Source organism: Opisthorchis viverrini, assembly GCF_000715545.1.
Source record: "Opisthorchis viverrini unplaced genomic scaffold opera_v5_353, whole genome shotgun sequence".
Taxonomy (NCBI): Eukaryota; Metazoa; Platyhelminthes; class Trematoda; order Opisthorchiida; family Opisthorchiidae; genus Opisthorchis; species Opisthorchis viverrini.
The window spans coordinates 328,288-400,376 of NW_008752011.1; the positions used below are offsets into that span (position 1 = coordinate 328,288).

The 72,089-nt window shown below is 42.5% G+C and overlaps 4 protein-coding genes across 4 annotated transcripts; 1 reads left to right on the forward strand and 3 right to left on the reverse strand.

Moving 5' to 3' along the window:
• Positions 1–11,524: 11,524 nt before the first annotated feature.
• Positions 11,525–22,951, forward strand: T265_15111 (hypothetical protein; the record flags this gene model as incomplete). The annotated part of the gene is given in 8 exon segments (XM_009176637.1): positions 11,525–11,642; positions 12,855–12,974; positions 15,483–15,600; positions 15,614–15,890; positions 19,718–19,838; positions 20,136–20,299; positions 20,840–20,940; positions 22,771–22,951. Coding segments are annotated over 8 exon segments (1,197 nt in total), but the record flags the coding sequence as incomplete, so codon positions are not given.
• Positions 14,800–32,007, reverse strand: T265_15110 (hypothetical protein; the record flags this gene model as incomplete). Its single annotated transcript, XM_009176638.1, has 3 exons — positions 14,800–15,334; positions 21,031–21,324; positions 31,753–32,007. Coding segments are annotated over 3 exons (1,083 nt in total), but the record flags the coding sequence as incomplete, so codon positions are not given.
• Positions 32,008–42,213: 10,206 nt separating this feature from the next.
• Positions 42,214–42,669, reverse strand: T265_10307 (hypothetical protein; the record flags this gene model as incomplete). Its single annotated transcript, XM_009176639.1, has 1 exon — positions 42,214–42,669. One exon carries the CDS (start codon positions 42,667–42,669, stop codon positions 42,214–42,216), a length of 456 nt encoding a protein of 151 aa, XP_009174903.1.
• A 12,713-nt stretch (positions 42,670–55,382) lies between these two features.
• On the reverse strand, positions 55,383–65,912 carry T265_15112 (hypothetical protein; the record flags this gene model as incomplete). The annotated part of the gene is made up of 5 exons (XM_009176640.1): positions 55,383–55,912; positions 56,882–57,073; positions 61,748–62,314; positions 63,427–64,645; positions 65,670–65,912. Coding segments are annotated over 5 exons (2,667 nt in total), but the record flags the coding sequence as incomplete, so codon positions are not given.
• Positions 65,913–72,089: the final 6,177 nt, after the last annotated feature.

Genomic DNA, 72,089 nt, shown 5'->3' on the forward strand with positions numbered 1-72,089 from the left:
ACCTAATCACCAAGTTTGCTGACATCTCAGAAGGCCAGGCTCACTTACCTCTTGCCAAACTTATAAATGGCAACGGATTTCACGAAAATTTTATTATGAAACCCATGGATTGGAAAGAATCCAATGTTGTTGCGACCGCAGTCGAACAAAATCTCCCTCATTCCAATTCTTTGCTTAAAGGTGATGTTCTGGCCGGTGTACTAAACAGATCACGTCACACTAATCTGAGTGAAATTTTTCAGACCGAATCCCTGTAAATCTGGTCATCCAGGGAATGTGTGTACCCTTTTGCCTTCAAAGGTAGTACATTTGTCCATGCTCAAAATATGTTAGTCTACTTTGCTTCATACTGATGTGTCGTGAAACAAGTTGGACTTACGATAACGCAAATTTGTAAAAAAAAGGGAAATGAATAATTTTTGGAATAATTTTTGGAACAATAACCATCAAATTTTGCAGCATCTAACATAGAAGGCCAACAAAATAGTGCCCAAGAATTTTTCAGTCTTGAATAAGTGGTTACTAACAACTCAGTTTGATGAATCAACGCGCAACTGCGGTTATGAGGCTGTCTGCATTAAAAATGTCAACCCAGTTCTTTCTCAAAAGCACTTTCCCGCATGCTCATCCAGCTCATTTCTTTCTACATACGTTTGGTGTTAACCATGGAAGTACAACAATTCTTACACTGAGCGCATCAGGTCGTTCTATCGTTATTGTAGTCGTTTTTTTACGAATGCCACCTATTATCTCCTTCTATATTTTTGGTGCTTAGTATGATAACCAAACTGCATTTAGACTGTCGTTTTGCAACTTGTAGCTGCTTTATATACGACCATACTAAAACCATGTTTGATAACCCATTTTTGTTTGTATTTTGTGCGATAAATTTCGGCTTATTAATAATTGCTAAATTAATTCTCAAAGTCCAACTGTTAGTGATCATGTAAGCCTATAGAAGATCTTTCAGCTTATATGGTATTGAATTTGATCTTTAGCAAGTAACACGTATGAACTAATTTTCACTCATCTTCTATATCTGTTAACTTTTCTATAGCCTGGAAAGTATCGTCGTGCACAATTCATAATTTATGGGATAACGCCAACAAAACTCATCCAAACACCGTCGCATTAATTCTTGAATTCATTCTTGCACTCTGACAATGACAATAAAAGGTGATACCACCGTGACGTTTCGCTTCTCCAGCCACCTTGTGCTAGCGGCTTGGCCTGCCTTTATTCCATCTACTCCATTTATTCTGTTCAAACAAATAAATATTATTTTAAAAACGTGTTTGGATCAAAAGTAGTTTTTGTGTCTATCTCATGAGTACATTGACGCCCTTGATAGGGTTATCAAAACTTATTTTGAGCAGAAAAATGTCACAACAACAATCTTCTTTCTAACTTTTTAAGTGATCCTTGCAATAACGAAGCATCTCATGTTCGTATTTGTGACTTCCTAGCTGATACTTTTAAAATATTCAACGGAGTCCCTCAAGGATCTATTTTTGGCCCTCTTCTGCTACGGTTTCAATACTTAGCAAGCAGGTCGTATCAAAACCTAATGTGCTCACCTAATAATCTCACCAAGATCCATTGATATCTGTATATGTCATCAGAGTTACTTTCCAATTAGCACTGATAAAATCATAAAAATTAATTTTCGCAGCTTTTTACTTTACCACTTTTCGCTTTACGCAAAAATGGACATTATACTGATTTTTCTTTAAAAACTCACAGAGGTATGCACGTCTGGGTATCCAAAGAGTCCTCTCTATCATATATATCCTCAAGGTTTTGCAGTGTCCGAGACATCCGTTGCTTCTCCCTAATCGATGACCTTAACAGCTTTTTGACGCTTAACTCCACTCATGTCTTACTGCTTTTGTAGCTCTGTACTAAATGAGGGAGCGCGGGATTTTGCGCTTTGGAGCCATTTTAGAAAACGTTTAGTGTAGAGCAACTGAAAATGTCCCACACCCTTGCTTATTCTAACAAAATAGTAAATCCAGCTCAACTTTTCCACTCTGTGGATGCCTTTTTCTCAACAATTCGTTGTTGTTACGGTTCTCCAGCATTTGTGACCACAAATTAAAAGTCTTTCAGATCTTTTTTGTATTGCAAAACCTATTTAGATTGTTTATTGCCGCCAATACCCGATGAATAAGCATAGTTTAACCAAGAATATGGTGCTACTTAGTCACTTAATTTGAATTTCCCTACTGAGTTAATCGTACTCATGCCCGGCACTCCTTTGTCAAGTTCTTCCGGGGCTTAACGTACCGTACTCCAACTTACTAATGCTTGCTTAATGTTGTCTGCAGCTTACCGCTTCTGTATTACACTTATTTAGATGCTAAAATCGCCCTTTGTTAGTTGTCTCAAGTATTAAAACAGAAATTTCTATAGATTTGAGACGCCCGGTTTGAACTGTGGTTTGCATCAAACAATTTTCGATCTGGTTTTGCAGGTCCCTGGTTTATTGTTGCTGTATACATTGCCTGAACACACAACCCTTACTAAATGAGACAAACTAAACTTTTTCAAATATAATACGCATGCCAAAATACCTTGGCGGCGCTAAAGCAAAGAATGTTATTAGGCTAGTCATCGTCTACTTAGCGGACTCTACAAAAGTCAAGTTTCAACTAAAGAGCGATATTATGATGCTGGCCGACTGGTACAAGGATCCTAAAACACCCAAGAACACACAAAATTGGGGTTCATGGTAGCAACAACGATGATATATCCTAAAAGATTCAACTACATTATAGTGGTGCGGACAACACAAGGCCTGTGAAGGCAGGATAGGATGAAAGTGCATCCACTCACTCCAATAGTGGACACAAAAAGCTTGGGGCTTGGTAGAAGTTTAGAATAGGACTCCACACATGGACTTTGTTGCTGTTATTTTTTTCGATGCAAAGTTTATTTTGCTTTCAATGGAGTGCGGCCATTTCATATGTTTCTCAGGCATTAAAGGTGGGAGCAGCAATCGAAAAATGCACCGGGGCTTAAAACTCCATCGGCAATGAGAATGTATTGACCGTGACCTGAGAAAACACTTTTACTGGACGCTTGAAAAGAGACATCTCGGTCCCAATGTGATGTTGGTGATGAAGGTCGCTAACCCGTGCAAGTGCTTTCTCTTTTTACTGGCCATGCCACATACAGGAGGATAGAGTCACACAGTGATAGTTCAACGGACAGACGAATGACTCATAGATCTTGAAGCTCTAGAGAAGTGGTTAGAGCTCAGAAAAAACACTTCTGGAACCACCGCGATAGTGATCACAGGAAATCGTCGGCATTTGTAACTTTTTGAAAGCTGAGGAGAGTAAAAGGGACCAGTCCACTGTCTTCTAGTAATCAGAATAAGAATAAGAAAGAAACCTTCCGAAGTAACCAAAGATGCATTCTGGATGTACCGCCGCCTCTAGCTAGAACTGTGAGCACGAACTAACTATGCTTTGAAAGCCTTACAAGCTGTATAACTTTTGAACATCTAGGACTTCAACAAAACCTGATTTTGTAAGAAAGCTGCCTGATTGACGAAGTGCAGTCTAAAACTAAGGAAATATAATCTTATGTGAATAAGAGGCTTCGATTTTTCGGCGCACTTCCCGAACGTGTGCAAGGCCGAGGAGAAATGGTGAACTCCCGTTCACGGCGGACACTCTTGCTAGAATGTTTGCCGAGGCCATTGTGATTACCGATCCCATACAGAGGGTTTTATTTGATGCTTGTTCCCCCATACGGTTGACTCAGTTGTCCTTGACAAATTACCGGTATAAGCTGCTAAAAAATATTGATCGAGAAGGTACTTGAATTTTTTCCTAGTGCTGGCCTTGACTGTCTGCACTGGGATTCTGCCCTAGCTCCTTGTTTTACATCTAAAAGGTCAACAAATGTGGGTTGCTTCCTCCCTCCCTCTTAGTACGAGCTTGCACGTATGACCGTTTGTGTGTGGCATGCACTGCTCGCAACGCCGTTTATTATTGCTGCTGTGAACGGTGCAATTTCTTGTAAGCCGCCAAGACAAAACGTGATTAAGGAGTCCCACTGACTAGTCAGCATTAGTTTACCCTTGTTAACCATAAATGCGTGAAATTTTAGGTTTGCTGTTATACTGAAAATATCGCACTGCAAGTTGGCCTTTAGGAAGGCGATGTTTAATTTTTACAGTGGTCATCTCGCACAAGTGAAGCTGACTACGATTTGCTATCGATTCCAGTTTTTAGCTTGATTAAATCAAAATATTGTGCTAATTTTTATCATTCTTCACTGATCTTAACCTCTTCTTTTATTGGATTGAGAGTAACTCTGCATTTTTTTGAGACATTTTGCTTAAATCTTACAGTTTTACTTTCATTAAACGAAAGGACATCATTTTTACCGATTTTCATCTCTATAGCTGAGGAACATTCAAATCGTACTTTACAAGTGTGTCTTCTATACCGACTGTAATGAACTTTTGTCAGTGTGTATATTTCCTACTAATTGAATGCTGCTCTAAAAACATTAATTGAAAGTAACTACTTTTCTTTAGGTCCTACGGTGCCTTTTCTACAGTAGCAAACTTTTTACTGCCATTTAACCTGGAAATGGTAATTGTATCGGAGCCCGCATTATAGTTACGAAAAGACCGATTTAGCGGACAATGAGGTGGAGAGCAGGACTTTTCTCAGCCGGGTAAAAATTCTAGTCGTGGGAGATAAAGGAGTGGGAAAGGTTAGTGAATTATACGGAACATACTATGATTCAGACTTCATTGGTGAAGATGTTCACAGAAGGGTCATTTTTGAGGACGTATTCGCCAACAAAAGGAGTTGACTTTTTCCACAAACGGGTGATTTTGCGAGGTCAGTGTGCCAGTTTAACAACGTGTCTTCTCCTACAGAAGTCTATGAAGTATCTATTCAGCTATGGGATTTGTCCGGTGATGTGCTGAGAAATAAAAGTTGCTTGAAAAGTTATTCACACGGATCACAGGTATGTGGAAAATTAATGAAGATAGTCTCACAGGCTGTGATGATTGTCTACGACTCGACTCAATGCAGCAGCCTTGAAAACGTCACGCAGTGGGTTACTGAGCTCAAAAGCGTATCCGCCCTTCAAGGTGATGAGATTTTATGGGCTCTGGCTGCTAACAAAAGTAAGTTGATGATTGAGAATCGCACAAAAACACTTGCAGGTGATCTACAAAATGTCAAGGAATGTTCTAGTCAGATGCATAAGGATACTGTTGTAACCCACCAACTGTCGGGGTATGTGGTTTCGGCGAGGACTGGAGAAGGAGTAAGTTCCTGTTCAGAAGGTAACAAAAACTTGCGGTTCCAATCAACTGGTTTATAGTCAGATTCTTCAATGAGATAGACCAAAAAACGAAACGGCATCAAGTGAGAGGCGTTTGCTAGGCTCCTGCTCAAAGCCTCAGCAAAACGTTTATTCTGATCAGAATTGAGGCGGATAATAAATTTCTGTTGCAATTGATATGACATACGTTTCGTTCCTAGTGATATTTGAATGGTCATCGTCCACCTTGTGTCACTTGACAGGTTCAAGTCACGTGACCGCAGTCCTTCCAAGCATTAAATGGCCCAAAGAGGTTTCGGGCATGCTCGTCGAGGAACCCCCCGGTTTTGCAACACTAGAATAACGTCCAGTTAATTGGAAAATATAAGATCGGTTTTTCCGTATCGTACACACTATCGGGTGGTATTTTCAGCTCAGCTAGTTACAGAATTACATTTCGGTTTTTCATTTGATCGACAGGTATTTTACTTGATTCGGTAGCTAGATTTGATTGACTGTGATACAGACAACCAAGCAGTGACTTTCGAAATGATTTACCAAATTTCACCTCGTAATCGAGCAAGCCACTTGTTGCGGACAACTTCCAGATCAAGAAGGGGTACTTACACCTCAATAGATGAACCCTCAACATACCAAAATAGTGTCAATAGTGCATTGGACGACATACGGGAGCACAAAATTACGCAAGGTTTTATTGTCAACAAATAAGATGTGTCTATTTCATGCAGTGAGGGAAAATGCCGCTGACTGGACAGAGGATCAGGTTACAAGGTTCTCATTGTATTCCCTGATCAGAAACTATACAAAAATGGCGTGTGAGGTCAAATAACCTCAGTAAACTTGTTTCAATAAAGTTGGTTTGTGGCAGCAGGTCACCTTAAAGAGTTCTAGAGGGTTTGCACTTTGTTAAGAATCTCATAATAATAACACGTCAGCATATATCTTTTTTTGGCTATAACGAAACGGACGGAACGGATACAGTGTTTCGACCGTATACTAATGGTTTATGTTGCTTATAACGGCCCCATATTTTCCCGTTACTCTTTCGCATTCATCGCTAGCATTCACTTTTTATGTTTGTGACCATGCTCTTCAAAAATAAATTTTAATAATATTAGTTGAGGACTTTGGCTTGGTGCGATTAAGAGCGAGGGAACCAACAGTGGTTTTTCAAAAGGATACTGCTACGCTCTTTACGGTGCTGACTTTTGAAAAGAAAACGTCCGTAGGCCGCCGTACATGATTTTTATTCTATGTGTGGAATCACTGGAGATTATTTGTCATTAGGCTTGAAAAAACTGGGGAGCATACAACACTCCTGAGGACAATGTTGTCCAATTGCGTTTGTGAAATTAAAAATGCTTAAGTACCGCACTTAGCAAACAGATCACAGCATCGTTGACATAATCGCATCGGACTCAAATCGGACACAAAAACGGGCAAATAAAAAGAAAAGATATAACTTTGGAGCGTGCTGGTGTCAGTAATGGGGGACTAGTTTTTCAGCCACACCGGCTCACACGCTGTGTCAAGTCTGTGGAAATGTCTTTGACTGAACCAAACAGTCCTGTTCAGTTCCGCTTTCCGTAAGTGGCTGATGAATTACACTTCCCTCTTTGGTATAAAATGCTCCTTCACGTCACACTTCCACATCCTTGTGATTGGTGTCAAAAGAAAATGCACCCGATTGAACCAGGAAAACAACGACGCCCGGCATAGACTGCCGACACACAAACCGGTATAAATGCTCAACCAATTCGGTAGTTTTCATCCCAGTTAAAAATATCCATGCGAATACTTTCATTATGGTTAAAAATTATGGATTAGAAAGTAGCGGCCTCATATGAGCTATCCTTGATTTACTCAATCACTGATTGATCTGCTTCACTGTTGACGTTAGCTCATACCTTGAGTAGAACGGGAGGGAGAAGCTTAGGACGGAAATTTTTGTGCGCTTAACTTGTCTGAGTTGTCTTTAAACTAAACCAAATATTTAACTGAATAAATCAGGGGCACGCAGTCAACGTAGTTCTTCTCTGAGGGAATTTCGAGAATTCGAAGTTCATCAGATTTAAGGAAAACAGTAGTGAGAAAACTTACTAGGTAATGGATGTGTGGAACACTAGGAATATGTACTGAACCTCGCATGGGGGACTCTTCCAAGTATACCACAACAACTTCAAACATTCTGAGATAATGAGTGAAACCAGCGCGTACATGAAGCGTATTGCGCAACCCCCAGAGACGCACTTTTAAAGGAAGCCATTAACCTGTGGGGGTTATGATAGTCCTCCTAGCTACTCGCTAGTTGCAGTAATTCTCCCTAAGAGACGCGTTGTGGCGTTTTTCGGGGGCGGAGATCAGGCTTCTTAGATGGGGTTGAGTGCACGATTTCATCCTTGGTCTGCGAATTCTGAAAACGAGTGGGTTGTCTCAAGATGCACCTCCCTTGAACGCGTCCAATATAGTATGATAATTCCTTCCAAACATAGTTTGCTTCAGGAAAAGTTCCAAAGCTCTAGTTCACCATAATATGCTCTCTTTTATTGAACTACTCTATATTGGCGAGGCTTGGTGTGAAATTATCTCACAAATGAGAACTATAGCTCTAGTTCAATATGCTCTCTTTTATTGAACTACTCTATATTGGCGAGGCTTGGTGTGAAATTATCTCACAGATGAGAACTATATTCTCAGCAGTGACAGGGGTGTCTTCCTTCCGAAGGCAATTCCAGTAGTTACTGCCATATTGAACATTTGAAACTAAGATAATGTCAAGTTTCCCATAAACTAGAATTCTCACAGTAGTCTACTTCCTTCTTGTTCAAGGTCAATGAATGCTTCCTAAGAATCGTGGCAACCGTTTTAGGCATCCAACTGACTCAAAACGATCTTGAACGGAGTAAAACAATCTTGAGGCCGGAAATAAAAGGTCAGGTCTATGGTGACAGTGAAGAGGATTCAGCGGGATCACAGAAGACGGTTGAGGATGCATCCACATCATGTACCCTACTTTGAAAAGGAGCTGGAAAACCATTCTGTACCGTTTTGTACCCCCTACTCGTTACCATTTCCCCATGCGTTCATTGTGATACTTAGATTGCCGACTGACTTCTGCCTCATTGAATCTCTGACTGATATGATGTTGCCAACTAGGTTTTCTTGTCAACCGTCGTTCTGCGTGTTACCACAAGATATGTATGAAAAGATATCTACTGTACTGTCCTCGTCATCAAGTTAAGCTGTCTTATACTTACTGAGGCTAATTTTATGCGTGAAACAGACGAACATTCCTAAAATGCCCGATAAGATAATACTGTAGTCATTTTTCAGGGTGAAAATAATTTCCATTATTTGGACCTCTGAATCAGCTCAGTTACGCTCAAAAGATTTACCTAACATAGCCAATCAGCTTACTTAGAAATGCTGTTGGATTCTGGTAACTTTTGTCACGCATCAAGGGAAAAACAGCCCTTCCTACTGACTGTTGAGGGTTAAAAAGAAAGTAGCTTTTGACCTCTTCCGGGGCTGACCTTTATTTACGAACAGTAGTCCTTCAACAAAGGTCACTCCTTTTGGCAGGCCACGGTAAGTTCCACCTTCAGTCATCATTTCATATAAGAATAAGACACTTGTTGTTGATAAGACACTTGTTGTAGATTTAATAAACCACTTGTTTCATAGTGTTCTCTCTTCTGTGGGAGTATTGTCAATCACGGTTGGCGAAAACACTCTTCTGGTCACTCAAGATCAGCACACAATCGACTGCTGTGAGTCAGGTTGCAACCACCTTCAACTAAAGTGTGTAGTCAGTAAAGACGATTGAAATTCCGCCAACCTGGAGGGATCCTAGCGAACTAACATAACGTAGACGTGATCATGCTATCATGCTGTCAAACTTGACAGCATACAAATCGTACGGTACAGTGTTGATTCGAATTTGTAAATCTGCCATTTTCAGCCCGTGTTCAGACTTGTTCATGCGTCAGCTTGTCCCAGTTGCCTGTCAGTTTTCTCTCTCGCATATAAACAGGTGATGCATGACACCTGATGAGTTCAAATTCAGGGTCCGAAAGAGTTGTCCGTTCGAATGTGATTCGCTATATGTTACCACACCACCACAAGAACGACCATCTCGTCCCTTTGAGCCGGAAAAAACTCTGCACAAAAGTATCTTCTTAATAGGCACAAATACCGACGGGAAGTTATCCGACCTTTCCCCTTAGTTGCTTTAAAGAAGCTGGCAAATACTCTTGTACTTAGCCTTGAACCTCAATTCAATGAAGATCTGAGTATTTTGGAAGAACGTTTGGTGAATTGTGATGATGCCAGTATATGCTACTGACTCAGACAATGATGAAGATTCTGTGTCTGTATTTGGTAGGATGTAACGACTCGTTTTCAAATATAAAGGCTGTTGCAACGGGACTGCACTCCTTTCAGCAGATAAATGGGTCGCATTCATACAATAAAACGCTTAATTGCTTGCTAACGGTCACTACGTTTGCGCGAAATATGTTTGATACCAAGGAGCGTGGATCAGAAAGCGGCACACACCCGAACACTAGCGCGTATTTGGATCGGGTAACCATTCTGTCATTTGTTCTTAAGATCTCGAGCCGGAGGGGGTGGGGATATATAGCGAAAATCTTTGGCTGTATCAGGGTGATTTGAGATCCAATGCGAGTGTGTGGAGAAGGATGCTGAATGTTTCTATGGAAAACCTTGTGTCCCGCATGAAGATATATTTAGAGCAACAAGATGGTTTTCTCGATCCCGATGGCACAATTCGATTTTGCCCAGTTGACGGTCCAGACGAATTATTCCATAAAAGAGAACAATAGAAAAATCCAGAGTAATGTGATTGCTTAGTTGAGCTATATTCAAACACTGAGTTACATGCGTGTCCCAACAGTCGGTGAGAGGAGCCGCAAGTCTATTCATGAAAAAAGTTCGGTGGCTATTTTAAACTACTGAATAAAACAAAGTAACTACATTTGAACATTGTTAAAGACCGGAGCCGCATTTTTTTCGACTGCTTCGAAGCGTGGGCTTTGATTCCCTACTGAACCCGGAGAAACTAGTTGACTGAAATGTTCAACCAAGAAATATGCGGAACGGGTGGGTGTATTTCGCCGGTGTATTGTCTGGGGCGGCTGATACCACTTGTATGGTCAAGTGCAAGGACGGGTTGATGTCTCCACTGTAGGACTGCTAGCTTCATGGAGTCGTGGTTTAGCCGAATACTCAGAGAAAACTCTGAGATCAGCCATAACTAAACAAACCGTGCAAGACAAGGTAGTTCTTCGGTTGCAGAAAACCGCACGATTGACAAACACAGGGGGAACACACTATTGTAGTAGTATGTTAACGTTTCATTCAAAATCTTAAACCCTAAAAGTTATTAGAGATTTCTAGTTTGTAAGCGAGACGATTAAGCCAAGCTTGCTAGGCACTAAAGCACTTTGAGATGAAACGAAATACCTGGATGCATCAGCGGAGAGTTAAGCGCATTTTTGGCTGAAGGATGTCGTTACAAATGAAATCAGTTACTATAGAAGTGTTGCATAACTACAGTGGCGATACACAGGTGTCATTCGGACCCGAACGAGGGTTTTTGGGTACTTTGGAATGCCAGCACCAGTTTACCAGCTATCTGTCATCATTCGTTTTGGAAAAATTGTGGAAGTTCTCTTCTTTTCCCCAAAAATATCCGATCAATTAAGTCTTTTTCACACGCAGATGAACAAGAGCGATCGTGTTCAAGAAACATGTCCAAATTGGAGCATGTATTAAAACAGTCAAGAAACTGAATTGCTGATTGGTGGGTTCGAGCCTGATTACCGTCAAAATAACTTGAGTTACAAATTGGTCGTTGTGAACTAAAAAAAACAATAAACTATGTTTTTTCATGAAGGAAACTACTCACAATTTTGCTGAAAACTCTTCGACAGCCCACGACATAAGGTTGACGGAAACCCGGGGACTGGACATACCTGATGAGCCCCAAGAAGGGCGCAAACTTATGAATAGTTTTCTTTATGAAAATATACCGCGATATCTCGAATGTCGTGCCAACTGGACCATGCAGCGGCCTGTGTGCAGCAGATCCAGTTGTAGAATAGAATATCATAAACGAGAGATTCAATTGAGTCTCCCGTGAAAACCAAACTGATTTGCAATCGAGTGTATTTCTCGAAAACAGTCCGATTTGGGTTCAAGTGGAACATAAGGTTGACGGAAACTCGGGGACTGCGCTTACCTGATGAGCCCCAGGAATGGCGACACTGGTCGTGGGCTGTCGAACAGTTTTCAGCAACCTTGTGAGTAGTTTCCTTCACAAAAATCTACTGCGATACCTCGAATATCGTGCTAACTGAAACATGAGGCGGCCTGTGTGAAGCACATTCAGATGTAGAATATCATAAACGAGAGATTCGGTTGAGTCTCTCGGAAAAACCGGGTGGATTCGCAAGTGATTTTATTTATCGAATAACGTATGCTCTTACAAATGCCTCTTAGGTTTTTACTGTATCCTTACTGACACTGAGTAACTTACATTTCAACTAAAAGTTGCTTTTATGTGGTGGAGATAGAGGAGATCCTTTGGTACTCCTAATTCCTAGATCATTTCACATGTCTGTTTCTCACTCTTTCGTCATGATTGACGGAATCAGAGAATTTCGGCTGAAGTAACTTCCTCTAGTCGGAGCCGACCTGCGCTGAATAACGGAGACGCATTGTGCGTCTGATAGGCTTTTGACGAAGCTTCAGGGACTTTCTGCTCTGTAATCGTCGGGCCAGCATTTTGAACACAACCGTTTGGGCAAGCAAGGCTGATCAGAGGGGTGATGAAATCACCCTAAGATGGGATGTAGAGCCTATCATCTTCCAATCACGAAGTCCACATCACATGGTCACCTGTTGATTGTCACAGATGAAATTTTAACTCATCCTGTGAACTTTTTTTGAGCTACTTATAGACTGCTGTTAGTGTGACGAGATCTGAGAATTTCCCATTTTTCAAATTACCAACACTTGAGAATGAGTTGTGATACCGTTAATTTAACCTGATGTTAAGTTTATTCCCACTGGATAATGACAGCACAAGTTGGCAAGTACCAAGAGACCGTCTGACGACTGTTTTGACGTCACAGGCACATAAGAAATGAATGACCGAAGGCGGAACGTCCCAAATAACGGATCAATATGCACGTACGGGTGACTGACTGATTTGTTGTGATGTTTGTCTACTGTGATTAAACACGCATGGTGGCATGCATCTCAAAACGCAAGATAAACTGTCTGCTTTTACAACTAAATCACACTGTCAACCACCAAAATTCAGGTAGTGAAAGTGCACCAGTCAGTTCTCCTATTCATACCCGGTGGGCTTGGCCGACAATTTTCCGAACTCTGATTCCAACCATCATTGTCTGTCCGATTGTTATCCGACACAATGTAACATGATCGATGGATACCGGCACACATTTAGACTGACTATCAGGAAGAGGTCGGTTAATATTTTCATAAAGGAAACTACTCACAAGATTGCTGAAAACTCCTCGACAGCCCACGGCCGGATTCGCCCTTCTTGAGGCTCATCAGATAGGCGCAGTCTCCGAGTTTCCGTCAACCTTATGTTCTGCTTGTAGGTGTGAACAAAACAAGCTGCTGTGTCAATGATGCTGACCAATTTTCGGTTTATTTTGCTCTTCAGATACCTAGAAACATAAACTGAGATGCTATATCTAGCCACACATCTTAATGATCGTTCGGAAGACTGACTTGAATGCCCAAACTGACTGTTCTTCGCGAAATGAGCTGTGTTTCTAGCCGGTGCTTCATTCCACTTAAAACCATCCTTGATGCGACAGTCTAGATTCAACCGGGGATTTCTCTACTACGATCAACTGCTCTGTTTTCACCAAGGATAGCTCCCAATTCCGCACAACCCCATTGGCCTATTCCAGATAGTATTCACCTTATAGCAACCGGTGTGAAGGCAGATGAGAATGAAGCACAGATAACTTGATATGTTTTCCCACTAAACCAACAGCATACAGTGCCAACGCATGTGAAACTTCATTCACTTACAGACCTTAATTCGAATGCGCGTCGTTTATTTTGCACGACCTTCCAGGATATTTTACACTGCGAGTTGCTTCAAGAGTTACTCGTGCAATTTATTGGAGCCCTTTCATCCAGGAACCAGGATATGTGAATCCAACAGGATGGTGCGTCTCCACATTATGCCCAAATGACAAGCGAACTGTTAGACACCAACAGTCTAAATCTTTGTACTGGACGAGGTGGTCTAACTGAGTGGCTACCACGATATCCAGATTTGAGACCAATGGATTCTCTCTCTCTGTGGATGTCAGAAATCCATGTTTAGCCTAATCAACTTGTCACATCGAATGAACACAACCGCAGATACGAACACAAACGCAGGTGTGGTGCGCATCAGCGTGAGTACACAGAACACCTGATACTGGCCTACTCCTGATAAGGAGAGTTTATAGCAACCGTAAATTTTCATCCTGTCTGCTATTAGCAAAATGATAATACTGGCTATGCCTGAATGCCTCCGACGATTGTGGTTAGCTTAGCTATTCACCGGCATTTTTAAGGTAACCTATCCAAATTCTAGTTCTCTCTTTCTTTTGGTTTAATTAGGCACAGACAGGGAACACTTGCTAGATTCCCAACGGGACTCAACTTTAGTGCAGTAGATCAGCGATGTCTTTCTAATGCAGCGGCCACTGGCCATATGTGTGGTACTCATACGGCATTCCTGGTGGTGCCACCTGTGCACATATCATACTACAATGTTAACTGCTTGTGCTACCCTACATGACAGTGCGCCTTTTGGTCGTAGATCGATTGAAGGTTTACTGGAGGGTCCAGTGTGACAATGTCAAAACACAGCACGCTTACAAATCAAGTAAGCCGATGTTGACTCTTCTTTTCAGATAAACTTCCCCCCGAAAGGATCATTTGTCAAGATACGATTGACATTCAGGGCAATTACGAACTGGCCCGTGGACAATCCAAGCTCCTCAGCACTTCATCACCATACATACTGATGGTCAAAGTTCTCCTCAATGTCAACCAGTTGTCCTGGTAACTGGAATTGACCAAACAGTCGATGAAGGAAAGAAATGAAACGCACTAGTTAGCTAAAAGTGCATCCCAAATAGAGAACAAAAGAGTTTTAAGAAATACTTTCCATTTATTTTCGTAATTCGCTATAGAGAGTAGTGTTCAAACAGAACATAATTCTGTATGTGGCCTGTATTGCATCGATATTAACCACCAACGAACATGGTTCCACATGTCAGATATAATCCACTATTTTGTAAAAATTGGCCCCGATCGAAATTTTGGGTAAACAGGTTTGGTAAACCTTGCAGTATTCTTCTGTTTCATGGTACCTGGAATATTAGGAGAGGTACGGAATTAGCACACGTCACTTACTTATTTTCAGTGTCTCAAGACGTTCGAGGAAGGGTTTGGTTTTGAGTATGGATTCATTTAACCTTTCAAACTCCTGGTCGCACATTTTCTTATTCACGTATTTTTGACGACTGTCAGGCAGTAGTAGCCTGATGTGGGCTGGTTTTGGAAAGGATGTTTCACGTAGTACCAAATCTGTCCTGACAGCCGTTCTTCCCACAGGACAAATCAGTTGGTGTTTATCCCCAACCCACACGTAGGCTCTGGGCTCTTCCGCTAATGCTTCCTGAACCTGAGCCATGTGACGATTCGGATACTTGGTCTGGAGGGACCCTGTACTACGAAATGGAGGGTGGGATTTTTCTACTCCGGCTGGTAGGTGAGATCCTTCGTCATCCGGATAGGTTGCGACGATTTCCGGCTGAGTTGTTTCTGCTACGGACAACCAGTCCGTAACTGACCGTTGAGTATCGTTCACTTCCTTGGGGAACACAATTTCTATCCCCTGGACAGGAGAGAACGAATGGGGTTCAATTAAAAGAACGGCAAATGTTGACTGAAAAACTTCAAGCGGATCACAACTGTTGAACTTCAAAAAGTACAAATTTTGGCTTTCAAAAGTTTCAAAAGTTAGTGAACACAACCAAGGAAGGCCAATCGAGAACAAAACCATAACTCTCTATCGCCTGGACTAAAAAAAACAGCTTGGTAACAGCAGCCATTCCGTATAAAACAGGAACATCGGAGGTTATTCACAGACTGTTGAATTTAGTCAACATTCGAGTAGCTTTTCAGAAGGGAAAAACGCTACGCTCAGTTTTGGTGCGATTGAAAGATCCCCTGCCGGTTGAAAGGACTAGAGACGTGTATAAAATGCAACCATTGCGCTAAGGTTCACATAGGACAAACTGCCAGCGAATTGCACACCAGAATTGGTGAGCATAAAAGAAGGATTAACAAACCACCAAGAAATGCAGAAGAATACCAAACGCTGGTCACGGACTCAGCGATGGCGGTACATTCCTTAGACACGGGACATAGAATAAATCTGGAGAATGTGGAGGTCTTAAGACGGGGACTGCGATTCACACCACAGCGGTTCACATCACAGCGTGAATAGAATCGAGGGTGTGGAACTGGCGTCATGACGGTGTGTTTGTCAATCCACGTAGGATCATTAGAAAAAATCGGGGGGTGGGGGTGGAAATCCCAACCCGAACAAAGGTCATAGCATCCCTCTTACACAACTCTCTAAGCCCTGTCTCACCCACAGGCTGACAGAAGGTTCAAGCGACGTTCAAGAGGGACCATCAAATGAACCGAACCAGAAGAACTAGACCTTAGACTGGTCCCAAACACATGTAGGTTTCCCCACCGACCCGACACTTGTTCAACCACTCCAACACACCTCGGCCGACAGCCAACAGAGATTCAACTTGACTTAGCTGATTGGTTCTCCTTCCGCCTCAAATCTCCACCAACCTCGGAACCCAGTCACTTGGCCTGATGAAGCTTTTGTGTCAAAAACGAAACGTTGCCCAGTGATAAATCTACCGATTGTCAATTTTTCGAAAACGAAAGCTTGGTGACAAGTTTATCTAAGGCTGTTCTATGGAATTAATCTATTAAGACAAATATGGATGTTACAGTGGAAACAGCAAGGCATACTGGGTTTATGCTTCTCGCATATAACTGAATAAATTTCAGAGTCTGTCCAATATCCCCACACGCTATGGAGTGCAAGTTTGTTGAGACCACGGTAGCGATGTTTTCATTATTGTCCTTTACAAACTCAACGTTATCGCTCAACTGGGACGTGAGAGATAATAATACCTTCCAAAATTTCGGCTAGTTGACTTTAGTTCATTCCGAAAAACCCGGTTTTCTAGTACAATTGTCACGCAGCTATCAAGCATGCATGAGAGACTGCCACTGCGATCACACTCTTCCGCTAGGCCTACGTTTTACCACTCTAAGCTGGTAGGATGATGGACAGTGAACGCATCACTGATTCAGATCAACAGACAGCGCAGGATGAGTTCAATTGTTCCCACTCTACTGGTTTCACCCAAGTGCAGAATCTACATCTGTTATCATTTTTAGAGTAAATTATTGAAAGGAGGCACGGAAACTGTTAAAACTGCCACCTCCTCACAAAAATAATTGGCTGGTTTTTGTAAAATATAGAATTTCTTATACTTTACGGGTGTAACGGTGATACTACTGATGGGGAGGAATGCGAGTAGTATGTTTTCTTGTACATTCGCTTTGTGTCTCTTGAAAAGGGATATCTGTTGCGGAATTTGTAGGGTCGCCTTGTAGCTTTTGCATGGATTTGAGCAACAGTCAAAGAATATTCAAGAAAGTTCAGGAATACGCGCTCAAAAGAAGATGGATGTTCGGTTTTTGTAAATATGATGCAAATTAGAGTTTTGCTTCCCCTTCCAATAGTCTGTAACTGGTCAGTTGGCATTTTTTAATGAATAACTCCGCAGCGATGACCTTCTTTCTTTCACGGGTAGCTGTGCAACATTCCAGAGTTGGTTCGATCGACTTTATTTCTCATATATATATAAAAATCGACAGCTCGTGGTTAGGTGAGCATGATTAAACCATTATTTGGTGTTGATCAGCTTGTCGTTCGTCCATTCGGGTGAGCGGCTTGCAGTTCCACCTCAGTCATGGAAATGTCGTCAAGTGAGCGGTTCGATGGGTACTCTACTCTGACATGTCAGTGTTTATGTAAATTCTGGAAAGTATTGGATGCTTAATTATGTAATCTGCTATTCGTAGAGTATGGTTCCAATGATCTTATTGGCTGTGCATACATCCTCCTCTTTGAGTAGGAAGAATAATCGAAATTCTAGAGACCATACCTACATAATGAATACGAAGAAAGATAAAATCAAAAGTGTGCCGTAGAAGGCACCCGATCAGTTCTACAAAAAAACGCTGTGGTAAGGACGACGATTACATTTCCTAATCCCAGAGTAGAAAAGTGTATGTATCTTCCNTTTTCCCTTCAACGTTATTTTCATTTATTATCATCCATCCTTCACTGTAATATCACTGAATGAAAGTCAATCTCCCCAAAATGTTTCCGCCAGAAGCCAAAATTCTTCCCCCTCATGACCTCTAATTTTTAGGGGCGAATTCTACCAGCACTCACGGTGGTTTTATTTTTATTCTATAATTTCGAGGAAAGTGTAGACTTCGAGTATCCAGTGATAAGTTTTCCAACCCCTTTTTTTTGGTTTTCCCTATTTTCTCTATCCTGATTTCTAACAAGAGGGGTGAAAACGGTGTTTTGTCGGATAGTTTCTATCAACCACAAAGAAGAATTACTTCGGGATAGTGAATATGGTTTTGGCTGGAACTGTTGTTCTTGGGAAGACTGGTTTAATTTCAAGCAAAATACATTCTAAAGTTTTGACTTGGGTTGTCCGTTTGCGTGAGTATACCTTCATTACGCGCATGAAATATACCTCTAATAATACATGTGACCCAACCCTGCCTTCCACCAATTCTGGTGTTTTGTCTGGTGTTCTGTAGGAGACCAATTCTATCCTGTTTTTAGTTTACATGCTCTTAACAAATATCGCGAGATGCACACTTTGGCAAAACAAAATTTTGGTTTCAACAAGGGCCGAGTGGAATGAATGCTGGCCATGAACAAATAAGTGTAGTTTGCAAATTGCGTGCGATTTTAGAGCAAGTAGGACGCAAGGCCGACCGGAATTGGACGAATTTGCCAGCCATATGAGATTCAAGAAGAGCTGTCGAAAAGCTTCCATTAGTCATGTGGTTAGTGATCCTTTGAACAGCTAACTGAAGATCTACCATATATGATATCATTGCCAGTTACCGGCATCCTGAACCTTAACCTTTTCCAAAACTTCAGAATACCTCCACTCTCCTTATGTTTTGGTCATGTTTACAACCTGAGAGTTTGAATGTGCAAGACCACAGAATTGTTCCTTTCCGTATTCATTGGGTTTGGTGTTATCCGTCTCTCACACATCTTATTCTGACAAGTTCTGTGTGGTGTTGCTAATGAGCCAACGGTTTCGGAAGTACTCTTTTCTGATATGAAATAAGTTGCACCCAAGCGTTCAAAGGCCCAAAATCCGTCTTTTCACCGTCAGCTCATCCTTAATTTTCACTTACACGCACTCATATAAGCTGGGTTTAATCATCCCAGTTTTCTTCTCTGTCCTTAAAAAACAAGACATCGTCGCATATTCATTTATCAAGGCCTGTTTGAACCACAAAGACTGTTGAAAGGAACACGACAACGCAAATAGTTTCGTTTGCATACGAATTTGGTTTTGACTGGAGACTCATCCGAACCCAGCTGAATCTCTCGTTCATGATGTCCGAACCCAGATGAATCTCTCGTTCATGATGGCTCGCTTTAACTGGATATGCTGCACCAGGCCACTTCATGTTACAGGTTGTAAGATACTCGAGAGATCTCAGTATGTTGTTATCCGAAAGTAACGCACTACTCAGAAGGTTGCTGAGTAGTGTGTCACATCTGTAGAACACTACAATTTTCCGCAGCATAGTCATCAAACCGTAAAGAAAATCAGTTTACGAGTGTAGTGAAGGCATCCTGGAGTTGCAGAAATTCTTGAAAATCAGGACGTGGGTGATCTGCTTGCGAAAGCCACTCAGCCTCAGTGTTAATTAAGGCTTCAAGAAATACACTAATTTGCAAATCAATTTGGTTTTCACGAGAGACTCAACTAACTCTCTCGTTTATGTTATTCTACAACTGAATTTGCTGCGCTCCGATATCTCGAATATCATGCCAACTGAATCATGGGGTGGCCTGTGTGCAGCACATTCAGTTGTAAAATATCATAAACGAGAGATTCAATTGAGTTTCTCGCGAAAACCAAATTGACTCGCAATCGAGTGTATTTCTCGAAAACAGTCCGATTTGGGTTCAAGTGGAACATAAGGTTGACGGAAACTCGGGGACTGCGCCTACCTGATGAACCCAAAACAGAAGGACGAAACCGGTCGTGGGCTGTCGAAGGGTTTTCGGAAACCTTGTGAGTAGTTCCTTCAATTAAGGCTTGTTACAAGGAATATCATTAGCGCAGACTTGAGGGGAAGTTGATTGCAAAGCCAAAAACTCTGACCTCGAATTTCGTAGACAAGCAGTCAACTTTTGTGAGTGTAGCAAGTTTAACTTTAGGGTCCTGTAGTAAATTTTCAGCTACAGTTGTAATTGTCATTGTAAATGTAACCGGGTTTTGGCGGACGGAACCATGGATACGAGTTCTATTGAATTCACCCAGCAGTGTACGTAGTGCGTGACTGCGTCACATACACTCATATCCGACCAGAATTGGCCATGTCATCGGCAAACTAGAGGCCTTCAATGTTATGTACCGGGTACTCCTGGACCGATTGCGTCTGATACGGTCAAGGTACTTTGCGATAGTTGAAATCCGACTGCATGACCCGCAACTCTGCGCCAAAAAGAAATTCATGCTACTTCTGAACCTGAGTTAGTGTTGGAAAAATCCAGTCGCCCAAAACTTGTCGAGGACAAAAGTCACTTGCTTAACTCCGCAGCCCGTTGACTTCCATCCTTTTAAAGAGAATACATCCCTGGTTTTCACATGACATTTACGTCTGATTTCTGGCATCTTATAAATTTGCAAGAAAATCAGCTTTGTATGGTGACCTTCTCCTTTTTCAACCGTAGTCCTCCAGAAAAGGTTCTTTTCACTTAGAGTGAACATAGTTGTTGTGTCAATCATGTTCCATTTTTCGAGTAGTGGCCCCTCAGGAGAGGCTAATTCACCAGTTCACTTTGGGGAGTTTGTTGTGAAGGGACACATTCACTGTTTCGACATTGCAAACAAGGAGGAAAGCAACGTTATATTCTATATACTTACAAAAATAGCACCCAAACAGAGTTCTTAATATGAACTGCTGAAAACACAGTGGGCCGAGGTGGCCCAAGTGGTTAGGGCACGAATTTACTGATCGGAAGGTCCGTGATTTGAACCCGATCTCTGCCTCTCTACTTTCCCTCATCTAGGCTTGGGCAACCTAAAAGTATCCCAACCCTCGTCCAAACTTCGGGTGGCATGGCATCTAGGCATAAAAAGGGTGCTACAGCGGAAAGACGCAGAGGACACAGTGCAGCCTAATAGCTTCATTTCTGTTTTTACCCATCAATTATATTCCTGACGTCAAAAGTTTCAATCGATTCAATGCTGTGTAGCTTACTTCTTGTGGAATCGGTTCTTTATTTCGTTCTTTTTTATTTTCTGTGTTTGACCGTGAATGCCGAAGCTTATCGGTAAACTTCACCCGTTTGCGCGCCTCATCGTCCGACTTGAGTGACACATCAACCGGGGGAAGTTTTGGTGCATTTGATTCTGGCTCCTCTGCCTTCTTTTTGGTTTGTTCAGTAAACTTGTGAAACCATTCGGATTGACCGTAAATCTCACGCAGTTCATCACGAGTTTTTCGCTGCTGTGTGCGTCTGGCCTTGTAGGCTCGATAGAGGTGTGCAGCTATCTGCATTCCACAATATATATATATGTATATATATATTTATATCGTAATTACTTTGTGATACTACAAGTCGTCGAACATCTGTTTTGACAGTGTAAACCACTGTCTGGTGGGCCCTGTCAGTAATCACATGAAACGCTGACCGCATGCCATCTGTGAGTATTGGGAGTCAATTATTGAGCTGAGTCGTTCTGGAAATGAATGCAATCAGGAGGGCGTATTTTTCTAGGTTGAGACGAGGAAATGTACTTCCGTCAGTTTTTGGATTGTTTCCAAAATATCGCTTTGATGTCCGCTCTGACTAGTAATTCCACACTCTGTAGAACAACAGCCCCTTAGAGACTTGGGCAAGAAGGTACCCTCCCTAAATTCTGATCACACAAACTTTCCATACTTACCGTAGCTGGAAGCTGCCTGTAGCGTATGTTAGACTGGCATGTAAATACAATGGCTTTACTCAAACTTCTCGGACGAAGGCTGAATGGAAAAAATTCATCTACATGGCTAATATACAAATAACGAGTAATTTTGTTTTCAACCCATGCTTTGTGAATACAATAAAACATTCATTTTGAAGAAAACTCGATGAAACAAGACTAAAAAGACGTTTTCGTAATATTGTAATATCAGCTTGAGTAACTGACGGCATGCGATTGTCAAATCAGAGGTGGAGCGATAAGACGCCAAGATAACGCTAGCCACGGAATGTTTTCGATCATGATAACTCACTTTTGGCAATAAAGATGCCCGACCGGAGGAGTTTTGTCTTTTAGACTCAATTACAAGCAAATCATCACATGTGCGCTAAGATGAGCGGATCCGAGATGGAAAATCTGGTTGCAAACCTCCATGAGTACGCATTTACCTTAAAACTTTCGCTTTTTGGTCGTGTTCGACTTCTACTGAGCTTCCTAATGCATCTGGTGTTGGGCGACTGGTAACTTGTTTTTTTGCTGGTGCAAGTAACCCGAGTAACATTGATTCGCTTGGGCTGACTTGCAGTAAGGATCAAACGAAGGCGGCCTAGCTAAAAATTATTGGGTTACCAAAATGAGGTTTAGAAGCGCTTCACACTGTAAGCTGGTGTGTTCGTTCAGTCATCACCTCTTTTGCAAGCTCACCAGTTCCACCGATCGTCCCGGTGAATCTTGATCTTCTCGACGCACAGGTCAATTCACTAAGTTGACGGCCCCAACTAATGCAGAATGGCTTAGCTTCAAACGATTCACTGAAATAATTAAGGACTAATGAGGGAAACCACCCATTATGTTACTGAAAACTCTTTGACAGTGGACGGACGCTTTTGTCATTTTGGACGCAGCCCCCGAGTCACCGTCAGCCTCTGTTCAAATTGGTAATGTGTTGAAATATTGATAGCTCGGGTGAGTTTATTGGTTGTTGATCAGGTGGCTGTTGATCTGTTCGCCGAGCTTGGCAATTGATTTGCAGACGCTTCGTCACCATTCGAGGAGACATCTTCAGTGCGCAGTTGGGTGCGAACAGATCAACAGCCAACTGATCTTTTCAAATTATAACAAATTATATCAAATAGTTGAACATCGTAAACTGCTTCCAGTTTGGGTTCAATCAGAACTTGAGGTTGACGAAGACTCTTGGACTGCATGTACATAAGAAAACGAAGAACGAAGTCGGTCATCGAAGACATCTCAATAGCGTTGTGAGCAGTTTCCTTCAAAAAATATAGGTCAGTATCTCATATATCGCACCAACTGAAATTTGAGGACAGCTTTGTATAGTTGAAGAATATCAACAATGAGAGATTTAGCTGGGGTTCAGTTGAGTCTCCTCGTTGGTCCAACGTTATTTACAAACAAATGTATTTCAATAATTAGCTCTGTAGTTCTCAGAGTGAATATGGCCACTGTTCTCGAGAGATACACTCGTTTGCAAATCAGTTTGGTTTTCACGACAGACTCAACTAAATCTCTCGTTTATGATTTAGTTGAGTCTCTCGTGAGACCTAAATTGATCTGCAAATGAGTGTATATCTCGAAAACAGTCCAATTTGGGTTCAAGTAGATCGTAAGGTTGACGGAAACTCGGGGACTGCGCCTACCTGATGAGCCCAAAACAGAAGGGCAAAACCGGTCATGGGCCGTGGAAGAGTTTTCAGCAACCTTGTGAGTAGTTTCCTCCATAAAAATAGCCACTGTTCATTTGGATGCTTTTCATAAACTAATGATTGCGATGAACTTATTCTAATCTAGTTGAAAATGGACAGATTGCTTTTTAGGTGTGATCACAGGTTGGTGCCCCTAATTGTCGTTACGAGCCAGTTAAGCATGTTGCTTCAACAAATTTCTCAGCTGCTGCTCCACAAAGAGAAAACTTTGGAGATAAAAGAGATATGATGTCATTGACTGCATTAGTTTTGTAATCTTGTGTCAATTCACAATACATAGTTGTGCGCTAACAACTCCCCATTACATGCTGGTCGCCAAGTGGGTTACGTCTTTACAATAAAAGCAACGGGGCCAGTATACCGCAGAGTTGAAATAGCAAACTAGCTACGTGCAGTTTTCATTCTGGCAGGCTGTACAACTGTGTAACGAAAGCCAACTTCCTTTGAGTAAAAGGTCCGACAACTAACCAGTATTCTGACTTTCAAGAACTGCATCAAGAAATTTATGGCTAACAGCAAATCGTACATGACGTTTTGTGCATAATGGGATAACCTGTGGACAAGCTAGAAAGAAGCTCGGAGGAAGAAGAGATATCAAACGCCAGAAAACATCGGAGCAATTGCAAGATCCAAAAACCGATTTCAGTTGATGTTTCCCAAAAGGACTGGGTCATTCGGCCCCAATTAACTATCATTTTTTACGATTAGGATAACATTTAGAAAGAGTTTGAAAACAGATAGAGTACTTTAAGATTTAGAGATTTAAGCCATTTCCTTGAGTGATGATCATTCACCTGTAATATCAAACACGCTATTCGTATGGTCCTCCAAATAAGGAGCATTCACTCCTCACATGAGACCATTTTGAACAGGCTGCAGAAGTTAATTATGTTTCAGATATCGCTAATGCATGATATAGTAAGGCTTGCAAAATAAGAGCTGTGGGCCCCTCCTGGTTGACCATAGGACACAATATTTTGGCCGATTTCTGACAACTTAAGATAACTTGAACAATGATTGTGATGTTAAGGTAGCTTTCTGTGCTGTGAGTGCATGGGTGAGCACTGGACGTTGTATTTGCTGGCATGCAGATCCAAAACAAGGTATCGCTATAAAAAGCCGATATTTATACACAACTCCGCCGAGGGAGTCAGCAGAATCACGTGATAAGTGCGTAGAAAGAGGAATTTATCTAGCCATCACTGAGGTAAACTAAGTAACTGAACAGACATGGACACAAAGCCACAAAAAATAGAGCGAAATAAATGTCTAGCTGTTATAAAATTCTTCCTTGTGAACAACATGAGACACGCTCTAAAGCGTATCTGTGCTGCAGCTCAGCTATGTCTGATATCGACCGCCGGAAGATTCCCTCGGCGCAAAAGTCAGCGCAGAGTGCCCAACTTACTTCGTTTCATGTAGTCCTTGAGTTCTCAGGCATCTGCATTGGGGGGATAGACAGATGTCTAACGGAACGTATTCCAAAGTATGTAATTTGAATACTATGGGGACTGCAACCGTAAGGTCAGAGGTCAAGTCGAAATCCTGTAAAATCGTTGGACATATCGGACACAAACCAGCGGGCTGGTTCTGTACTTTAATGGGCAACACCAACCTCTGGATCTTACCGGTAAGGAAGTCGCTTCTGATCAAATCAAAACAGCCCCAACTGTCGATCGAAAACTGTCGGAGCAAACTACTCGGTTGTTGTAACGTTCATCGGATAATATGTAAAAATTAACGAACCAGTCCTTTCAACAGCATTTATACTCGCATATTTTACGCCTGTGACCAGTCTTAAAATTAGTGCTAAAATACTGCAGCCTCTCTTCTGTCAATGCTACTGAGAATGCATTTACACGACCCTCAAGGATGAGTTGTTTAAAAAACGACCCATCTCAGTTCATTTAAAGAGGTGTTTTGCCCTCAGTCGAAAGTGATGTAGGTGCGGAACCTTTCGAACCATCAACGATCCTTTTGTGCTCGAAGTTGATTGTCCCACCAACAGAAGACCTTCTGCCATCCAGATGGCAAAAAGTTACTGAATTACTAGGAAGGTTGAGTACACTGGTATACCGATCAGCACCAATAAGGATGAAACTTCAGCCTCTTTCCCCCTTTTGTGTAGATTGAGCAGATAACACTACCTCAGCAGACATCAATTAGCAAAACTAGTGTTTTGAGTACTCCTACATTAAAACGCCAGTTGCGTACATGACTGTGCATAGTAACAAGGTTTTTTAGAAGCATTTTCGGTTTCCAAACATGATATCCAGCTATATAATATAGTAATCCCTCAGTAACGGGCCTCTTTGAAGACAGATGTTTACCGTGGGGCAGAACACTGTGGTATTCATCGTCATTAACAACAACTAAAGTTTTTCGTTTGATGTCCGACTGTTCGTTGGTTTTTCTAATAGTTAAGTTCCTCCTAGAGTAAAGCAGGTATTGCAGCGTCCACACAGTTCGAAAACCTTTGCTACACTCGGTTGCTCCGGAGAAAGGTTCAACAGGAGTGATATTTTTTAAAAGACCAAAATCGGTCCATTCTACGATTTGATCTGTTCTGACACATAACCTAATAGTTTAGTACGCTTCATTGTGCAAGCGACGTAGGGTTCTGGAAGTTTGCCTCTCCTGAAGGCGGTCCAACCGGAGATGAGAAGATGCCGGTCTATGGAGGTTACTGTAAAACAAAACCAGAGTATCGCTTGAGGATGCCACACAGTGCACATCATTGTCAGCACCATTCAGACTCGACATAGGGTTAGACACCTCGGATGCTGCTGGAATTGTTCCTTACCGTGGGAACTACCCACAACGGAGCGAAAATAATTACAATGAGCTTACACCCATGTTTAAACGGAAGCGAGTGACCCTAGTGCAATTTTAGCTATCTTTTACAAGGTGCTGACTTCCCAAGAGTATTTTACTGAATTCAACTTGGTGAAAGTGTCCATGACTCATGAAGGTCATTTTAAAAAGCAAGGTCAAAATAATAGTGCAAAACTTCAGGCCATCATTATGAATGAAGTGTGGTCACAGTTTAGGGTGCGTATAGAAGATTGTTTTTTCGTATGATCGATAGATGGTGCTCTCCCTCTCCAAAAGAGATCCTTCCCGAAGAAGATCCGTTAAGCTGTCCCTCATGCATGTTCTTTTTTCGGGGAGAACACGTAGCTGGATGAGACGGCGCACAAAGATCCGCGAAGTGGTGCCCGTTAAATAATGGCGAAACTATTTATAATGAGGAGAACCCAGTAGTTGAATATATGCAAGACAGCAGACAAGTCTGGAGCTGTGTATTGAGCGAGATTCTGCAAGAATATTTATTTTTATTAGTGGATTGGACAAATCCGGTAAGCGGTTTGTTTTGAGTCATTTTGATCATCAGTCCCTTACAAAGCGCCACATTTAGTAATGCAACCCCGAGCAAATCGGTAGAGTACGATTGTCCTAATACAATCATGCTGACCGTCACAAAGTGCGCTCTGTTGCAATCAGTTGTTGCCGAAATTACAGCGAATACAATTCAGATTGCATAGAAGATGTTCCAGATCCCACGAAATTCATTGCGAAACTTGGTAAGTGACGCAGCCGATAAACTGTCCTTGTTGGAGCTAATATCATTCTATTTTTTCGGGGTCTGGAGTTTCCAATACAATTTGCGAATATGGAATTTGATCGTTAGAAGAAAGACATCTTGATCCAACTTATGTTTTCGCTTCCAAAAGACCACAAGTCCCCGGGATTAGATTAAAAACCGAAACGGTCTCATCGTTATTGTACCGTTTGCAAGTACCCCTAACTAATGAAAGATGTGTATTGTGTACCAAGTTCAAAGTTGATGATATGTCTCTCTTATGTAGTTCCGTAACGTTTGGAGCTGGTTCTCCTAATATCTCCTCTTTGAAGTTGAGTAGTACAAGTTTACTGTCTCGGATTAACCGGAGTCTTTGTCACTGGCATTTTTCTGCAAGTCGTCCTTCGTGATTGTTGATACACAGGCGCTTCTGGCAACCTGAGTGTCGGTTGTCCTTCCTCTGTTCATGTCCAGGTGTTCTATCAGAAAGTCAGAGGCAACGCATTTAACCTCTGAGTGGGTTGTGAATAAGCTTCTTTTAACTGATTTGCATGACGAACCCACGTTTCGGAACACACGCGAACATCATACATGACGTTTAAGATTCACCGAGTGATTTTGCCTTGAAACCAGGATACGCGATTACCACGATAGTCCTTTACTGGCACGCTCTGTCCATGTCAAAATGTCGCCACTTTGCACCATGCTTGCCTTTATTGTAGGACTTCATTTTCTGATTTGATGAGCCCCATCGCCGTTGCCAACTTGTTGTGGACAACAGTCTCCTTAATGCATTCTCATTACCATGAACCCCGGTCTGGATAGCCGATTGATAGCCGGGTGCGCTTGGCCAAACCAGAAAAAGTCATTGAACGTGCGAACCGGCTGACTTATTGATCGCTGTCGCGTACAGGCGGGTAAAGAAAGTGATACTAAGACTACAACTCATCTGTCAAGGGCGAGTGAAGAACAACCAATGAAATCTGGCTGTAGGTTTTCCGACTGGATGTTATTTAGTCCCGTTACGTTCGGAGCTGGTTCTCCTAATATTCTGCAAGTCTCCGGTGGAAGTAAGCGGAACAACGAACGGGAAACTTTTAGAGGAGGAATTTTTTGTTCCTACCCTAGTCACAAATGACAAATGTGGGATATCCGATCGCCGTACAGTTGTGTGTGATTTGGGTAGATGTATGTCAGGATTTAATCATCTCCTTTCCGCTTGTTGGGATCTACCGGTTCTTCAAAAACAGTTGGACACAATGAGACAGCAATGTACGCCTCGGAATACTTCAACCATTTCACAGTGTATTGGTTTGCAGTAGGGATGGGAAGTTTGATCTATGTTTGAGAAGCACACGATCAAGGCTAAACGAAGAATGTCATACAGTAAAGTCTCAGATACCAAGCAAAACCTTAAAAACTGACAGCAGGGTTTGTTATCCGTTGAAGGTGGTTGGTCAAGTGGTGGATGTTTTCCCCCATTTTATTTCAAATGACCCTCTGTGTAGATAGAAGATAAATAGTGGATTTTGATCTTTTCGCCGATCTTGGTACCAAACGTGGGGACATCATTAGTGCGCACAGATGGCGGCGAAACGTATACAAGCAACTTTCCGAGCTTGATGAACAAACCATAAGCCACCTGTTCTAGAATCAATGAACGCAGGTGGGGAACCAATATTTCGATATACTGCTAGATTCCTGTAGAAGAATTTATTAGATAGTTATGAGAAATATTCTAATCTGGAGTGAAATGCTGAATTTCATACGCTGGCCGCTAACTGAGAAATATGAGCAAATGTAGGGGAACCGAAAGTGGAAGTCTCGAAACTAAATTAAACCGCATCCCATCTCGAATATATGGAAAACTAAAATGTGAACATTAGGGTACCTCAACGTACAGTTTTCTGTGTACTTTTTTGGACTTTACTCAATTATTATAAACATGATTTGATAGAACCGGTTTTTACTTAGAGGTATGATTAAATTTAATGTTTATTCCAGAATAATTTGGTAAATAGCGAGATAAGAACCGCTTTCACTCACACACAGCGGTAGTTTTTAGTCAATACAGCTGTTTCACTCTATGACAGTTATGGTCTGATAACATAAGACTTCTTTCCCGTTATAAGTTGAACCACGTTGTGTTTGGTGGTATAAGTGAGTGTCTTCTATGAGTGTAGGTACTTGGTTGAATTGAAGATTTGTAGCTGTGTTCCTCACCTTCGACATTGATATTTTTGCCATTTATGGAGTTTTTGTCGCAATGGCCTTGTCTTAGACCTGTGTATTCGGAATGCTGACTCATTTGGTCATTTGTCTCGTGCTTCGTCGTTAAATCAAACCTTCTTTACGCATATCACTGATAGTTTCTTTTGTCTGACCATTCGTCGTGTTTTGTATGAATCTTCTTGCAGCTTTGTGATATTTGAGAATAACAAGCCATTTGGCAGACCCATGCATTTATCTTGTGCGCCCGAACACTGAGAAAGCAACATCTTCCAACCAAATTCTTCCGGTCTTACTGGCAAATTTGTCAGACACCCATCCCTTTTTGTTGTGGTCTTTTTATTCTTCAACCAACCACTGACGGACCTGATCTGGCTTTGATGAAGACGTTTCGCTTTATGTAACACTCCACTCCTGGTGCTTAGACCCTCATCCCATTGTTATGGAACGTCTGTGTTTTTTCAATTCCTGCATGGAGTCTTATGAAGGCAAGCAACGCGTGCGTCCGCAATCGCCCTTCAAATTTTAACCGGCGAGTGAAAGAGTTCTTGAGTGTTCCGGTAGCTTTTCTCGGGTTTATAACGATCATTTCTGTTCGTGTAACCCGACTAGTTATGCGTAACAGTCGCTTGAAAAGCATAGCCCCGGACAACTGCAATTGGAGACACCATACACCTGTACTGATGTAGTCCTGACTAAGACGCTGACCTCGGGTTTATAACGATTATTTTTGTTCGTATAACCCGACTAGGTATGCGTAACAGTCGCCGTAAAAGCATAGCCCCGGACAAATGCAATTGGAGACACCATACACCCGTACTGATGTAGTCCTGACTAAGACGCTGAAGTTGGGATGGGATGCAACGCTTTTTCACAAAAACCAAGCGCATCTAGCTTGGCATGTTTTCAAACAAAATTGGCAGCCAAAATATAATTCTTGAAGCTCTTTACGGTATGTGTTATGTCAGATGTTGTTCTGTTGGTTATCAAAGTTTGAACAAGGTTTGAACGGTGGCTGTCAGGGTGAAGATTTGCAAAGAATTGATTCAGTTTAGAAGCCGTTTAGACCACTATTTAACGCTCAACTATCCGTTGCTTTCATCCCATGTAGCGGAGAAGATCTTGTGCGCCCGAACACTGAGAAAGCAACATCTTCCAACCAAATTCTTCCGGTCTTACTGGCAAATTTGTCAGACACCCATCCCTTTTTGTTGTGGTCTTTTTATTCTTCAACCAACCACTGACGGACCTGATCTGGCTTTGATGAAGACGTTTCGCTTTATGTAAAACTTCACTCCTGGTGCTTAGACCCTCATCCCATTGTTATGGAACGTCTGTGTTTTTTCAATTCCTGCATGGAGTCTTATGAAGGCAAGCAACGCGTGCGTCCGCAATCGCCCTTCAAATTTTAACCGGCGAGTGAAAGAGTTCTTGAGTGTTCCGGTAGCTTTTCTCGGGTTTATAACGATCATTTCTGTTCGTGTAACCCGACTAGTTATGCGTAACAGTCGCTTGAAAAGCATAGCCCCGGACAACTGCAATTGGAGACACCATACACCTGTACTGATGTAGTCCTGACTAAGACGCTGAAGTTGGGATGGGACGCAACGCTTCTTCACACAAACCAAGCGCACCTAGCTTGACATGTTTCCAAAAAAATTGGCAGCCAAAATATAATTCTTAAAGCTCTTTACGGTGTGCGTTATGTCAGATGTTATCCTGTTGGTTGTCGAAGTTTGAACTAGGTTTGAACGGTGGCTGTCAGGGTGAAGATTTGCAAAGAATTGATTCAGTTTAGAAGCCGTTTAGACCACTATTTAACGCTCAACTATCCGTTGCTTTCATCCCATGTAGCGGAGAAGAAGGATGTCCTCATTGGGCCACATTCCAAAGGTGACCACATTATAAATACTACTAAACACGAAATGCACGCCGAGATTAATCACAATTGTCGAACAGCCCAGCTATTTTCTTGCCTTCTCCTAGGTAAGCCGGCGTAATTCTTAGAAAGCATAACGAACTCAACGTCTTCGTCTTGCACGTCGTTTAGTAATCCACCTGCAGTTGCGGCGAAAATTAAATTGGCACGTGATTCGCAACACGTGCCAGATGATTTCAGTCAGCTGACTAAACAGCCGATCGAATCCAGAACCGGGTCCGAAGATGAGGGAGTCTCATCTCTTTTTAGGCATATTCAATACACCTGTTGTCGGGCTGATCCCGAAATAGCATTGGCCCATTTCTCCACCAATGTGGGAATTAACCTTTGTCAGCCAAGTGTCTGCTCATTGAAGACCTTGATATGCTCAACGGACTTGCCTTAAGTACAAAGAAATCTACCCGGTTAGTTTACACACTCGTTCCATCTGAATATCAGCTAGTTTTCAATAGTCCCATAACACCAGTCACACTGTGCTGTGCACTAATCATCTCTATTATAGTAAATATTACATACGGTGGGTCATGTGAAACTCACCTCAGATTGCCCTTGGTCAATTTTTTCCACGCGTTGCTTATGACCGCGATAATATCGGAGCAATGTCTGTCGAAACTTGGATTCTAAACATCTATTTTTCCCGGTACAATAGGCTAGCATTTCACTCCGTCTAAATTGGCCAACCTCAAACGGTACGGGAGAGGGTGGACTTAATGGAGCGGTATCACCATCCTCTTCGACCGCGATTTTTTGCATGGCATTCACCAAATAATCGGCAGGTACATCCTCAGTCATCACTACTTGTAAGATGATTGTTTGTGCAATGCCAGCAGCGTTCCTTAGTGTATCGTGAAGATCACGTGAGCATTCTCACTTCGTTCACAACAACCAATTGGATTCGATTCATTGTGATTGGAGCAGCTGGCATCGAAATCACCCAATAGGTTAAATGCACTTATCCTGTACTTAGATAATCGCCTTTGTTAAATGTCTGTTTTTCTGGCATCACAAAAGCGAAGTGATTTATTATCGCCAGGACACACTTTTAGTTTATCAGCTCGATTGAAATTTGACCGGATGTGTGAACCACTTTGTGCTGTTGCGCAGGAGCGAAAATGTCATAAAATGACCATGTGAAACTAAACTTAGGAATACGCCATCTAGAATTACGACACACTTCCAACCGTTGTTTTGAGCAAGCTAAATTTAGCACAAATTTTCATATTTTAAGTGCGGAATTTGCGAGCCATTCGGACGCATCACAGGACGCGCATGATTGGGATTGTTCAGTAGAACTGATAGAGCAACGATGCTCACGGGCTTCAGCGGGATTCCATCAAAACTGGATCCATGTGACAAAGTGAGCTGCTGACATAAAAGGTTTCTTTGTTATCATTTGGGTGTAACAGAAATCGCAAGGCAGGGTAAATCCAGGAACTGAGAACTGATAGGCAAGTTACCAAAGTTGTGGCCACTCCCGAAAGGCAAGCGAACAGTTTTGACGTGTAACAGAAATCCCAGGGCAGGGTAAATCCAGGAACTGCGAACTGGTAGGCAAGTTACTAAAGTTGTGGTCACTCCCGAAAGGCAAGCGAACAGTTTTGAGTCAAGATACTGGTAAGCTGACATCGAGACCAATCATGTAGTTGAGTTCGCTTTATCAAGTGACACGACAGAACATACAGATTCGACCTTTTCGGGATCTGCATCAAAATACGTAGCAATTACATCTGTGTGCTAAGTCAAAGCAAGATGAGTGAGACGAGTTATGTAGAGACCGGCACGCGACCACCAACAGCTGCGGTAGGAAGACTAGGTTTATACGAACCGGACAGAGGCGTCTTGAATAACTATTGCTTCATGTTTGCCTCCAGACTTCGAAAAAAATCGTTTCTTGTGGTCGATACACGCAAACGAGAGGTTCACCTGGGTTCCAGGTGAGTCCCCCGTAAAAGTAAATTGGTATATAAATGAGTGGAGTTCGCTAATTTCATGCAATTTGGGTTCAAGTAAAACATGAGTTTGACGGAAAATCGGGGATGGCGCCTAACTGATGAACCCCAGAAGGGCGAAACCGGTCGTGAGCTGTCGAAGAGTTTTCAGCAACCTTATGAGTAGTGCATTGCAAGTATACATGCATCGCGATATCTCGAATATCGTAGCAAGTGAAACATGGGACGGCCTGTGCAGCACATTCAGTTGCCTGGAAACCCCGCAAACGAGAGATGCAGCTGGGTCCCAGGTGAGTCTTCCGTAAAACCAAATTGGTTTGCAACTGAGTGTATTTTGCTGAACTAGCTATTTTTTAGCTAACAGGAAAAGCGTACATAATTTGTCTGTTGTGTGATTGATGTAAGCTTATAACAAGGGTTATGGATATCCATAGCCTTGGGGAATACCCCTTAGTACTACATCCAAGAGAGATGAACTTAATCTTCAGTTCACCCACCCGATATTTAAACGTCAAATCCTCCTGATCATAAGAGTCGTTTTAGAGTGCAACCCACAAATTTGCTGGATTCAATCCAAACTAATTTTTTAGCTTCAGGGTGTATGAGATTGCTTGTTTAGGCTTTTTCAGTTCAGTCGCTTGGTTTAAACATGACATGAAAGGGAAAAATTTACAAAGCTCTCACTTTCAGGAACGTTGCACGTCAAATGATCTACTAAGGCAAGAAAACTCACAAGTTTCAGTTCAGACAGCCACGGCGTCGTGGCTATTTGAGAATGTCATCGTGGCAGAGGATTCACCGAACCAGCTGTCGTGCGACAGTACCGCACCTACTTCAGTGAAAGGCTATGCCGTCATGGTATGAGAAGCAGCGACGACGGTGGTAAATTTGTTCCATCGACTCCAAAAGTGCTGAACACTACCGAGAGGAGGGTAAGGTGAGAGGGCTTCATGATGAATCCGACTGTTTGATGGGATAGCAAACTGATAACTTAGTGCGCACGCGTGCATTCCGCACACCAGGCATGCAGTTTTGGTCTAAACAGTTGGGTTTTGGATTTTATCAGCACCCCATATAAGTTCTTCATATGGATCACAGTTATCCCTATAGTTTGGGCGCGTCCAGCCTGTGTAATCGGCATTGTTTCAGGAGCAAAGTGTAGTCAGAATTTTCAAATATGTGCCTTTTTTCCTGCTGCGCACATTCGAACCACGCGATCCAGACTGCATTCGGTTACGCTGTTTACTAGTAGGTCACGTGAAGTCGGGCTGCTGCAATCTCTCGGTTTTGGGTGTCTGCCACCGTTGTCGCATTTGTCAAGACTGGACGTAAATCAACCCGACCACTAACGAGGTTCCCTAGACTGGCGGGAAACCTTGGACAAGCTTGACGAAAAGGTCAACAACCAGGCCGTTTACTTGGGCTACGCCAATTTAGATGTATCGTGATCAGAGTCAGTCAGTCACATATGTGTGTTGGTAAGACTTGTGTTCACAATACAAGTGTGTCCGTACTGTATTCAGATCACTCACCCGTTCGTTGTCCGTGCGGCTAAGCCAGAGGTTCGGATGCTAGCATGTTTTGTTGAATTTGCTGTTATCAGGCGGCGCAGCAGGTGCGTAAAAGCAAAATCTTCAGGTGCAACTGTGCCTCAGGTGTCGTCAAAGCGTCACACTGGCTAGAAATTAGTCCTCGAGTACTGGGCTTGTTAAGGAGATAAACCTCTGAATCGCAGATCGCAGAAGAGTGGGTATGAAAACCGATACACTGGATGAGTTGGCTTGCTAACCTATAAAAGTAGTATCACATGACCCGGAGTTAGATGAGATGACGGCGACTTCGTTCTGTTGTTAACATCACCACTCGAATATTGAGGGGGCCAGTTAAGCGTCACAGATTTGTACGGCCACCGAAGGCCTCACTTATGAACGTAAATTTCAGGTGGCCACGGGTAGCTGAAAAACGGGTCTGCCAGTTTGGGCGTCTGACATGAACCATAAACGTATTCAGCTGTGCCCCCAGGCAGCCACTCACGCGACTTACATTCACAGTGAGATTCTTCAATGAGTTGGTCGGCCGTCAGCACAAGTGAAAGTAAAATTCGAGTTTGTTTACCTGTGATCAAATCAGTGGCTGGATTCAAATTACTTGCATGGTGGCTATTCGAAACATAGTTTACCGACGCGTTCGAAGCCCTTGAAACTCCGCACTGGCCGTAGTCCAACAGCGTACGCCAACAACTTCTCGTAAAGTACGGAGCAGCGGAAACAAACATCCACATTGAAATACAACACCTATTACCATCACTTTGAAGCCCAGATAATGTCTTTGCCTACCATCATTTTACTGTAATTTGTGTAATTCGTCTTTTCGGCTCATATTTTAATTTAACTTATGGTTATTTTTTTGCAGTTGACGACATTGTTTTCATTAGTTATGTTCATTAGTTTAATTTTTGAATAATTGCTCTCTTGAGGATACTCAAATTTCACGGTTAACCGCAAATATTCCTTGTATTTATTGTTCCGCAGGCATATCAAGAACCTTGGAAGGTATTCAGAGGTTTTTTTTACAGAATTTTCGGTGCCTCCATCGTATTTCGTTTTTAACTGCGTACATCCGATGGCTACTACTCCCATCGCGGTTTGCAACGCAGAAAAGCGGAGTTTTTCTCCGGCAGCTTAGTAACCTGAATGACTAGTCATCTTGGTAAATCTGAATGCGCTCATAAAGGACGCCGCAAAAACGAGATATTTCCGAGGCTTCAACGTCTGCAACTGATGCGACAATACCGAATAAATTAGTAACGAGCTACTTAAAATATTTCAGTAACCAAACAGATGAGTAATTTTGAACAACCACTGTGCACTTGTGCTTATTCTAGACCCTTTTTTCGGATTTCCAGGTCACCAGTAGTGTTTTTCAGTTGAGTGAGCTATCTCAGCTATATACTAGGAGTTTATTTGCTTTCGCTTAAAATTTTTCAAGTGAAACGAATCAAATTCCGCATCTTCTGTCGGAATTTTTGAGCTGCGAATTTACATCATTTTCCGTCGTTGTTCATATCATTACGAAATTCATTTGTTCATCGCTTACACCAAACGCATAACTGCCTCTTGTTCACAAAGCCGCACAAATACGAGGAACTTCTCAACTTCTCTCTGTCAACGTTATTGTTGTTGGTTGTCCTCTTGATGTATTCTGGTGTTTGGTTTATGGGCACTCCAAGTTTAACGCATGAAAATATTGTGGCTGCATTGTATTACGAAACTCTGTTGACGCCCCGACTGAGTTGTCACTCTGGATGCATTGAGCGGTGAATACCTCTTGGTGGCAGTTTAGCAAGGCACAATATCACGTGCCTCTGTCCCTAATTACAATGAAACAAAGCTATTTTTGGGATGAACATGGGGCAAGTAAAAAGTTAAAACATTCCACTGACGTGTAACCTCTTACAAACTGTAGCCAGTCTAACCGTGACATTTGTAGAACGAACAATGTTTCAGCAAGATTGACTGATCATAAGCGTCTGTATGCAATTTTTCGTGTAAGCATTTGCTCTTGTCAATTTCCCAGTGGGAGTTGAGTGTAGGTGGTGAAATCTTTGAAAGTATTCTTCTGATTTAGAAGAATGCCATGGGCTCCCTTACTCTAGGGTTTTCCCAAGTTGAAACCAATTTTGACAAACAGTTTCTATTTCGAGGAGTTGGATGACTTTAATAATTTGCCTAAATAGGCAAACTCTCTTCAACGAGTACCAACATAAAAGCGTCACATTTTCAGGGAAGTTGTCTTTGACTTGACCCTAGTGATCAGCCTGAACTCATGCTTCTCAAGCACTCAGTTGTCCAGAGTGATCACTAGGACGTGGTCTTGAAAGCATATTTTTCTTTCAAGTGATCTGACAAATATCACCCAAGACCTTCCATTACGATATAATTACAGACACTAGTGATGCTTGCGTGAGTTGGATTGGTGCTTGATCATTCAGGCGAAACCTAAATGGCCGCTATTAGGAATGGCCCTTTCGACGCAACTCAGTAAATAACAGAAGGATTGTTATTAGCTTGATGGCCGAGTTTTTTGGAGTTTTGAAGGGGTAAGCTTACCGAACAATGAGTGATGGAGGATGTAGGGTTTCAGTTATGTCCGGGACAACAAAGGGTACGCACCAGACTGTTTGCAGAAGATTTTGCCGCTTTACTACTATACCTTTGCCTCAACAGCCGAAATGAATATTACTAGAGCCATCAAACGGTTGAACACTTCTGGAAGCTCAGTCGTAAGACTGCAAAACTCGTTGTTTTTCTACAAGCGCAAGAAAACTTTGGCAAGGCCATCTTTTTTCTTAAAGAACTTAAAGTTTGAATTCCATAAAATGATGTTGATTGAAGCTTTCATGCCTTAGTGTGATAAACCGTTTGTGTCTGCGGATATTCTTTCAGTGATCGAGCGCGTCACACTACCACCTTTGGTTTGTCATGCAACTCAGAAAAAGGTGAACTATAATGTGAGGACAAGTCGGTAAGACGTCAAACCCTCCGGATTTCAAACTAATGGTTTCTCTTCTGGGGACGAGGACAGATTTCATAGCCGCCCAATAATGGGTTCAATTTGGAAACAGAACGTGGGCGGTATGGCTGCGGTTGGTTGATGTTTTTGCCGTGAGAGCTCATCAATATTCGAAGAAAAAATCCGGAGAGATCTGAAGAAATGCTGAAGCTAGTGAGCAACCATGTATTCCAACTTTGAGACTAGATCTGGCAGCTCAGCCCTTCAGCTTATATCGTCCTAGTTTTAATGCATTTTGATTTTCTGTTCAGTTCACTGAAGACATTTGTCTGAGGAGTTTGTGTTCTAAAACTATGGCGAACGCTTTAGATCAGCGATTGTCAAGCCCCGTTTCTTGAGTTTATGGGTTCTAATTCATATGATACTTATGCGACAATTCATGGGCAAAACTGCTGCGCATGTGGTTCAAAGACTTCTCTGTCGGACACAATATGACAGGTCGGTTGTAGTTCCCATATACCGTAGAGCAGAAGTAAATACATAGTCATTTGAGGTGAAAATAGACAGGTGAAGGTCTAACAAAATCCAGTTATCATTTTGCTTTTTCGGATGTTTCCTGGCTAAAGACGTAAGTCTGCACAAACCAGACCCCGTACCGTGAAGAGACAATACACGGATGGTTCACATTTATACTTCGCCTAAATTGGGAATTCTATATGGAATCCTCACGCCGTATTTGATGTTTTTTTACCAGTATCTAAAACGATTCTACATTTTTCGTATTCGCTCCGTTAGGCATATAGGGCGGTAACAGAGGCGAAGCCTTGACCGTATATCTTCATTCTGTGACAATGTGCGTGCTCGGTTGTTTGTTGGCCTGTTCGCCGCGCTTGGCAGTTGGATTGCAAATGTTCCATCACCAATCGAGGTGACATCGTCACTGCAGGTTAGACTGGGTCGATGACGATGGCGTCTCGATTGCAACCCAACTGCCAAGCTCAGCGAATAGACCAACAACCAAACAACGCACCGGAGCTACCTACATTCCACAACATTGCTAACATGCGTGCTCATTACAACAGTTCGAAGGGCAGTTTGGGAAGAAACTGTGGTACAGATAATGCAACTGCACGATTGCATTTATACAAAAAAATTTACGACAAACTCCAGGAAAGATATCTTGCGGCGAGCATTCAATTTAAAAGTAGGTTGGCATCATCGTGGCGCACAATTTAAAATCAGATTAAGACCAACTCAGCTTGCACAATTGTGCCCCGCTCCACACACGACAGTTTGGTGTTTCAGCACAAGATACAGCTGAAACATTTTTGAACTGGGCTTACGTGATGAACCCCAAATTCTTCAGTGCTTTGTCCAGAGCCTCCATTAACCTCATGATGAGCACTGAAACCTCAAACATCTTGTCTTTTTTCGAATTTCAGTAGGTTATCAAGTCATGTTCCCGTACTCAAATTACTCACATGCAAGTTGGTATGCTCTTGTTTTTTCCTCAAATGTTCGAATTGTATTGTAATCACATCGCCGGCTATCAGGGTTGTACGACTTCTTTGAGAACTTGACGGAGTAAACTCCTCTTGTTGTTATTTGATTATTATTTATTTTTATTATTTGTTTATTTTATCATTTAGTATTTATTTATCTATTTCCATTATATTATTTAATTCATTGGACTAGATTCTGGCTACCGAATTGGAATAGTTTGGTCATTTTTTTCATGTACATAGTGAAGTTCCTTGTGCGGTTACACGCTTATGACATTGGGCCATCAATAGAACACGTTCAGTTATGATAAAGCGGGAAATCCACACTCTCCCCCACACTTATATGCCTGCTTAGGCTCTCGAACTAAAACACACTTTAACTAAGCAACTTGAAATAATCATTATTAGTCATTTTCATCCTAAAGTGGTCTCCATCCACAGCATTTTCATGAATATCGTCCAGCTAAACTCACTTTTACCACGTCGGTACTAACGGAGCTGTACCGTTTACTAGCCAATGCCATATAGCAAACCGTTAACCGGTCTTCCTTACCCAGAAGTAGTAAGTTGACATTGGTGAACTAACCAATTCGTCAACAGATTATGGGTAAAATATTGTGTACTTCCTGTCTTATGAAGGCCATAAGTGTAACGTGGAATGTGAAGCCGACGAATTCCAGTGAGATCAATATACATCGGTTTTTGTTTGAAAATGTAGTCAAATATCCTCTTGTTCTGTTGGACCTATGCTCCAGAGATTGTTAGTAACTCTGACTGGAAACTTGTTCTTTTACGGGTCGCCCAAATCACCGTCTCACATCGTGTCAAACGGTACACCTCCTTTGTGTCCACGACATTTTCCAACGCGTTTGCATCATCTAGTAAGATTTACGAGCGTGCGAAACACTCGTAACTAGTTAATTGTTTAGACATAACGCACTAGTAAGTGAACCATCGTAAACTAAAGGTTCAGCTGGACTCGGTTTAGTCTCCTGTCAAGAACGAATTCGCGTGAAAATGAGGTTGTCTGTTTGGCCGTGGCATACTGTGACATGTCAGGTGATGGGACATGTCGTAGGAGGAAAATTAAACGTGGCAGACAAATGGTAAATTTTGTTGTTGGGAATATCCATGGAGGTCATTTCCACACGCACTCGAATACTAATGAACGCATACTAATAGGCACAATGCCTGTAGTTAAAATAACGTCGGATAAATTCTCTACCATAGGTTATCACAAGACTGTCTAACTAACGGTACTCTTCGCGATCCACAAACGCTGACACCGTGTTCACATTGAGTTTGAAATGATATACCCATCACAACTGGTACGATTCAGAAAACTATCGATTGCAGAGATGATTGGAATCTGACCACTGGACCCACAAATTTGCGTTCAAAAGAAACTTGTACAACCTCTGGCCTGCAAAAAATCAGGTCCCTCAAGCCTGTCTAACAATGACGTTACTTACCTGATTTCGGATCCCATTGACCAACCCCCCATTCAGCCTCCCTTCATTTGATTTCTTTTTCAGTGAGTGTATGTACCCTCTACGGCAGCGAAGAATCAGTGTTGAACACAGTTGTCATGCTATCGATGGTGATAGATAATGATGGATTCCCTATCTTAACCTTCTTTTACATGATTTCTGATATTAGATAAATTCGTGATGAGACCCATCGGAACGATCACAGAAAACAAGTTTTGTCCGTTTCCTTTGTTCTTCTCATGACTTCCACGGCTATATCCAACCAAGTGGGGCAGTCCACTTACCCATGCGTACTGTGATATGATTGTCCAAACCGGACACAAAACTGACATGTAGTGCGTTTGCATGATGTATGAAGACAAAACATTTCCGCCGTTCTTTTTTCAGCCGCAGGCGGTTCCGCAAAAATTCTATCAGTGTGAATCAGTTGTGTTGGATCCATCCAGTCAGCATGAATGTTGACAGAGAGGTACTGAATTGCACGCGAAAATGCCGCAGTACATTGGCCACACGAATTTTGGAACAGACTCAACATTTGTTACGTATGCCGAACCATCGTTTTCCGAAGAGAGTGTTGTTTTCCATGCCCAACTCAGAGTGGCGTAAACAGAGGGGTGGCCAACCCTTGACTTGGCAGAGGAGTATGAAGAAGACCAGGAAACGCTTGGGTGCTGTCGGTGCCACTCGCCTTCCAGGATGAGGACCACGTGATCCTCACTGTGCCTGGTTGGAGACACTACAAGATATGGCTGCCAACCGATGTCAGTGGCGTTCTCGTTGTCAGTTTCTGTCCAGATTGCCTGAGTGAATGTCTGGAGGTGTAGGCACCTCGGAATGATTGTGTTAAGCTAGCACTAAGTCCCTTCCCCGTCCACCTTTATTCTATTCTTTACAATAAGGCTTTCAAATAAGTCATGGTTGTACGGCAGTGAAGCATCGGTGTTGAACACTGATGTCATGTTGTCGATGATGATGATGATGGTGGTGATTATGAGGACGATCTTGTCTTTCATACCACACCGGTCGGGGGACCGATAAGTGAATTTCTAACATCCAAAGATTTTCGTGTAGACGTTTGCCTATCTAGGCTGATCACTCCGAATCTGGTGATAGCACTAAAATAGCTCTGATGTATTGTGGATTGGGTCGGAGAAAACCTTACTTGTATCCTAACAGTGTAAACGAAAGAGTGAATTCGTCTGACCGACTTATGATCAAGACCTCTTGGTCATTTCGTATGGAATCAGCTGGCTCAGTTAGTAGCCGAGCTATTAGATAGGTACACTTGACGAAAAGTATACCATTTACGACCAATTTCGTTCAAAACGGTAGATTAAGAAACCAGTTTAGTCAACTAATGTATATCCGTATCCAGAAACACCTAAAATGCATTGTCGGTCTTATTCATGGATATATACTTATAGAAAAGAAAGCATCATTTCAAATAGCTCAAACGATCAAAAACTCTTGGATGTGGAATAATAACATGTTCCAATCAAAGAAGTATATTAACTCCATCAGGATTTACTCAAAAGTACATACTGTTTATTCTGGTTGCACGGTTGCTTTTGTGGTTTTCACAGAGGTCTGCTCTTCATCCGCCTTCTTGTTTGACTCGGTTGGCGTTTCCTCAGTGCCAGATGTTCCCTCAAACTTAACGGCAGCTGGGGAGTTTTCGTCCATTCTGGTCATGTTTTGCAAAATAGTCATAAGTTCCTCGTTAGTAATAAAGACCCATTTCCCACCTTGATCCTCTTTGGATACTTCTGATACTCCCACAGTTTCCGATTTGTTGCTTGTCAGCTCTACTGGCCGTACAGCTGCCTGAGGTTTATCAGAGGGGTCCTCAGAGTGCAAGGCAGTAGTTTGTTCCTCAGGCTCCTTGGTGGTAGGTTTTTCTCCAGACGCCTTTTCCCTGACAGATTCTTGAGAAGGCGCAGTCACAGTGAACACAAGCAGACTGACTGCGACAACGATGAAAATCCGGTAGACTGGTACCATCTTCCGAAACGGCTTCAAAACACAAACCGAATAATCAAGACTTTCTGGAACAAACCAAACTATTTATGGGTTAAATTGTACCAAAACCTTATGAGTGAATGAACCGGCACACAACACACCGTTTTTCTGGGGGCATGGGGCCCGCATTGGCCCGCATTGGTTGGAAACCGAAAATCGACCGAATCGTTTGATTGAATCGAAGTTGACTTTCCCAATCAAAGCATTGCAGTCACGCAGAAGCGGTGTTCGACCAAGTACAAAGCAAGAGAATTGATAAATCGATCGTGCATAATGGCTGCTTAATTCAGATGAAGCGCAATTATGTGGCTAGATCCAGTCAGTACTCAGTTCCTTGTAAAACCTCTAACATTTAGCCTAATGCCGGCAAATGTTCTACGAAGTCCATCAGTATAAACCTAATGGTGCATAGCTACGCACCAGTACGTTTGCAATTAAACTGCCCAGCTCAGCGAACAGGCCAACGACTACCGACGCCACCTGAGCTACCAACATCTATAGAAAACCCACAAAATGTACAACTTTCAGTAGTTTTAAGAGCCTTTCCCAAAGAGAGCAAGTAGATGAGCGTAAGCTGATTCAATGCTGCCTCGTAAACAGCTTTAAAATGATCTAAACCAGTGGAAAGACGACGCCAACTTGGAAGCCACTAACATGATATTGCGACCTAGACGTAGCACACTACTCATAATGTTTCTGAAAAATCTTCTGCAGTCCACAAATGGGCTCGGCCTTTTTGGGGCTCATCAGCTAGGAGCGTTCCCTTAGGTTCCATCAAACTTGTGCTCTACTTGAACACAAACAGTCAGAAATGCTTGTCAAATTCAGCTGGCTTTCAGGCCAATGTCCCATGGACAGTAAGGTTTTAGGTAAGCGAGTGCATTTTTGTGATACTGGGATTGGGCGTACTGTTGTACCGTAATGAGGGAATTCCCCATGACTGCCTCACTCCGTTAGGGTCAGTGTACTAGGCAAGACATAGAATATGAGAATGCACCACCTGCTAATTTTATCAAAGAATACTTTAAAAGCTATCCGTTTTGGCGTACACGTAAGCACTTTCCAGATTAAGGACAAACTGCTGGCACATCTCATCAGTCGGTGAGTAGCTAAAGTACAGTTGGCCTGTTTCTCCTCAAAAGATGAGAAGACCTTGTGTTACCAGTTGGTGCATTGGAAACGGGACTACTATTGCACTGTACCCTAGATGAACGCACTCATCACACTGATCAATCGTGATCAACTTCGTTGAATCCTAGACGTATGATTTATATAGTGATTCCATAGGTCACAAAAGTTGGTTACGGGTTGTTCCGAAGTAGTCTCTGTAAGCTATTCATTATTATTATTATTACCCCCCTGAAAGAAGGATTTTCTCCGAGGGCCTTGACTCTTGCGAACCGCGCATACGCAAAAATGTGGGAGATGGTACTAAAGATGGGGAACTAATGGGGTGATGAATCGAAAACGTTAAGACCGTCACTGGAGAGAAACTCTCTTGTAACAAAAAGTACAAAATAAGTGAACTGGTGTTTCACGTCAAATAGCCGACATCTTGTCAAGACAACGAAATCATATGAACTGAGAAAAAACTTGCTTCAGAAAAATGGGAACCATAAACGAATTTGTTATGTTGTATAGTTAGCTAAGATCGTTCGTTCCGGAGCAACAAGCAAACCTTTTTGTGACAACCGAAGGAAGTGCGGGACATACGTTGTCAAAGGTCGCTGAGCACTTGATAATTGCCTTACTTTTTAAAAACCCGACAATACTAGTTAATTTTACCAAAAGTTGACTCACGAATATGCAACCAGAGAGCACTAAGCATCTATTCTAATTGTAGCTTATGCTGGAATATCTGTCCCTAACAACGAATTGTTTGGCTCTCGGGGTTTGATAACCGGTCGTTGACAACAAACACATCACTTAGAGGACCCAGAAATATGACTTTTTGTTTTTAACCTCTATAACACCCCTTGTTTCTATTCTTCCTCAAAACAAATTTCCAATGCGGAAGCAGTTGATCTTCCAAATATCTCAGTGATGTCAGAACCAAATAGAATCACCTGGGGAAGGTGATAGAGCTCCTATTAAAGAGCTCGACCGAGTAGGCTAGTTCTGAGTGATGAATATCTCTTCGGCAAACGATGTTTTGGTGTACGCAACACATGTCCCAACCAATGCAGCCGTATTCTGACCGTTGAGAGACTCGAAACTACTTTGTAATTTGGTCTACAAATTGGCCTTAGAATCAACAGCCTGGGTAGACAGAAAATTGCATTTTTTTACGGTTTTTACTTTTCCCTGATTGGATCATTAAAGTGATCGTGTTTCACCTACCCTTGGTTCTGTGGTACTTGCTTGGCTACGTAAAAGTAAAGTCTTTATTTCGTGAGACAATGTGTTTGATAGGAATCGGTCTGTAAAGTACTTTCGAGGAATGGTTCACTCTTAAGTACAGTCACAGTTTTTCACGTGAATTTTCTGGAGCGGTTAATCTGCTGTGACTCCATCAATGCGATTTAAGGATAACGCTTACGTGTACTTTGAATGCTCACAGTAGAGAATTTTGGCAAATTCAATTCATTCTGGGTTGGAGTAGTATACAAAGTGAAGCGAAACTCGAGGCCTACACGTACCTGATGAAACTCAAGGATGAGACCAACACTAAGCTGTCAACGAGATTTCAACAATCTTTTTGCTTACCATTCCATCGTGTGCAAGGACATAAATATGTACTTTCCTCTAGTTGAGGCCATCCAGATCGTACGTTATATTCAATTACTTAGTAAAAAGAACATTACCCCGATTTTCCAATCGTGCAAGGAAAGGACATTATTCTTCGCCCCAATCTGTATGACGAGGGTTTTCGGTTCGGAGGATGTGATCATAAGTGGAGCCCCGTGAACAGACTGTACATCGTTTAGTGGTATGACAATCACTTGGTTTGTCGCTATTTTTCATATCTATACCAACTTTTTTCGACCGACTCGACCGACGCGCAACTTCCAAGGACAGAGACGTTTAATCTCTCATGATGTGGCAGAGCGTGAATCAGTTCATCTGACCCAGTAACTATACAAATCGGCAATCATCCGGTGATTTCTGACGTTGAGTAGGAACTATGAGACCATTTGTCCTTGAGCCAAAGCCTCACAGTACACCTCATGAATTGCTGCCAGACGCATAAACCATTTACTGTCACCGGTAAATCTTTCTAATGGTATGTGGCTTAAAAATCCTAGTGGAGCCAGTCTACGCTGAGGGACAATCATTCTACAGCTTATGATGTTGGTTGGTTGCGGGATTTTTTAGAATACATACTCGTTTGAACAGTCGTCCTCCTGTCCATTCTAGTGAGTCCACATCAAAGGGGGAAGCACTGGAATCGATTTCCGCCTTTATTAGAGCTTATCAGCGGTGCATATCCAATGACCGTGTCGGGGTTTGAACTCGGCACGTCCGACACACGAGATAAGAGTGTTATCACTACTCCAACAACTCACGCAGAGCTTATCCGATTGTTTTTACTTCTGAGTAGGTGAATATGTTCGTGCTTGAGTGATCCAAACGGAATGTCCGACGGCTCGAACGAAGACCCAGTAACATAACTTAGTTGCGTTTATCGATTAACCCGTTAGGGAGGACTTCTTCCACAGACGCTTGAAACCTGCTGGACAAGTGCCGCAGATGTTGTTGGTTGCAAAATTTTGTAGTAGTCATCGGCGGAGCGTGTCTCACGATTCCCAAGAATCGCGCCAAACATGTGAACATAGCTTCCCACGTTTTTGAAACAGAGTAATTTCGCTTGAATGATACGGGATGTAGGGAGATATCCTCATGCGTTTTCATTTGATAGGTCAATGGACATTACAGCAGTGAAACGTCGGTGTTGAACACTGATATCACGCTGCTGATGATGCTTGCCGTAGCTCATTTTTTGGTTCGCAAGAATCATCTGCGAAGCTTGGTAAACTTCCAGGATTTCCTAAGAACGGGATTACCAAGGCTTTCCAAAAACTTCTGAAGGTTTTTATTTTCTCCTACCGATTCAACGGTAAGGACAGTGAGGTTGGGATTAAGTGACCACCTTTGGAATGAGGATATTTACCCAAAAGAGATTATCCAGCGATGGCTGGAGATCTGAAACTACTTCATGCCTCCAAGAAAATTTTCGCGACTGATATCTCTTGTTTTTACAGTGTTGCTGATTTTCCTTTCCATTGACTTTTTAGCGTTCAGCCTTTGGAATGAACCAACCGATGTGAATATGTGTAGGTACCTGGCCCTACCTTAAATCCGTTTGGGTAACTGGCAAGCGGAGACCTATAAGTGTCGACAAGACTCAGGTAAAGCGCAGTGTCTGTCGGTAAAAAATCAGTATACAAGTCGTGCACCCTCCCCAACACTCAGTCATTTTGGAGTAAAGTCACAAACTGTGTACTTCAGATCACTGCTTGCTGCGATCGTGACCATCAGAGCCAATTTGCTGTATTTTCTTCAACAATTTTGTATGCGGGTTATTAGAATACTTATCCATGACTGTGTTCACTTTTCCATAGTTGAACAAAAAGAATAGACTGATAAGCAACGTTGCACTCACTTGGTAGTTGGATATGAAAACCCCAGTTTACTTCCCAGAAACATCATAACTGTCCTCTCCATTCTGTTGTTGTTAACTGAAACATCACCATCTTACGCCCAACTTCTGTGTAGGCTACCCTGTGAATTTTGCACTACTCCACCAAAATCCAGCACCCTTCTTGCTTTCACTCTAACCCACTGACCGCTAGCATGGTTTTCACATGGAGCGACATCCGTACCAGGTTTTCTAGGCTTCTGGAGTCACCATTCCAACTTTACGAATGTGTAAGTTCTGGTAAAATGGAAGTACCGAATGAGCCGTGGTCAGACAGTTCGTGTATTAAAAATATTTCATTTTAACCACGATTCTCTTTTTTTACTCCGCACCGTTTCTTCCCTTGACAATCGTTTATGATAATCTCGATCTGGCGGTATCGCAAACGCAGCATCGAGATAAGAAATCCCTGACGTTCCTCATTGTCTGACGTCGTATCTCTAATACCAATAAACTATCCGTTTTCATTTGTATGCGGTCTGACACGGCATAGCAACTGATCGCCCTGTTTGTCTGCTTAAGTCTTGCCTCTTGATACGTATGAACCGTCAGCACGATTTAAACCAGTGTTATAAATAAACGTGACCGGTGTCCGTCGAAAGCGATCAATCTTACCTCCATCAAATCTTTGAGTATCCGTTTTCTTCATCGTTCCATCTACCTTTCTCTTTCGGGTCTAGTTGACCTCGACAACTAATGACACTTTCGACTTGTAGTTTGTGATCATCTGACATCTTTTCGTGGTTCGCCCATATCAAACAAGCTAAAAGTTTGACCTCTGTTTCTTTGTTCCTTTTTAAAAATTTATCTCCCGTCTCACTCGTTATTGGTTTGCCAGTCTCAGTTCCACTCTATATTCGGCTTCTTTTACCCTGTCTTAAACGAGACTCTTCACGTGGTAACCAATCCCAGGAGGCAGTTATTCGCTTGTTTGCTTCATATTTCAGTACTTCTCTGTAACTAGCTCGATATGACAGATTTCTTTTCTAATTTACAATGAAAGCTATTCTGAATTCATTCCCTCTATGTAACTGCCACAATCATCCGTTTCTCTGATGCCGTCACCGCTACAGAACGATCAATTACTTACCTCTATTTCTCATTGAATTACCTGATTCTCGGATACAGTCTTTTTGTTTGTGTGCAAATTGCAGCCGTCGGAGCGTCAAATTAGCTCCTGGCTCCAACTTTTCATAATGTGTTTCAGCTAACTCCCAAAAATAGAACAATACGGTAAAAAGTCAGTTGCCTAACAAGGTCACATTGTTATTCGCACACAGTTTGGTGAAGCATTTCATCAGAAAGATGCTTTAAGAGAGACTGACTTGTCCTGCTCAGCGGTCTCCTCGCTTTAGGCACACTACCTGTCCAACCCTGATGTTGTAAAAGATTTCCGTTCATTTGTTAGCTTTCATACCAAGTGTGTTACCGTTATTCTCTATTTTTATCCCTTTGTAACCCATTTGCAGTTTTACCGACATAATTTATATAACAAATATCCCACCTCAGAGGAGCTATCGTCCTATGGTGGGGTTAAAATGCCTCGCGACGTTCTTGTGATCTAATACCGTCAATGTAATTGCGTTTCAATTGACCAAAAAATATGCCGAGTGCATACCTTGACCCAGCATCGCTTGCAAGGTCTTAAAGCACTCATTAACATTTGATTACTGGTTTTCTCTTCTAGACATCCATCAGGTAACCTTAGTTCAAGCGCTTCCGTCGACCTCACCTGAACACCAAACCGTAGGTATGTGGAGTTATAAACCCATCAGTAGGTTGATGGGAGAAATGACTAACGTTTAAGTGAACCTCTTAGTTACGCCAACCATTCTGGATAGCCACATTGTCTCGTTGTTCAAACGATGCTTAAGATATCCAAGTATTTCCCCTCCTATCCAACACTACTTGTAAGGCTAATACACAAATATTATGCGGAGATCTTGTTTATCTTCCTAGTACTTCTTACCCATTATCCTCACCACCGATAGCATAACATTAATGTTCAATACCGATGCTTTACTGTCGCATTGTGAATTTCATGGTTGTACGAGGGTTGGGATACTGCCAGGGTGCCCACACCCAGACAGGGGGATGACTGGGGTCCTCAACGAAGGCCTTTGGATCAAAAGCCTAACCGCAAGGTAGCATTGTTTGGCAGGGAACGCAAATGCATTATCATTTCTACGGAACAAGTCACCACACGTGTTTCAACCACCCAACCTGGAGGGCCAGGAGACTGTGTTCGTCCGACCTCTACCCAACCTGGTGTGAGAGACTCTGCGAGTGTCACGGGGACACTCCCTAGTATAGCTCAATGGATCGCTGAGGTGCGCAAACAGTCACACCACGGTAAGATCCAGTCCCTCCTTACTGCGTATTGTCTAACCACACGTTATACAACAACTAACTCATTCCGAGCCAAACTCCTGTCACTGAAAGACTTTCCGCGTCCGACAACCGCCTCGTGTGAAACCTTATCTCATGCTACCATACAACGCGCGGGGAAACGTGGCTGCACAGAACCGGACATCTTCTCAAAACACCCCTGTCAGAAAGAAAGATCATTACAAGTGTAGACTTTAGTGTATTGGAGCTTTAAAGCGATGCTTTTGAGTGATTTGATAAAGTGTTCAGCAACCTTCTTTAGCCTTCTCATAGTTCATCTCGCGCAGGATTTGAAAGAGTTTATAATGAAAATGCTGATGACTACACAGCTGATGTGTTAACTGAAGTTGTTTGAGTTTTCGACTGCTGAGGATGACTTTTGTTATTGGAAAAAACGACCGACGGAAAACACCAGCAACGTGACTAAACAATCCATCCCAAAAGTCCTGTCAGCAGTTGTATGTCATAATCTGAACTGGCTACCCATATTGACAGGTACCTTAAAAAAACCTTTTACACTCATGTGATCCAGTGATTAAACATCCGCAAACAATTGGTAGTCATTCGAGTTTAAAAATTTCCGTCACGGAGTACGGTTTTCCAGCCGCATATAGCTCGATCAGCTCCCAAGAAATTACGTTCTAAAAAGACATGTCACAATCCAGTTTGAAACACTTACATCCATCCTGGACAGTGTAACCTCCAGACCACTGTTTTTAAGATCGTTTGGCGTTGCGTAAAGGTCCGTCACAGTACGCTACTCTGCACATCCTCGCCAAAGAGTAGCCTAAAAGTGAACCTGACAGGGAATTGAGTCAGCTAAAATCTCCGTCTACCGGCCAGGCAATGATAGCATCGTTTCGGATACATACCTAAGGCGGTAGTCAAGCAGAATGGCCATGTTTCAGGGGATTTAGAAGTGTTTCAATCGAAATTGTTTCCCGTAATTCGCGTCTCTAAGAAATTTCATCTTGCTTCTAAAACATGGAGGTTTTTAGTTTGCGATCTGATTTCACTGCATTTTGCGCGGCCTAGGTTTTTTCATCGAGTAAATAACCTGGAATTTCTTTGGAAGTGAAGTCGTCTTCTGCGAAATACGCTCATTTGCAAACTAATTTGGTTTTTCGAGAGACTCACCTGGGACCCAGCTGAATCATGCGTTTGTGATGTTTCCAGGCAACTGAATGTGCTGCAACAGGCCACCTCATCTTTCAGTCGCTACGATATTCGAGATGTCAGGGTACATATATATTTTTGTAATGCACTACTCCTACGGTTGCTGGGCTGTCGAGGAGTTCTCAGCAACCTTATGAGTAGTGTATTGCAAAATATTGAAGTTGTCTTCTGTTTGAAAAAAAGACTCTTTGGGAAGCTGTGGGGGTAACAATGGATATTAAATTTTCCCGACAGCTACTTTAATTAAAAGGAAGTTCCCATGTAGCCCTCCAGCAGTTAGAGAGATGCTCTCTTCCAGCCGAGTTTATGCTGCGAATTTGTTTACTAGCATGAATTCGTTTAAAGTAGCCTAACGTATACGACAATCTACCTTTGTCGTTGCAAAAACAAGACCTAAGAGCAGCGTACTGATTTCCTACACAGAGCCACCAAGCCGCAGTGGTCCCTGATATGTTTCGGACATATTCGATGCGGTTTATAGTAGTTCCCCGTAAATGTATGGCAGTGAAGCTTCATTGTCAAACAATGATGCTATGTTGTCAATGATGACGTTGATGACCCACAAACTCCATCACATTTTCTTTTGTGACTTTCACATAGATTCCCCACAGGATTAAGGGATTCGGAACCTGCTCAAAGCACAGTGGATATTTACACAAACGTCTGATGCCAAGTACGACATACGACAATAGCCGGTCAATCTCCTAACAAGCAACTGTACCGTGCCTCCAGTAAAACTATGCTGCAGTATGCAGAAGCTTGGGTGACGCTGAACAAATTTGGAGAGACAAAACCAACGGTAGACAGTGAAAACAGCTCTAAAGCATTGTGTTTTGTCTCAAAGCAACACTGCGTTGGCGAAATTTTCCGCGCAGACCATTAATATTTTCCTCCTTCTTGAGACTCAACATTTAGGTCCATTTCTCTGTAATCTTGTGACCCCGTCACAAAGAGCCTGGACCTTATCGTGGTGCGGCGGTTTGTGTACCTCGGCGACACATTGAGTTACACTGTAGAGTGTCCGCACGATGCTCACAGAGTCTCTCATACCAGGTTGGTCCATGGGTAGAGGTCCGACGAACACAGTCTCCTGGCTGTCCAAGTTGGGGGTTGGAAAGTGTGGCGACTTGCTCCGTATAAACGGTAATGCACTTGCATTTTTCCCCGAACACCGTTGCTTTGCGGTTATGAGCCAAAGGCTTTGGTTGAGGACCCTAATCGTCCTATCGCCCTGGCAGTATCCCAGCCCTCATACAACCATGACATACACATGAATCTTGTAACCTCAGCCTGGTCGGATGATTTCTGATTTTTTTGATATCATGACGATCATCACGGTTTGCTGCGTAGGAAACATCTATCACTTTGAGCACGACCTTAGATGAGGCCCGCTTGCTTCGACGACTTCTGGCTTAAGGCTTCTTGTGTCACTCAAAACCAACGCTTCGAATACCTGAAGTGCATAAATGCTAAGTGATGTGTTTGAACGTTGAGTTGTTCAAACCCGAATGAGTAGGATTCAATAAATAAACCACCCTGATGCCTTCATATACTTTCATTTTTCAATCCTAAACTCTTCGGTTTCAGAAAATCATGTGTACTCGTTTACATTTGCATCCTCAATAGGAACATATTGAAAACAGTCCTACCCAATCTAGCTTTGGGCCCCCACAGATCTTAGAATATTATTTCGAAGAAAAAAACAAATACGCAGATACAATAGAATTTTTTGTGTACGGAAAACAGTGATATGCTGTGGTATAAAGCAGACAGTTGTATTTTGTTGTGCACACGATGTGTAGATCCCGAAGGAAATGACGGCTTACAGTATCCGTGATTGTGAAAGCATCCACCGGTATACTGCCGTCGCCATGGAAACCTCCTTCAGGTTCTACCGAAAAAGTTCGTCAGCGAGACACTCCTTTTTTGAAAAGGTGACAATCAAGGATCTACATACAGTATTTTGCAACGAAAAATTCAAACCCCGGATATCTTTGGATGTTTAGAAAAGCTTTTTTGAGTTTGGAACCAACGTTTTAGTCTCAGCAGGAATGGAGGCTTGAGTTACCTGATGCCTATTGCAGGCGAGTGACTGCATCATGGTAAACTCCTAAACTCCTAGTTGGCTCCTGTCGTCTATTCATTCACAGAAAAGTAATTTTTCTATCGGACTGACTTCTTGTTAAAATCCCATGCTTTGCACGATCTTCTGGGAAATGACATTACTTGAATGTGGGCAGTTCCCGCTTTCGGATTTTCATAAGTCCCACATATGATGTGATGATCACCATGATAATGAAAGACGTACTTCCAGAATTTGATTTTAAAGCGGGATAGTTATTTTTCTGAGAACAATGATAGCAATATTCAAAAAGTCCACTGAAAGCTTGTAGATTTGCCACTACAGGCTTCGCCTATCTTGGATCCCATGAATAATTCTCCGAAAGATTCATTTGGAGAACTTCACAAATGAGAGCCTTCGAGTGTGATTTACACGTCATAATTGGCCCTAAGAAGCAACCTCCACGCGTTTCGTTCTGACTGATACCATTAAGCTGAATATACAAGCTTAGGCATACTTAGCAACAAGTGTGTTCAGCGACTCAATGGCACTGTCGTAAACAACGGAAGCCGCTAATGAGAGGGACAGATGACGCATCCTGATACATCCACACGATGATGATGATGATGATGATGATGATGGGCGTAGTGCACTGTGTCAGGACTAACCACAGACTTCTTCACAAGTTTTCCACCGCAAAGCTGAATACGATTAAGAGTTGCAGACTTAAGTCACAGAAACACTGCAACTACTGATTTGCGTTTTTCATGATGCATGATGCAGTTTCATTGTTTTTAATTCGTACTACGGTTAAGATAGGGTCCAATAGGTGACCCCGGCTAAATCCATCGAGGGCGTGCGAGAAAAGCTCGAACGTGCTTGTCACGCTTGTGTCATCAACAGTTGATGCGAATTTAGGTATCGTTGCGTGTGGGATTTGTGAAATTCACTGTTGCTTCGTCGGTCCTATGTCTGCCTTGGTGCAACAATCCACTTGAGTTCACACTACAGATTGGAAGCACTGGACTCGAGTTCCGCTAGTACTTGAGTCGGTCAACCAAAAATGTGAACCCTGGTGCCCATCGTTTCCACTCTTTGATAGGGTATGGAATCGAATGTCACTTCTTCAACTTAAGACCACCCGATTGTGAGAAATAAGTTAGTACCTTAGGCAGTCAGAATACGCCTTTTCTTCCGCTCTTGTCAGAGATTCCCCCTCAACAGTTTATTTCGGTGAGGAGACTCCTCCTCAACGTAGGCTGTTGTGTTCTGAGCATTCTTCATGTGCGTAGTCCCATGCTTCTGGTCCTGATGTAGTTCAGACCAGAAGTGACCTTTATTCCTTCTGATTGTGGTGGTCCGTACAGTAGTACTCGGTGTAGTGGCTGGTACTGGCTGCATTTGTCCATCAAACCACAGAGCATTTAGAGTATTAGTTGTATTATTCCAAGCAGTATTAACTTGTGCCCCCCTGGATGCAATTTAAACTGACGTCGCGAAGGATAAACTATCACCTATTTGTCATCGATTCGGCGCTCTGTTTCTTGTTGACGAACTATTGAACGTAACTCCGGTAGACCGAATGGCTGCTGATCTGTTTTCTGGGCTCGGGAGTTGGATTGCAACATAATCCCGCATATCGCCTCGGATGAGAGGAAACTTTATCAATCCAAATACCAAGCTTCGTGGATAGACCAGCAACCAAGTCTGTCTCTTGTTTTACACAGACCTGGGTATCGCACAAAAATATCAACAAAATAACAAGGCTGATGAAAGCTGTTTCCACTTTCACTTACAGACGAACGCAGACTTGGCTCGGAGGAATTCCCTTAAGACCCGATGTGTCGAGCTAACTTGTGTACAACGCATTTTCTACTACGTCCTCACAGCTCACGGTTATTTATAGTAACAGACTCAAAGCAACCACATACGTAAATTGTTCTGCTATTATGTACAAATTTAAAGTAAGTAGATGAAATCAAATGCAATACAATAAGGCAAGCCGAAAATCAGCGCGATTTTCAAAGCAGAATCCTTGGTCAAAGATTCTAACATAAGAAAAGAACTATGTACAGCTTGATTGAAGAAATTGTTTTCTTCTTTTGGTTGATTTGGTGAGTGCTGAAGGGAGTTGTCAAGTGGGCTGCAGAATAAAACCTGCCATCGTTTTCTTTGGTTGATTTGGTGAGTGCTGAAGGGAGTTGTCAAGTGGGCTGCAGAATAAAACCTGCCAATTCAGAAATTCTCCGGGAGGAATTACTCTTTCTTAACGTTTACCTTTAAAAAATCATGGTTATTAGAAACTGAAATTTCAGGGGAATGCTCCGGTGAGTGAGCCAAGGTCGCAGCCAAAAAGTTTCTTCCTGTCTTCACTGATTTTGCTTGTACGACGGAGGTTTTACTCGCGGATTCTACGGACTTTGCACCAACCTGTCCAGTTAAAGCTTCCCCCTGTTCATTCATGTTGGAATTCGGACTGTGAGGTGACTGAGAATGTGCTTCGTGCACAAAATCTGTCTCTTCCTCATCGTCTTCAAGATCCATGCCTTCGGGAACAAACACGCCCTCTTCATAATCACTCTCATTGTCTGTTCCAGAAACATTGTCGTGATTTCCGGAATCTTCCCAGTGTTTGTGGTTTGCAGGGGAACCACGCTCGTTTTCTCTTACCCTGTCCTTTTTCCCGTCAGCCAAATTGGCAGGAGTGCTTTCTTCAGAGGCCTGACTCATGGAATCTATTGACGGAGGTATTGTAGAGTACATATCCACAGTTCGCGCACGCCCACGTCTCGTAAGAAGGGAATGTGTCCCATCCAGTAGTACTGGGGGACGAAGTGTGTCAAATGTTCCGATTTGATCTTCCCCCCATGCCGATTCTGATGTACCTCGTGTGGCACTTGGAAGCAATGGCGGATTGAGAACCGAGTTTGGTAACGGATTTCTTCGTCCAATGACTTTACCTATGCAATAGGATAGGTAAAATAAAATTGCTATTTGGAGAAAAATACCAGGCTTCTTGAAAACACGGTTTCGATAGTTTCTCTTCAGCTGATGCGAATATACGGATCAAAACATTGAAACATAATGTGTCTGTATATTAGAACGCTATCAGAGAAAAACAGAACAGCGCCGTTGGCTAGCACCGGATAAAACAGCTGAGCCAAGGTCACCAACAGAATGACCTTGAGGTGCAGACAGGAGATAGTGATTGGTCATTGGTTTGTGTTAGATGTGGGGTTGTGTACACTGGTGGGTGAGTTCAAACACAGGAGATGAACGATATGGGCAAATACTTCTGATGACATAGAATACAGTCATGCAGTCAAAAAGCAATCTGGAATGGGCCGATAATGCGAGATTTTATAGATTTCTGTCATTGTGACTGCCTCCCCTGTAGGATCACGAAAGAGTGAATGGGGTATATTGGTTGTTAGTCAGGTAGCTGTTGACCTGTATGTCAAGGATTATAATTAGCTTTCAGGCAAGATCAACAACAAGTAAACGCACCTGACCAGTCAGTATTTCGACCTACTGTTATGGTGCATCCTGGTCGAATGCTGGCCAACTGTATTACTTGTTGATATCCTTCTGTGGCTAATTAGGCTATATAGCTCATGTTTCTTTATCCTACTGCTAAGTTATCATATCGCACGTCCAGCATACTGTGTAACACAGCTGCTAAAAGAGAAATGCATTTGCGTGTTTCAAGTGTGGATCGGCACTCGGCCTTTCACCTCAAATGATTCACAAACCAGCTGGGAGCCTGGCAGCATTTGGTGTTCCGTTTGTGACTTTGGGAAGTCTATGTTTGAACCAGCCTCCACACAAATCAAGCTTGAATGGAAAACAAAGGTGTGCCTGTTGTATGCTTAAACTTCTGAATACCATTTTCCTTATCACCCTTTCCACACAAACAACAGGAAACTTACCACTGCCGTCATCGACGATCGTCGCGTTATCTGGAAGTTTCTTGCTTGCATGGGTCATGTGTAGTCGGGGATTGGGATTCGCTGAATGACGATTCCTACTTCGGCGGGAACTGAACCACATGCTGCAGCCCTTGATAGTGCATTTGTGCATCTCCTTCAGGTGAACGGCACTGTAATGTATCTTGAGGGCTCCTGTAGTTTGTGGAAACAGTAATAACACTGTGGACTTTATCTCGGCATGCAAATTATTATTGTATTATCGGTCTACTGACAAATTAAAAAGTAGGCAATAATTTTAGAATATATGCGTCGAATGTGGCGCCACCATCCGCACCACGGCTAGTGATGCAAGAGCAGGTCACGCGCATCGCCTATTGACTTTCATTTAGCCAAATCTAGGGAGATAAGCATAACTCACGCTTGCATAACATTCAACCATATTGAAGCGACACACGTGACCACAATGCTCCCATTATCGCAAAAAATTAGTCTGGAAGGGAACTGGAATGCATCAACCGCAATTGCGTTACCCTCACTTGGAGAATTTCCAGTCAGGATTAGTTGGGCTCGGTGTAAATTCGGCGGCCTAATCATACGTAACAATATGAAAGCATAACCCGACTGGATATCAAGATCTTTCCTGGTTAGTATTAAAGTATGAGGAAGCTAGGCAATAGATGAAGTTCTCCGTCAAACGAAAAGTGAAATATTCCGTTTACTTTAACCGATGTCGTACTTATGATCGAACCAAACTGAATTCAGCTGAATGCAAACTTTTACTCCCAAAGTGATTGCTACCTTCCTGTAGGAATGTCACTTCTGAAGGGTTAGTCACTTTATATTGTATTATTGGTCTACTGACAAATTAAAAAGTAGGCAATAATTTTAAAATATATGCGTCGAATGTGGCGCCACCATCCGCACCACGGCTAGTGATGCAAGAGCAGGTCACGCGCATCGCCTATTGACTTTCATTTAGCCAAATCTAGGGAGATAAGCATAACTCACGCTTGCATAACATTCAACCATATTGAAGCGACACACGTGACCACAATGCTCCCATTATCGCAAAAAATTAGTCTGGAAGGGAACTGGAATGCATCAACCGCAATTGCGTTACCCTCACTTGGAGAATTTCCAGTCAGGATTAGTTGGGCTCGGTGTAAATTCGGCGGCCTAATCATACGTAACAATATGAAAGCATAACCCGACTGGATATCAAGATCTTTCCTGGTTAGTATTAAAGTATGAGGAAGCTAGGCAATAGATGAAGTTCTCCGTCAAACGAAAAGTGAAATATTCCGTTTACTTTAACCGATGTCGTACTTATGATCGAACCAAACTGAATTCAGCTGAATGCAAACTTTTACTCCCAAAGTGATTGCTACCTTCCTGTAGGAATGTCACTTCTGAAGGGTTAGTCACTTTACTTTCCCGACAGTTTTCCTCTGTTCAGTGTCCGACGAGGGCTTTCTGGTCTTTATATTATGATGTTTCTCATCGAGCCCGCCTGCTTTGGGAGCAATCTGCAGAACATGGTTGTCTTTGTGGATCAAAGTCAGTCTCACCTGCACCCCACTACCCTTTTCACAGTAAAGAATTTTAGTTTAGCAAGATACACTTACTAGCAAACAACTTTTGTTTTGCCAGAGACTCACCTGGAACCCAGCTGAATCTCTCGTTTGTGATGATTCCATGCAATTCAATGTGCTGCACCAGGCCACCTCGTGTTTCAGTTGCCACGATATTAGAGATATCGCGACACATGTATGTTTGTAATGCACTACTCGCAAGGTTGTTGAAAATTCGTCGACAGCCCACGACCGGTTTCGCCCTTCTTGGGGCTCATCAGGTGGGCGCAGCCCATATTAAGGTAAGTGGTCAGTCGAACAACTTTCAATAAATTCCTTCTCTAGCTAGTTTACACACTCTTCAGTACTACTTTACTCGTGCGGAAATAAATTCAGCAATGTAAAGGGATTTTCCTAAACGCGCCATCGCTCTACAATATTTCATAGAGTGTCACGCAGATGGGAACCCAATATATTCTACAGAGGTCGTCTAAAATTTGCGTTCGTTTATTATGCTGACTTCGGTCATGTTTTTCAAGTCGGTCTTCGAGGTGAAATCATTGGCCGCTTGCCGGATAAAAGACAAGCTATTGCTGATGCTATGACTTCCCAAGGTAAATGTGGAGTTGCTTTTCGGCGAATAGTAACGCTTCACCGCTGACCTCAGGCCCTTAAGGCTCTTGTGTGTGAGTTACATTTGAGGAAGCTGTTTCAGCTTCGAGTGGATGACAGCTTGTTGGAGGGAGGGGGTAAATTCACGCGCCTTTTTCTAACGAACAATTGGAATCAGTTGAGCCATGAGGTATCTTTGGTTAGTTGCCTTGAAAGTTAACTAAATGCTTACATAGAAATCGTGCCTGCGGACCCAAAGGACATCACTATTTCGTTAGAAGTTAAGATCTCGTTTTTGACGTGAACCAATTTTACCAAACTTCGAAATACCCTAACCTCAAAAAGTTAAGCTAAGTCCTGAGTACCCACTCAATAAATGCAGTGCCATTCAAATTACTGAATTAGAAAATTACATGCACGTATGTCGCAGAGTTGCTCACGGACGCATCTGGTGAGTCTAAAAAGGGCTAAACTGGTCGTGGGCTTTTCTATGTGTTTTCAGCATCTTTATAAGTAGTGTATTCCATGGGGAGAAGTTTAACTGAGTACAGAAATTAGCCAATCAGCAAGTGTAAGACTGGTAAGTGTAAGCTGGTAGGAACCCAAATAAGCTACCCACAGTGGGTACTCAAAAATAAGCGGGGAAAATGCGATAGCCGGTGATGGTGGACAGCATGAGTGGCCAAATTCTGGTAACACTTGAAACTAGGAGGAACATGATCAGCTAAGTTTGAACTTTTCCATACACCGCGGCTTTCGTGTCCATCAGGCGAGCGACCTCTGAGAACCATTACTCCCTGAATATCAGCACATCCTATCCATGGGAAATTCACAACAGAGTTTTTTCATTTCCTCTATTATCGGACGGTTTTTTCAAAGTAAGATGAATCCGGCAGGTAGCTGGAATAATAAGCCATGCAGAATGCTTTGGCGAGCGAAGAAGACGTGATCGGTTTCCGGGAAACTCAGCTGCATGATTTATATTTTATGGAGGCTTGTCAGGTGGATGTAGAGGGATAAGTTCATAGATTAGGTTATTTCAACCTTGGATTACGTGTCTACCTGTATGGTTAGTTAACTAGTGTTTACTGTGAGCGCGATTTGTGGTTAGATCAACTACTGAATAGTTCAGACAGACACCAGGCACTGTCGGATAATGGTTGCATTTTACAGAGGATAAGCGAATATAAACATTGTCACAAAACCGGAGCAGTGGGGTAGGTTCTGGATTTGAATGAGCGCTTAACTGAAATACTAATGTAAGAGGGCCACTGACATAATTAGACAGAACCCGAGTGTTTTTCAAGAGCTACGTCATCAACTCTTAATTTCCTAATTTATATCTTCAGTAAAAATATAGCAGCAATCGGGGACTTTTAACGGTTTACCGTCGCACTAAAAGCCCCGTATAATCATTGGCATGAGCAAATATGTTTCTCATGTTCGGCCGATTGGCATTCTAGGGATTTCCGGACGACTAAGGGCCGAAGATTCTGGAACTCAGCACCGGTTTTCGATTGCTTCACTCTGAGACTAGGCAAACGTGGAGTAACTCAGCCCTAGTGCTTTCTTCGGTTTACACGGAGGCTACACAATTATGGGGTGTCACAGCTGGATGTCTGCTACCCGTTATGTCCTTATGTCCAAGATAGCAATGCAACTTTCCGCACAAGCACATTCAACAATGAAACAAATCATGAAATTGGGAGGTAAACCTGAGAAAAATAACTGTTAGGACACTACTCACAAGGTTGCTGAAAACTTTTCGACAGTTCACGACTGGTCTCGCCCTTCTTGGGGTTCAACAGCTAGACGTGGCCCCGAGTTTCCGTCAACATTATGTCCTCTTGAACCCAAATTAATTTGCAACTTAGTGTGTTTCTCGAAAACGGTCCAATTTGGGTTCAAGAGGACATAATGTTGACGGAAACTCGGGGCCACGTCTAGCTGTTGAACCCCAAGAAGGGCGAGACCAGTCGTGAACTGTCGAAAGGTTTTCAGTTTCAATAAGAAGGAATAGATCCTCCTCATACCATTGGACGAGAAGAAGCCCTGGAAATGGTCAGCTGAACCATGCTGAACCTACAAAGAACATTGATTTCGGATGGACCAAAAGTTTACCGTCAACAGAGCAATCTTTAGGTGGAAAATACACTCATTTGTGTATCAAGTTGGTCTTCGCGGCAGGCTCAACTGAAACTTTCGTTCATGATATCCTCCCGTAAAAACCAGATTGACATGCAAATGAATCTACTTGTCAAATTCGGTCAAATATGGGTTCAATTAGGACCTAAGTTTGACGGAACCTCGGGGACTGCGTCTACCTGATGAGCCTTAACAAGGGTGAAGCCAGTCGTGGGCTGTCGATTAATTTTCAGCGACTTTGTGAGTAGTTTTCATCTTCAAGTAGCTTTAGATGGCAATAGATTCATTCTAGTTGATCAGGAATGATTCTGTTCCGTCGGACTAGAGAATAAGTAATGCTCCACATGATAGGAAGATACCTCACTCCAATAGACCTATTGGGGTTATCATCACGTTTGACGTCTAATATTATTTATAGTGATGACTTTACAGCGTGAATGTGTTGTTCTTATTGTGGCTAGGATCAGTCAACCAGTATTTCCGTGGGAACCAATAAAAGAATTATGTGGTTCGGTTTTTCAACTGCATGATATCTTACCTTTGTCACAGAAAGATTTTTTGCACGTGGTGCAGAGAACGCGCTTCTTGTTTCTGGACACACTTGAACCGTTCACCGATCCGCGATCGTCTAAGTAAGGAGATAGGTGCGTGCTCTCTGCTGCTTGGTACCCTACGCGTTTCGAGTTGTCCTGTCTCTTTCCATCCACTCGTCGCTTTCCTGTTTGTTGCGCACCAAAAACGTTGTGTCCGTTCTTTGATTTGTGACTGTTGTTAGCCTCGAACGGTTTGCGATGTGGTTGAATCAGTTCCGTTGTCTGTAAATCCCGTCCAATATCGAAAGTATCCAGACCATCTCGCTGAGCAAATGTCGTGTGCGTTGTGGAAAAGGCAGGCATTAATGTTTTCGTTATCGTCTCGGACAGATCACTGTTTGGTCCAGTAAACGACTTAGTACCACCTCTGGGCATCTGTTGCTGTTGACGTGACGTCAGTGAGGACAAGTATAGTGCACTTCTGTTTGACGAGGAGTTAAGTAGCTGTTCCTGCCTTTTATGAAGGTCGCCGGAGAATGTCTGTTCCATCGAAGACCAGAAACTGTTGGACACTAAAAAACGGTTAAATATGGGTCATCAGGGTATCTGGGTGTCACATGAGATACCCAACAAACTAACTACATCGGGCAACTAGAGCGTCTGCTTGATTTGAGTGTTGAGCCGTCGGAAACAGGGACGCAAACGAGTTATCTGATATTTGGTCATCAAAACTGCAGGCGTGAATTTATTATTACGGGTGAAAATTGCTCTTCATGTCTGCGTTCATATAAGCCTCGTTGGTTAGTAGAGCATACTGGTGGTCGAATAATGAAAAATCGTGGGTTCTAGGAAGATTCCACGATAGAAATGTGAATATAGATGAGAATTTGCACATTTTTGTCGTTGCCGTTGAATCACCCCAATGGGAGGTCTCTTGTAAGTACCCGACTGAAATCGCATGCCTTGCTTACATTTATTAATCCTCAACATCTCATTAGGTACCACCATGCCGACACATTTGAAATCAGGATGAGATATAGATTTTGGTTCTGGCCTTTGTCATCATATGGACCATTTGTTCCATGTACGCAGACGTTATAGAAAAGTTACATTGAGAAATTGAAACTGGAACGATGATTTGTTTTATCACTATGAGGTGGTGAACCATTCGAGAAGAAGATTGTAAATCAGTTGGAGAGTTAGGGCAAATGCCACATCAAACTAGGCACTTTGGGGTCTAACTTGATCATCTTCTCTAGGCAACAATAGACAAAGAGACCTTTATTCTGCTTGTAGGGTATTTTACACTTGCAAACTCTGGTATATATTCGGATCTACTTGAGTGTCAGTGGTCAATTAGAATCACAATTACGCATGTTTTTCGTTCAAAACACCGGGTTCTTTCTTCTACTGGCACGGATGCCTGAGGTTATCAGCGAGCCTAACATTGCTGGTACCACCAGCCTGTTATGCATGCTTGAAACTGTTGCAATTATTGTTTAGTCTGGAGAGGCAGGGGCATTTTGAGCGTTCCGGATTTGGAATAAGGTCAGCTGGATCCCGAACTGATTCTGCTCTTAGTAGAAACAAAAGTGGCCCAACAAAATAGACGGTAATGCCTCGTACTCTAAAGTGGATGGCGCAGTGTACAGAAACTCATACAACGGACCATGGCGACGCTTACCTTGACCAAACGCATGAGGAAACATCTGACCAGCAAAACTGTCATTCGGGATGACACTTTGAGATGCTGCCAGCTGGTTGGTTAGATGCTGGAATAATGCCGGATTACTCGATATCAGATCTAATGGATTAAAACCGGGTGGTAGGTTTGCTGATGTTTCCCCTGTTGATTTGTTTCGCAGTGCGGTAGCCAGCAGATGGGCTAACTGTTGCGGAAAGGGGAACCCGGTGGAGCCAAATGGATTGTTACCATATCCGAAGACAGGTGAACCAAATGGCTGTTGCATGGATAAGGCGGACCAGTTCTCGGACCCCACGTGAGCTTCATTCCCCGATGTTGAAGACGAAACTGCCGAAGTGGCTGGAGTCAATGTCAAACGCGGTTGTTCACACAGCTCCCGGTTAGTCGGTGTTGAGTTGAGTGCTTTTAAATCTTTCACGACAGGCGATCTTCCATCTACACACATTAGATCGTTTATCAGTAAGGGGTTGGGACTCGGGAATTTTGTATTCGTCATGGTTCTGTTGGAACTGGCTAGAAGTGGACCAAAGTTCCCAAGAGTTGGATTTGTTGGCATTCCCGATAATGCCGCAGCAGCCATCGCAGCGACCAAAGGATTATTTGCTTGAACTTGGTCGACTGCATGATCATCCTTGGGGAAGGAACACACAACGGAACTTCCATTAGCTCCTGACTCCTTTCCGGATTCATTATGCAGTGACATGTTCAGACCTGATGAGTAATCCGGTAGCTTGTTAGCTCCCTTCTGACAGGATACGGAGTTCTTATTCATCAACTGGGAGGTAAGTTTGCCTTCGTTTGATGGGGAACCTGAAGATGAAGAGCTCCCGGACAAAGAAGAAATCGTAAGAGAGCGTGTTGCTGGAGAGCACTGAGTTGCCGAAGAGTAGAAAAGGTTTTTAACGTCATTGGTAATTTTCAGGGATGGTTTGTCTTCTAGGCTGAACGTGGGTGAAATCGGACCTTGCGAACTCGAGGTTTTGGGTGACGGCGTATACTGACCATTGCATAGGCCCATACTCGGAGAGAGATTTGACGTAAGATTACCAGAAGGACTCGGAGGTCTAAAGGAACCTAGCTTCAGCATGTCTTGTGCAAGGACTCGTGTTTCGGGAAAGCGGATAAATTGTTGGATTATCAGAGGTTCTTCATCCAAGCGACAGATTTCCCATTGTTCTCGAAGCTGGCCACTGGAATTCTGTGAAAGGAAAAAAAGCAAGTTGCCGTTAGTTGGAAATCAGCGAGATACGTGCACAATCGCCATGATTGTATATAGTCGCTGGCTTAGATGAGTTGTTCATCCTCCTAAAAGTTAAAAGTTACAAGGTAATCTTTAAATCAACATTTACTATAAACGCCACAGAATAAACCTGAATGGAGGTAAATCCGTCTGCGAGAGCGATGCGTTGCTGGTTATACTAAGTATTCCCTACAAATGCGCTCATTTCCATACCTGTTTGTTTTTTACAGGAGACTTATCTGAAACTCAGTCAAACCTTTCGTTTATCATGTTCTTCTCTAACCGAATGTGCTGAACCAGGCCGCCTCATTTTTTCAGTTGGCATGATATGCCAATGTTGCATTGTGTACACGTAACTCACTGCCCGTAGAGTTGCTGAAAACTGTTCGAAGGCCCTTCTTTTGGAGCTCTTCGGGAGAAAACTATAGATGATTCAACTGGGTTTCAGGTGAGTCTTTCGAGAAAACGTATACGAGTGAGTGGATTTTGTCGAATTCCGTTCAATTTGGGTTCAAGTAGAACACAAAGCTGATGGCAACATTGAGATAACATTGAGTGCTGTCTACCAACCTGGAATATTTACAGAGCAGAACTGTCTGATTTGGTGGTGCACTTGCATATTTCATTGACAATCAACTGCTATTTTTAACTCACTGGTTTTGCGGTTTTATCACACCCAAAGCATTCTACGTCAGAGGACTTATTGTTTTTTTTAAGCGACCAATATGGCTCAACAATTTACACTACGAATAGGAGTTTGGATGCATCTTTGAACCGTAGATCCCAAAAAATGCAATGCGTGCAATCGCAAAGTCTTATAACTTCCTCAGTCTGACATCAAACGAAATGCCTTACAAAGGTGTGGGCGATTCCACACGTCAAAGAAGTGCAAAGTAACCGAGTGTGAGAATAGCAACTTTGACACCGGTACTGATGCCGACAGTGATTGAACAAAGTTCATGATATGAAACTTTTTACTTACAGTGAGCATGTATCCTCGACTGTAGTCTTGGAATGTCCATCCAAATGAGAGCAACAGGCGAACCACATCTGACTGGAGAAGTTGGGCAGACAGTAGTCGGTCGAGCAAAATCTTGATGCGAATAGGGATCGCGTGACATCCGAATAAGGTCATACTCATGATTTCAAAAGTTGCGCTAAATCTGGCGGAGGTTGTGTTTGGAGTGTTGTCGACGAGTCGAGGGTGACTGGCAAGTTTGGTGAGTACTACAACAAGCGAAAATACATGTTCTGCTCAAGGATATGCGTTTTCAGAAGCACATCTGTTTTTCCCAATGAAAAGAGACAGAATCATGGAAGGTCTACGTTCAAATTAAAGCAAATCAATACAACTTGCGCGCGTGAAGAGGAGAAAATTATACATGGAAAAGTTCGGAGAATTGTACTTTAAAAACAAGTTAACATAGGAGGTTTCGTAAATTCTTACAGAGTGGATTACTCTAGTCTCATACATATGGCGCTCGTGAGTCTACAAGACGTTTGAAATTTGCAGCTTTCTGTCACACCAAGTTTGGCAAAGAGGAATAGGGATAGTTATGTCAGTTGGTCACTAGAGAGGCTGTTGAAATGTATGCCCCTGCACGTACGCGACTGTCAGGGAATTGTCATTACTTAGTCACTTCAAGACTTTGGCTTCGATGGTGCTTTTTGAAGCAGTTGTATTAGCGATCATGAATGTAAGAGAAACTTCGTGAGATCTGTCAGCTGAATATTTTTTTACTTGTATTTCGAAGTTGTGTAGCAGAATAAATTGCAAGTAATCGGAGAACATTTGCAAAATTTGCTAGGTAACAAAGATCCCTGCTCCAGCGGTTGTTTGGCGCACACTGTTGGAGTGAGCAGATGAGACTGAGTGAATATTTCGATGTGATCGAGCATTCACCTTGTACGATTATGTCTTGTGGATCGGATGTTGACACCTGACACAGTTGGTGATGTAGTACATCATTCCAAAGAAAATTTTTGTGCTAGAATAAACGCCTTTTTTCTGTTTCACCGGTATTGCCGTCCATTGTCTAACAATTGGTTTTCGGTTATTGCCTTTTGCGCGTGAAGTCTCGCGACAGATAGCAAAATACCATTCCCTTTTAGCTTGGACATTTTAAATCGTGCTGTCCTCGTAAAAACACGTTCACACAATTAGCTTAACTCGGGTCCGGGTGATTAACTCGTTTATGACTATGCAAAAATAGTGTGACCAGGAGAATGATATGCGACTGCACACAAATGTCCACAATGCACTAACAAGCGGCCACTGATGGGACAAGATCGATTGCTGCAAGTTAGTGACACCGAAGACGAGGACAATAGAAACAGGAAAAGATATCGATTTTTGTCGCAGGGTCAACCGTGCCATAATGAATAGTATTCAGAAAATTCGCTTTGTCTGCAGAAGCCGTATGAACTAAAATTTTATCAGATGCTATTTCTAGCAATATTTAATAGCCGACAGGACCGTACAAACTGGGAGAACAAGTCTTCTGGAATTAAATTTCCTGTAGCATTGTCTTTGCTAAAAAAGAAATCGAATTATATTCGTAATACACTACTCATGAGGTTACTGAAAATTCTTCGGTAGTTGACGAAATTAAATCCTAAAACCTAATGGTAAAAAAATCTGATGGAATAGAATATGGCACTTATTAGACCTTTCGTGTCACAATCTAAGGGACAGGAATAAATAATCTAATGCTATACTGTTATACCGTCTCACTTAGCTAAGAAAATCAGCAAATCTTTTCTTTGTCAGTAGTGTGAGGAGATTGGGGATTTTTTTGGAGACTTCGCCCTGTAATTGAAGCCAATCTATGCTGAAAAGCCGAGGAGCACTATACAGCTTTTTCCTCCTTATTGGAAATCATCAGCAGTGCGCATCTCACGAAACTCCGGAGAGTCTCGAGCCCGCGACCTCCTGGCTAGTAGTTTAACACTTAACTGTTCGACCACGAGCGGCTGATCAGCAGTATGATTATTCCACGGAACTTCAGCTTCTTTCGGGACTGCTCTTTTATAGCTCCTTGTGGGTGTTTTGTCCCAAAGTTCTTTGTCAGTCACCGGGGTGCCTAATAGATTTGTCTGGTGATATAGCCAAAAATATGAACAGAAATATTTTATGTTCATTTGGAGTGAAGCTAAAGCATTTGCCACAGTTCCCGTTCCAAGTAAGCTTTCTACAGATTGGGCGCGGCATGGACCGGTCGGTAATTCTCTTAATCGTAAAGTAGAAATCTTTATTCATAGGTAAAACGAAAGTCCTGACGGAACGAAGGAAGAACCTTCAAGAGCTATTTTGTTCCGTTTTTAGTATAACGTCACTAAAGTATCGCCAAACAATCAATACAGTTTGGCAATTGGTCTCAGCTTCCATATTCAGTTTCACTATGAAAACATCCCCTAGTATTCTCCCAAGGATACTGGAAGTTATTTTATATACCATAGGTAGAGTGGACTACATGTTAAAAATCTGAGTTTGAATTTTACCCTCCAAATCAGTCGATTTCGAAAATTCGGATATATTGTACGGCTGTGTGATCCTCGTTGGGAATCAGTGGCACTATACAACTCACAAATCTCTAGGGTGATTTGGGCCTATGAATTTTTGGTTAGTATTTGAATATTATTATTATTATTATTATTATGTACTCTCCGACCGCGAGTAGATGACGAATTTGCAGTTGACAGCTGTGGCTACCAAATGGGCAGTTTGACTGCTGGTGTCAGCATAGATAGTATCGTGGAGCTTTTAAGCCTTTTTGAGCCGTTTTCTGCGATCCTTTGACTGAGTGCTGCAAGATAAAGACTTGCTTTGTGGAGTCCCAGGTCGTTCATGTGTATACTTTGCCTGAGTGAGTAGCAAAAATGTCGCGTATCAAGCATTTACAGAATTCACCGCAGTGCCGTAGTTCCAGGCGACTTACCGTGGGTAACCCAAGAATGGCTGCACTCGGTGCACTGGCGGAGGTTTGTCAAATCGGGCTGGAATTGTCGACACCCACAGTTTGGCCCAGAACATCGGATAGAGTTCTGACTGTCATCGGTCTGTGAGGGAGAAGAGAGGAAAACGCGACTTGGTGAATAAAAATGACCTGTTTAGATTTCTTCAAATCGGGAAACATTCAAGGCATACAAGGTGGAATTCAGTCACTGGTAAATTAAGCCTAAATTAACTAGAGACTCAGCTGAGTCCCAGATCAATCTTTCGTTTACGATATTCAAAAACTGAATATGTTTCAACAAGGCCACATTATGTCCCAGTTGTCACGACATTTGAAACATCGGAATATATCTTCTTGATCTAAACTGTGCTTCTTATATGGTCATTGAAAAACATTCAGGAGTCTGCTACCAATTTTGTCCTTATTTTGGCTCACCAGACAGAGATGTTAAGCCGGGAGTTATATGACATCTTTATCATTCCCCCAAATATAAGATGGAAATGCCTCGTTTTACCACATTCTTTTGAGAAACATTATACACGAGAGACTCGGTTGCATCTCCCAGGAATAGCAACTCAGTTTTCAAATGAGTGTATTTCGCCAGTTGCATGTGATACGGTGTTCAAGTTGAACAAACAGTTACGCTCTGAGAAGAGAGGACCCAACATTGAACCACTTAAGAGCTTTTAGCCACGCTAGTGATAGAGCGTTCTGTTTCCTGACTGTGTGGTTACTCACACAGACTGTACTGTCAAAATGAACGAACGCGTATTCCAATCGATTGCTCATAAAGGCTTGTTCAGTGTGCACAGCTCAACTCTTTGGGCCGGGGAAACTACCATTTTTGAACACGACCGAGATTTCACGGAATATCCAGGGGCCAAAATTCAGCAAAGCAAAGATTCTTCCAGTTTCCAACTATAAACTAGGTCTACAAGCAAACATCGAAGTTCAATTGGTTTACGGATCTATTGACCGATAAGCGGAAATAAACTTATCAAGATGTGAAAAATACTGTCTAAAAGACTATGTTGACCGTGACGGGCATAATTTCGCATGAAGGGGAAGGTCTTCATCCATGCACGGAATTGGAGTCTGGTCTATGTTTACAAATTATTTCAAAACACGCGACAACCGCATATAAACAAAATTATTCTTCAATTTCTGTAGAGAACCAATCGTTTACAAACTGACCACTCGGATACACCTGTCTCTCAAAAACTGATTAATGAATGAAAGTGATGTACAAATAGATAGGAACTTGGTTACTACGGTCGTGAGCTTAGGTGGCCTTTCTAAGCAACTTCCCAATCATTATCGAAGAAACTAAATTTATTAACTAACGATCTTCATCTTTTACGGCAACTTCAAGCCTTGCTATCAAACCGAGAAGCACTCCTGTGCACTTAGTGTTTTTGGGGTTCATATTCCATAGATCTCCAAGGCCCTTTTTTAATCAAAACCCTCCGGGCAGTCACTGATTAGTACCGTACCATTCAGTCGTGAGTGACTGCTCGTCACCGCGAGGGCACTTAGTCTGGATAGGATAAAGGACTGACACCCTGAGCGATGGCTACTCACGTGGAAGGCCCATGCTTTTTGGGCGATTTCATCTTTCCCGAGCAGACTGCTCGTCATCTGTCGTAAGTGTCGTGAGTTTGAAGCTTCAGTCGAAAGTCCTCTCTGAAAATGAGGTCCGTTGATTCAACACAAAACCAGAATCACCGTATAACTGGTTGGCCATTGTTGTGCATTATTACTAGTTAGTATCCACAAAGCCTAAGAGAATCTGAGCTCAGAATTTTCCAGAAAAGAAGTGTAGTCCTTTACTGATCTGGATGACCAGGAGTTGGTCAAGCTGTACACGAATGGGATGAACCAGGACATCTTACAGACGAACGCACGTGACCTGGTGTAATTTGACCCCCTGGGTAAAATTCTTCCAGAGCAAGAAACATGAACATTATGCAGCATTTTCCTCTTCTGAACCCACCTGCCTTCGTTCTGTCGACAAAACAAAAGCAAGCACTCTAGTTTAATCTCTGGCGGTTTCTCGCTCTTTCTGGTCTCATCAAGCGGCTGCAGTCCTGTGTACGTGCAGGGCTCGCTTGCCTCAGTGTGGATTCGTGAATGTACGCCAAAATGGCTTGATCCTAAACTGTCTCCTCACCATGTGTAACATGTGACCAACACAACCAGCGACAACTTCAGCGCCCTGGTTTCTTCTTAACGTATATTATCTTGATTACGTTCGTTGACCAACGAGGCTTGGCTTCCTGACGCCATTCCAATCAGCGATCACTCATTCACTTGTCATTTCTTTCACAAAACAGTTGTACATTTTCGTCGTTTTCATGACTTTCCATGCTTAGAGACCGAGCACAACAGTTGTCTTTTGTCCACCACAGCTATGACTTTGAGGTCGAGAGCTACGATGACAGTAGTATGTTGACGATTCGAGGCAGCAGCAGCAACTAATCGAAGCGGACACACCCACTTGGGTGACGGCAACGCGAACATGTGACAAACAACCAAGTGAACTTTACGACAAAATTATGCGCATGGGAGACGAAGACAGGCAGAGAGAGAGAGAGAGATAAAACAAATGACATCAAAATACCCACTGTCAGAGCTTTGGAGAAAAGTGCCTCAGTTCGATAGGTTGGTGTAGTGTAAAACTGTGTGATACAACTGGATAAAGGTGAACGTGGTGGTGGGTGCTGTGGTCAGTTTCGTTTCAGCAAAAACTTGACAGAAATATACGGATGACCAAAGAGTGTCTCAGGGTGGCGGCATCGGTGGTGGGGAGGGTGTTTCAACAACACCGATGTTAAAATGGATAATATGGTTGTTGATTTTTCTCTACCTCTCAGTGACCATCTCGACGGTGACAGCGACAACAGCATGAATGCATGCGTGCATGCATAATCAACACAAAGTTTCCAGAGCGATACATGAGAGCGAGAGAAAGGGAACAGTCATTTCAGTCTGACATTCAAACCAAGAATGTCCCTTGACAGCAATGGAGTGCACGTGGAAGGAGACTTGTCGCCACGCTGAAACCGGCATCCATTTCGGACAGAACAAGAAGCGAAAGATGGAGAGAGAGAGCGCGCACTCCTTGGCTTGAATATTTACACAGGTTGAAAAATACTACTAATATCCAAACTAATAAGATTAGTACTGTCCCAAAACCCATGGAGACGAAGATATTTCTTTCCTGTTGTCACCTATTTGAAGCCGGGCCTGCTAATTTAATGGGTAAGAGTATGTCTGGTCGAGAGATTTACGGCCTCTGTGTGTTGGTCTGTGGAAAAATCATGGAGTGACCAACAAAACTAATTAACTTGCAAGAAATTTTAACAAAACAGCCTATCATAAAACTGTACAAATCAATTGGCATGTTCACTAGTTTGTCAGAAAGGACTTTGAAAGTAAGTGTCCTG